The following is a 72,089-nucleotide window of genomic DNA, read 5'->3' on the forward strand; positions in this document are numbered from 1 at the left end:
TGGGTGAAGAAGAAGAAGAGAAGAAGAGTTGTGGTTGGGAAGTAAAGATGAAGATGTGTGGTTGGGGTTATTGTGATTTTTGTTTTATTTAAAATAGTTATTATTATTATTAAAGATTTTCGTTTTTTTTATATATATATGAAACAACGACCAGAAAAGATCCCCACATTCTTCTCGGTGCCGTACGCTACGGCTCATCGCCGTAGCTTACGGCGACAACTGGGTGAAAAAAATGCCGTAGGTCAGGAGCTGACCGGCGTAAGCCTTTAAATGGTGGATGGTCGCCGTAAGCTACGCCCCCCCACCGTAGCTTACGGCGAGTACTGGCATAGGGGGCCGATATAAACTTTTATCAAAACTTTTTTTTTATATGCTTTTATAATTTTTACTTTTTATGTGTTTTTATAATTTAAAGAAAACATAAAAAATATTACCCTACCCCCCGTTAAAAACCCGTGTTGTCCTCAACACTATGTTCGGGAAATCCGTAAAATTTCCCCACACTTGTTTCGAACACCGGTTTAAACGGAACTTATTCAACACGAAATAAACTAAACTAAATATTTACAAATACCAAACCTGGGCCTCTTTCATGTTTCTTCATCATCCACCGGGTGTAAAATGTAACCCACTTTGTCTAGCTCGAGATTGTTGATATCATTACCTTCCACATATGGTTTGAGCCGATGCCCGTTCACCGTTTGTTGCTTGTTTGTTTGATCATCTTGAATATCAACATCACCGAACCTTCTCACTCGTCGGACAAGTAAGGACCCATCCACTTGCTTTTAGGTTTTCCCGCGAACATCTTCAACCTTGAATTGTACAACCACACCTTTTGACCCACTTCAAAGTTCTTTTTCTTTATCTTCGCATCATGAACTTTTTTCAGTTTGTCTTTATATGCGGATGCACACTCATAGGCTTGATCCCTTATTTCCTCAATTTCATTCAATTGAAGCTTTCTCGCCCGACCCGCTTCATCATAGTTTGCATTCACCGTTTTAATTGCCCAATATGCCCGATGTGCCAACTCCATAGGCAAATGACATCCTTTCCCGTAAACCATTCGATAAGGAGTGGTATCAAGTGCAGTTTTGTAGGCCGTTCGATAAGCCCACAATGCATCGTCAAGCTTACTTGACCAATTTTTCCGATCCGTTCTAACCGTCTTCATTAAAATTTCTTTAATTTGCCGGTTAGATACTTCCACTTGACCACTCGTTTGCGGGTGGTAGGGTGTAGCAATGCGGTGATTCACATTATATCTTTTTAGTAATTTTCCAAAATTGAAAATTTTAAAATGTGAACCACCATCACTTATTATCACCCTAGGCACACCAAAACGAGCAAAAATATTAGATTGCACAAACTTACATACGACGGAATGATCGTTGGTCCTTGTGGTAGTAGCTTCAATCCATTTCGACACGTAATCAACCGCAACCAATATATATAAAAACCCATTTGAGTTTGGGAAAGGACCCATGAAGTCTATTCCCCAAACATCAAATACTTCTACTACCAAAATCGGTTGTAACGGCATTTCATCACGTTTCGAAATGCTTCCCATTCTTTGACAATTAATGCAATTTCGAGCATACTCACAAGAATCCTTGAAAATCGTGGGCCAATAAAACCCACTAGATAGCACCCGGTAACCCGTCTTGTTCCCACTAAAATGCCCTCCACATGCCGATGAATGAGCATGGGTCAAGATCTCTAGAACTTCCGTTTCCGGAACACATCTTCGAATCACTTGATCGGCCCTGATTTTGAACAAGTCGGGTTCATCCCATATGTATTGCTTCACTTGACTAAGAAACTGTTGTCGTCTCTTCTTAGTCCAATGATTTGGGATTGCACCCTTAGCCAAATAGTTGACGTAATAGGCATACCAAGGTGCAACATAAGTAGAGACGGCCAACAAGTGTTCATCGGGGAACCGTTCATTGATTTCACTTGGGTCATCAACACCTTCCAACGGGATTCGGGACAAATGATCCGCAACAACATTTTCACATCCCTTTTTGTCCCGAATCTCAAGATCGAATTCTTGTAACAAAAGCACCCAACGAATCAACCGGGGCTTCGCATCCTTCTTTTCCATCAAATATCGGACCGCACGATGATCCGAATACACTATCACCTTGCTCCCCCAAATGTAAGATCTAAACTTGTCCAAGGCATACACCACCGCTAATAATTCTTTTTCGGTTGTGGTGTAGTTGAGTTGCGCCTCGGACAAAGTTTTGCTTGCATAGTATATCACCACCGGTTTCTTATCAACTCTTTGACCCAAAACCGCTCCAATGGTCGTGTTGCTAGCATCGCACATAATCTTGAATGGCTTTGACCAATCCGGTGGTTGCAAAATAGGAGCCTTCACCAACTGTTCCTTCAAAACATGAAACGCTTGCAAACATTCATCAGTAAAATCAAATGGAACATCTTTTAATAGCAAGTTACATAAAGGTTTTGTAATTACACTAAAGCCTTTAATAAACCTTCGGTAAAACCCCGCATGTCCCAAAAAAGATCTCACCCCCTTAACATTCTTTGGTGGAGGTAAGGATGAAATTACCCGAATCTTTGCCTTGTCTACCTCCATTCCCCGGTCCGAAATGACATGCCCCAACACAATACCCTCTCGAACCATAAAATGGCTCTTTTCCCAACTTAGTACCAAGTTTGTCTCAACACATCTTTTTAAAACTTTTTCTAATTCATTAAGACAAGAGTCAAAACTTGGACAAAAAATGGAAAAATCATCCATAAACACTTCAAGAGATTCCCCGACCATGTCCGAAAATATACTCATTATACATCTTTGGAACGTGGCGGGGGCGTTACATAGTCCAAATGGCATTCGCCGAAAAGCAAATGTACCATATGGACATGTAAATGTGGTTTTGTGTTGGTCGTCCGGGTGAATAGCAATTTGGTTATATCCCGAGTACCCATCTAAAAAACAATAATATTTTTGACCGGAAAGTTTTTCAATTATTTGGTCAATGAAGGGTAACGGAAAATGGTCTTTTGAGGTAGCGGCATTTAGTTTTCTATAATCAATACAAACTCGCCACCCGGTTACCGGGCGGGTGGCGATTTGCTCACCTTGTTCATCTTTCACTACCTGGATGTCGGATTTTTTAGGCACTACCGGAGTCGGACTTACCCACGCACTATCCGAAATGGGATAAATGATCCCCGCATCCAACCACTTGATAACTTCTTTCTTCACCACCTCTCTTTAATTTGGATTCAACCTTCTTTGGGTTTCACGAGTTGGCTTCGCATCCTCACTTGTGATAATTTTGTGCATCACAATGGATGGACTAATACCTTTTAAATCGGCTATCGTCCACCCAATTGCCGCCTTGTGAGCCTTCAATACCCGTATCAACTCCTCCTCTTGAACTACCGCCAAATTGGAAGCAATGATCACCGGTAAAGTGTCATTCTCCCCCAAAAATGCGTACTTGAGATGTTTCGGTAGCTCCTTCAACTCCACACTTGGTGGACATTCCAAAGAGGGCTTTGTACCCGAATCAATTCCCACTGGTAAAGAGTCCGTTTGGTGGGTCCATGGTGGTCTTCCTTCTTTCACCGCAAGAGCCTCTTGCTCTTTCTCTTCCACCTCCAACTCACATGCGTGAACCTGCAAAGATATATCACAAACACAAGAACCCAAAATTTTTCTTCGAACTCCTTCGGGTCATAACCATCTATGAAATCTGCTAAGAAACACTCATCACCATACACATTAGTACCGTTAGTAAAAACATTTAACCTCATTTTTCTATTACCGAATGTCATGTCGACCGTACCATATCGACAATCAATAATAGCATGTGCGGTGTTCAAAAATGGCCGACCCAAAATAACATTTTGTTGTTGTATTGGGTCCGCGGATGAGTAGTCTAGCACAAGGAAATCAACGGGATAATAAAATTCATCAACTTTAACTATCACATCCCGTACGATACCCCGGGGAAGTTTATGAGACAAGTCGGCTAATACAACCGTTGTCTCAACTCGCTTCAATGGACCAAAATCGTATTAGTCATATAACCCCCCCCCCCCCGGTAGGATACTTACTCCGGCTCCAAGATCCAATAACACCCTTGTGGTTTGAAAATTCCCAACTTGATAAGGGGCGTTCCTGGATCTTGTAACTTAGGAGGAAGGTCTCCTTTCAATACCGCACTTACCCGCTCCATTAAGTCTACCAATTTAGGCACTTTTTGTTGCCTCTTTTGAGTACACAATTCTTTTACAAACTTGCCATAAGCGGGTACCTGTTTGATAGCTTCGAGTAAAGGAAGATTAATTTTAACCTGTTTGAAAACCTCCCACATTTCCTCTTTTTGAGGACCCCGTTTTGAAATAAAATTTTTTCTTCCCGGATCTAATAAAGCTGAAGGGAATGGTACTTCACTAGATCCCTCACCCTCATTTACTTTTTCTTTTTCTTTATTAACTTCGGGTTTTTCAAAATTGGGTTTTTTAGAAGAAACAATAGGTGGTTCGTTTTCCTCCTCACTTTCTTGACCCGTTAAATCCTCAACCACCCCATCAACCAAATCCGGTGAAGGATTGGTTTTGTACTCTTTCCCACTTCTCAAAACACCTACATGGTGAATATTAACATTGTTACCTCTTGAAGTACCATGGGATGGATTTACCTTAGTGTCGCTTGGTAATTGACCTTTACTCTTCTTCAATTCGGACACTTCGGTGGCAAGTTGACCCATTTGAGTGGTCAAAGTTTAGATTGCTTTGTCTCGAGCCTCATCCTTTTGTATGCGAGCATCATCCATTTAGTTCCTCTTTTGCATTTCCGCTTGCATGCTCTTCAACATTTCCATCATTTCATTACCACCCGAAGACCCCCCTTGTTCTTGACCCGCTTGGTATTGCCTTTGGTATCCTTGGTTGTTCCCACCTCGATATCCACTTTGATTATTATAAGGTTGGCGCGAACCATAATTTCCTTGGCTACCTTGGAAATTCGGGTTTGATTGATTCAAAGGGTTCCCATAACGAAAATTAGGGTGGTTTCTCAACCCGGGGTGATAAGTGTTAGAATTCATATTGAAATTTCTAGCACCCCCTCCTTGACCTTGAACGGCATAAACTTCTTCAAATTGCCCTTCCACCATTCCTTGGCAATTTTCCGCCGCATGACCTATTTCATTACACAATGCACAAACATCATAAATTTGGTTAGAAGTTTGTGTGTTACCATCATCAACCGCATGCACTTGTGTTCGGGTAACGGCCGGTCGTGCTCTCCTTGAAGCTTGAGCCTTTCTCTTTGAAGTGATTGCCATTTGCTCCAAAAATTCCCAATCCTCATGCTCATAGTTTGTGCCAAAAGTCCCATTTGTAATGGACATCAAATCTCGTGCATCTTCGGCACACAACCCTTCATGAAAGGCGTTCATTAACTCCCAAAGCTCAATCCCATGGTGTGGACAATTTTTTATCATCATGTTTAAACGGTCGAAAGCTTCATGAAACATTTCTCCTTGTTGTTGTTGAAAGCTTCTCAACCCTTTTCTCGCATCATTGTCTTTTGGGCGGTATAAAATTCGTCTAAGAATGTTTGTTGCATCTCCCCCCAAGTATAAATAGATGCCGAAGGCAAAGTGTAGAACCACTTCTTTGCCTTATCTTCCAAGGAGAATTGAAATAAAACCAACTTCACATCATCGGCCGAAAAACCTTGACTCCCAAGAGTGTTGCAAATTGAGTCATAGGCTTCCAAATGAAAATAAGGTTCCTCCGTCGCTAGACCCTTATATTTCGGCAAGCTTTGTAAGGAATTTATCCTTACTTCAAAGGTTCTTCCTTGGTTATTATGAGGGATGACCACCGGTGAAGGATTGTGAGTGATCACCGGTCTAAAATGCGCTTCAATACCCCTCGCATTTTCCCTAAGATGCCTCCTTGGCACACCAAATCGACCCCTTGGATGAACTTGACCCATTGGTCTTTGTATAGGCCCTTGTGGTGCATTTGGTTGTTGAAATTGTTGTTGTGGCACCGGTGGGTGTTGAATTGGCCTTTGGAAGTGTGGTTGCACATTTTGTGGGCGAATTTGCTGCAAAGGTATCGGACGTTGCAATTGCGGCCCTTGTGGCCTTGGCCTAATATGTTGAGGTATGAGTTGTTGTTGTTGCACCCCACCAACATTTGGAATCACTCGTACTTGGCCTTGCATATAACTGTATTCCCCTTGCTCTCCATCACCCCCATAAGCGTACCCGTCTTCATCAAAACCTTCAAACTCCTCATAACCTTCATCATACCCATCTCCTTGAATTCCCGACGACTGCCCAAATGGAAGAGTCGAGTATTAGAAACCCGACTGATTTGATGCTCGAAACGGTGTAGCATGGACAATGGACGAAATTGGTGCTATGGTATGGCTTGAATATGACGGACCCGCACCCGGAAAAAAATGGGATAATGGTGGTATAGTAGTGGAAGGGTTAAATGTGATGGTTGGTTCTTCTTGTGTAGTAATGGGCTGTGTGGTGTTGGTTGATGTGACATTTTGAAGTATGGTGGGTTCGGTAGTATTTGGTGGAATGGTGGTATTTGGTGAAGGTTGAGTGGATGTTGGTATAAATGATGAAGTGGATTCACCCGTAGTGGGTGGTGGTGGTGGTGGATCCATGTATCGAAGTGGTGTAATTGGTGTAATTGGTGTTGTTGGTGAACTGCTGATTGTATTTTCCCTTAGCAGAATTCTGTTTGCTCGCAAAGTTCGCTCAATTTCTGGATCAAACACTAGTGGTGAAAGCTTGTGAGAGCTTCTAGTACGCATGCACCTGTAAATACCTGCACACTAAACACACCTCGCGTAAACCAGAAAAATAACAAACTCAAAGCAAGAACAAAAATAACACACGTTGCGCACTACTCCCCGGCAACGGCGCCAAAATTTGACGTGATGTCGTGGTCACAATCAAATTTAATCCAATTACTACTAAATAGATAGTGGCAAGTGGGTATCGAACACAGGGAGTTTGTGGAATATGTGCTATTTCAATTGTTTATCTAAGTTAACTAAATTAAGCTAATTGTAATAAAATAAAGTTCAAGAGTTGGTTTGATTGATTGAGTTTTAAAAAACTAAATTACTATTCTAATTGCAAAATGAAAGTGTTGGTTGTAAACAATTTAGAGACAAATGATTATCTTGAGTTTCCGGTTTGTTTCGAGTTTTGTGTTTAAGATTCAACTAGAAAGAACTACATAGACATAGTTCATGTATAACCAATTGCAGTGATAAAAGGGGACTAAGTACTCAGATTCCTAGAACGTGAGGTTGTCACCCGATGATCAATCAACCCTTACCCAAACCTAACTATACCCATGATATCTCGATTGCCAACGGCACCAAGAACGTATGGTTTCTAATTAGTTCAATCATAAGAATCAACAAGTTACTAACAACCAATTATGCACCATAACAATCAATTCAAATAAAAAGGAATTGTTATTCTAGAAATATAAATAAAAACACAAAAGTCTGCCACAAACCTTCAACACAAGATAATCATCCAAGTATTTAGCCACTCATGGCTTTAACTAACATCATAACAAAATGGAAAGGAAATATTGTTCACAAGTTTCACCAACAAGAAAATAGATAGAGTTTTTAAGTGAAAGATAGTTAGAAAGATGATTAGATACTGTTTTCTTTGCTCCAAGTCCCTAAATATAGCCTCCAATTCGTTTCCTCCAAATAGTAACCGACCAAACATGATTAAGCTCCATAAGTCTCCATAAAAAGGTCATTTAATGCGCAGGTTACAAAGTTGGATCAGGCAGCGCCGTAAGCTACGCCGCCTGCCGTAGCTTACGGCGGTCAGCGAACAAAACAAGTCAACATAGCACCGTAAGGTACGGCCAGCCGCCGTAGCTTACGGTGATCATTATTCTTTTACGGCACTTTCTTCCTGTCTTACGGCGGCACCTTTTGGCGTTGGGTAGGGGCTGTAAGCTACGGCCTGGTGGCGTAGCTTACGGCGCTGAGCTTGCTTCTTTTCCATGACTTCTCCATCTTTCCATTCTTTCGCTCTTTTAAATCCCGCAACTTCTAGTATTTCATCATACCTCTTAAAACCGCCTTTTGATCACTTTAACACCTGCATAACCCAACACAAAGTGGTTATCTAGTTCAAGCAATTAACCGAATAAAGTGTAGAATGTACGTTGTATTAAACCTTTTAAGGGTTGTCCTACGGACCACCCGTCACCTAGATATCACTGAGCGAAAAGACCTAGAATCTCAGAATAAGGGACCTTTCAAACAAGATTTCAGGGGTTACCTATATATCCAAGAAGTTGTTACCCACGAAATAAGCATGTTTGAAATTTTTAGGTTTATATCTCGTCACAATTTACTAAATGTGCAAAAACCTACTGATACATCCACAGTGAGATTTCTTATCACATTTTAACATTCCAATTCTTTAGCATGTTGTGACAGTCCACTGATGTACTATCATTTCCTCTTTTCACAACAACTCAATTTTCGAATTTTATCATCTTTTTGGCTTTTTCAAATTTTCTAATGTTTTTGTATTTTCTAAAATTTTCTACTCCCCCTAAAATGTAAACACATTTCAAAGGAAATTTAAAAACTATCTAAGCTCATGACCCAAGTAAAGAAAATTCAACACAAACTGTACAAATAAAGCGACAACCGATATAGAATCGCATCAAATCGCCATTCACTAGGCATAAACAATCAGACCTCCTTTCAACAAACCATTTTCTCATTATGATTTCAAACACTTAAGTTTGTTTTAATCAAAATGATTTTTCCGAGAAATGAGTTTGTCTTTATCACTTGTAGGATTACCACTTGTTAAGATCGGGAATATGGTTCATCATTTTGTTCATCGTTATATCATGTGTAGTAAATCAAGTACAACTTAATGTCCCTGATTTACCGTTTGCAATTAAGCAACCTCTGTACCACTTGTAAAAACACAAACAATATCAACTGTAGGAATATTACATCTACACAAACCGTTTTACCAAACAGAATGCCGATTCCTGCTTCACACTTACCAACCTGGAAGCTCCGGCGTAGTCCTTCAATCTGTAAAATATTAAACTCATTTAAAATCTTTCAAACAATCTATTCAAAAACTAGAAAGATGCCGATTCCTGATCCACGATTACAGACTTGGGATCTCCGGCATAGTCCTAAGACTTCAAGGAAAACAAACTTCCATCCAAGTCTTTTCAGACTTGATGGTTTTCAATTCTTGCGCAGTAGGGTTGCAAGTTGCCTTTTTAGTTGCTAAAAAATCTTTAACCCCCTTTGCTTTCCCATTCAGCATTTTCCTAAAAATTTTCTTAACACTCCCATTGAATGTTTTCTCGACATCAAACTCAGTTTTCTCGGTGTAAAACTGTCCCGAGATTTCAACTTTACCAACTTTCTTCTTAACTTCTTCAAACTTCAGTGATTGAAAATCATCATCAGTCACTGAAATTTTCACTTCAACTTGTGGCTCTTCTGGCTTTGTGGAACCAGATTCATCGCCAACATTCTCACCACTCTTTTTAACAACCCAAACTTGGTTGTTTTCAGCTTTCTTTTTATAAGCATTCTTTTTAGAACATTCACCAACTTCATGAATAGAATTTTCAAAAATTTTAAGTTTTTCAGTTGGTGGTTCAACATCAATAATTTTTCCTTTCAGTTTGTCAGAAACTCCCTGTTTTGCTTTGGCATTTTTTCAAACAGTTCCATGCAATGTGACCAACTTCATTGCATTTGAAACAGGTACGAGTCTCTCTTGGATGAAACACTCCAATTCCATTCCTTCTCATCTCAGCAAGAAACTCCTGATTAGATTGTTTCTAGAACGGTTTCTTCTGTTCATCCTCTGAACTTCCACCTGAAACAAATTCTGTTTTTGTTTTAGAATTTTTCTCAGTTTTAGAGTTTTCTGATGGAATAAAACCAAGACCTTTCTTTTTGTAGGAATCTGGTTTGGTTTCTTTTGAAAACCAGGACCAGAATTGTAACCCTTTTTCTTGTTTAAACGTTGTTGAACTCTTGAAGTGTATTTTTTAGGTTTTTCAAAATTTTTCAAAACTTTCAATTCTGGAATATTAATTTCTATTAGTTTGAAAGTCCTATTAATCAATTCCGTTTTAATACTCATTATAGGAAACTCATTGTTGTAATATAATTTGTCAGAATCATTCAAAGTATAAACTACTTCGAATGTTTCATCATTCAAATTCGATTTGGATATCAAAAACTCTTTACTATAAGTCTTTTTGACCGACGACTTTGGACCATTGACTGACGAACTTGACCCTCCAGATTCTGACTTTGACTCAGACTCCTCATCAGTATTTAACACCTGATTGATCACCTTTTTGATTAACTCAGACTCATGATCAGTGTCAGACGAGGTGAACGTAACGTCAATGTTTTCTGGTAATTCATCAGTTGTATCGGTTTTTAGCTTTATATTGACTGCTTTTTCAAGTTGCTCCTCGTTTGGTTTTCTAGGAGAATACCCTTCCCAGATCGGAGGCGGACACTTGTTATAACTAACAGTCGATTTCTTACCAGTATCCTTTTTCTTTGACTTCTCATCCTGGAAAGCTTCCATACCTACAACAGTCGGATAAATTCGATCAATGAGATAATCAGAACTAGAATAGGTTTGTAATAAACGTCTAATTCTCTCATTCTCAATCCTTTCTGTCTCCAACTCTTGCTTCCATTTAGCACTTTCTTCGATGTAGAAGTTTATAGCTTTCTGCTTTTTCATCATAACAGCATTCATCATCGTTAGTGCTTGTTCTCTCTCTGAGTTTGTCTTTTGAAGACCAGTCACTGTTCTGTTTAAGACACCATAGGATTCTTTCACATAGTTGAGGTTGAACAGTAGTTGCTCTTTCTTTTTCTCATACTCAGCTATCATTTCGTCTTTGACTTTGCATTCTTTGCAAACTTCAAGACACTTTAAACATGGCTTGACAACTTCAACTATCTTTTCAACTTCAATCACTTTCTCAGCTTCAGTCACCTTTTCTTCTTCAACCTCCTGCTCAGTCTCAACAATCTCCTCAGCAACACTTTCAGCATTCATTTCCTGTTGTTCTTTGGCAGCTCGTTTCTCCTTCAGTTTTTCCAAGCGTTCTACAAAATAGAAATGAAAACTTTCAGGAGATAGATGAGATTTTGCAATATTAATATGTTTTTCTTCCTCATCATCACTACTGTCATCAGTTTGTGACTGATCAAACTGTACAGATTTTTCTGAAATATTATGTGATGAACCAGAAACAGATGGAGTTTGATCAAAAGCAACTTCTTTTTCTGAACTTGCATCACTTTGTACACTTTCATCTAGATTTTGTGAGTTTTCATCAGCACTTTCTGAGCTTTCATCAGAAATAACAGATTCTTCTTTCACATTCTTCACAGTCTCACCAATAGACTTCATCCATGCAGTAAACATATCAGGTTCTTTCATAATCTTTGCAATGAATGCTTTAAAATCTCCCTTTTCATCAACAAACATATCCCAGCTGAAGCCTTCAGGTAACTTTTCATCATCTTGATCTACTAAACAGGCTTTGCTATCAGGAGATATGTAATTGTTCCAGTTAAAATCAACCAAACATGCTCTCTTTGAATCCTCGATTCTTCTACCATGAGCCACCTGTGGTTCTTGCTGTTGTTGTTGACCAACTTGCTAATAAATGGCTTTCCGGTAGTAATCGTCTTTTCCAAACGGATTCTGAGCTCCACTAGCTTCTCTGTTCTTGCATTCTCGCTTGAAATGACCATTCTCCCTGCAACGAAAACAAGTAACTTTAGATTTATCAAAACCTAAAGTAGAAACATGTGCATCAAGAAAGTCATTTCTCCCAGTAATAAGCTTGAATTTTTCAGTCGTCTAAGAACACTAGCTAGACACCATTTGATATCCATCAATTCCATCTCTTTGGCGTCTATCTGATCGTAATCCTCCTTTGTAAGCATAGGATTCCCGATCCGGCCAGCAACTAGACCTTCATACGAAAGAAGCACAGAACCAAGTAAAGCCATGTGGTCTTTAGCAGTTTCTTCGGAAAAACTTTGGCCGTCTGGAAGATTCAAAGCGATGTTGCACTGGATCACATAACCATTTCCTGTCTTTGTGCTCTGAGAATGGAAACTCGTAGTTGACTCTTTCGGATTGACACTCGGAAATGAAGAGAATCCACTGCTGCTTTTATTTGAACCCTGATCAACCTTTTCTGTTGAATCTTCAGCACTAAAAGCAGTTTGAATTTTCGGACTTCTCTCAGCTTCTTGAACACAACCTTTGTAATACATCTTTACATCTTGTTGACCACTTGGACTATTCATCCTCGCGATCTTTTGTTGTTCCAGATCCTGACTTTCAATCTTTTCAATAAACTGAGAAATCGTTAATCCATCATAGACTCCGGTGTTTTTCAAAATCATCAAGTAAGTCCCCCACTCTTTCTGCGGTAATGCATCAGCTTGTTTGTCTACCCACTCTTCACGATCTTTTGTAATACTCAACATTGACATGGATCGCACTAAGTGGCAGTATCGTTTGATCAGCTTTTTCGTATCTTTTCCTGGTAGACTACTGAACAAATCAAACTCTTTCTTAAGCAACGCCTTCTTGCTCTTAATCATGTTTTCACTATCCTCTATTTTATTAGAATTATTTGGGATATTACTGTTATATATATCCTTCCTGCTCCCACCTTCTAGGCCCAAATTAAAGTTAAAAGAGGATTGGTCTTCCAAATTGGCCCTTGGCCTTTTTTTAGGTCGATTATTCTCCACTGGGCTCATGCCAGGGGATTGGGCTTTGATCTTGTGGGCCGCAAGAATGCAAGGTTTTTTGAGAGGTTTTCGAGAATTGTCTTTAGACAAAAAAGAAAAAATTAATTGTCCCCCATGTCAGGCAACCTTTCCTCTTTCCTAGGAATAGTCGACCCTGTCTTCTCTCTCTCCTGACTATTCACCTTTTCCACATCCATCTCGGAACTATCAACATTAATTTCCCCTTCCTCCTTCTCTTCCACCTTTTCATTTTCTCCGGAAACCATGTCTGGAGAGACTGCCGCCGGTCGATCTTCAGTCGTAGTCCTGCTGGCTGGAAAGTCAAGCTTCTCCGAATGCTCCACAAACCCCAGACAATCTGGTTCCCATTCCCCGGTTTCCTCCTGAATCCCAACTTTGAATTTTCGATCTCTCCATTTGAGAGTGACCGAATCACTGATTACATTTTCACCCCTAACCAAAATACCAACACATTCAGTAGATAAATCATCCTCTTCCATGTCCATCTGAGACGGATGCAACACCGGTCCGAATTGACCCGCAATATAGTCGAAAACCCAGTTTTCCAACAGATGGGGAGGGACACCGTGTATCATCAACCATGCGATTCTCTCGAATGGGAGAACTTGTCCTTCCCACGTCTCAAGCCGAAGGAACCACCTACTCCAGGCTTCTTTTCTATTCGTCATGTTTTCAGCTTCTATCTTGTTGGAAAATTTCAACATTAGTGTCATTCCTCCAATGTTGTTCATTCCTCCCAAGCCTTCGTCTTTCAACAGCCGTTTCAGCTCTTTCAACGTCTTAAAATCGATCACACGACCTACCAACGCCCTTCCGTATAACTCTTGGAATGCTCTCATCTCATCCTGTATATTAAGTAATTTACCTTTTCCGACCTCTCTAGCCGTTTTCCCACTCGAGCTCGACGCACCGTTATTGCCCACCATGTCACTAAAAGATAAACTGCCATTCTGATTGAACATAGTACTCTTTCGGGCATAAGTTGTTAGCAGGTTGTTTCTTAGGTTTCTTCTGTCACACCCCGAAATATCAGAGCTTGGCGTGACTGGACCGGTATCTTCATTGCACAGCCGAAGCAAATAAGCTAAGACTTCTAGAAAAAGAACGCCGCTAAGTACTTGAATTCCCATGGGTTCTCCTATTCCAACCGTTCCATAGTTTTGAAAATGCAACCTGAGAAAGAACATGCGAAAAAGTCAACATAAAGTTGAGCGAGTTCATAGTTTGTTTTGAAAAGATTTAAAATAAATCTTTTTGATAACCGGTTTTAAAGTTGCTGAGAAAATATAGTAAAATCATTTTCTTGGCATGATATATGAAAACTGTGAGTCTAGCCCACGAGAGTCTTTGTGCACTGCACGAGAGAGAATGGGCCAAGCCCAAACGAACCTTTGTAAGCAGGATCAGCGCGTCCTCTTACTTAGGCACAATTTGAAAAACGTTACCAAAGTTTATAAATCCATGTATTTCTGAGTTTCCATCAAATGAATCTTATGAACATATGAAAGTTTTAGTGTTGTAAATGGGTATGTAAAGCGTCTATGAACAGGTTGATCGTTAATGTTTCGCGAGGACATTAACGTATGCGGCGACATAGGAAGTACTCAACCTGTGTAGACGGTTTTTAGTGTCGAATCACCTCGACTGTGTCGAATCACCTCGACTGTGTGAATCACCTCGAGTGTGTCGAATCACCTTGACCGTGTGAACCACCTCGACTGTGTCGAATCACCTCGACTGTGTCGAATCCCCTCGACTATGTCGAATCACCTCGACTGTGTCGAATCACCTCGACTGTGTCGCCCGTACCCATTAGAAAATCATGCACGTTTCGTAAATAGGCGCGTGTTTTGTAAAACCGGTATGTTTGATCGAAATCATTCGTAAACCATTTAAGTTCCTTGAAATTCGTTCGCAACACGGTTTAGAAATATGAGTTTTCGTTCATCGAAAAGTTGTTTATTTTTGCAAAACTTGCATGTCTTTCCACCCCCGAAAACATTTATAAAATGTAAAACAGTAAAAAGTGGGGGTTATGAACTCACCTTGATGTTCCTGTGCAAAGCTAGCCTAGCGTAATTCCGTAGTGTCATTCCATGAATGTGAACTCGCTAGCGTGCAACTATGACATTCCTACGAAGGAACAATTATAAGTTTCTAGTATAACGACGTAGTTAAACTACGTGTTCGAGCTCTACCGAATCGTTAACTAAACGACTCTAAGGTAGTGTTATCTTGACTTAGAATAACCAATCTATGGTTATTTGATCCTGTTTATAATCGGGATAGAAACTAAGTCTCGAAAACGACTTAGTTTTCGAATGGTTTAGAATATATATATATATTTATATATTTAAATATAAATATACTTACGGCGTCGTGTTAGTTGTCGCGAATAGGAATACGTAGGTGGATAGCGGTTCGAGTAGTAGTAGTTGTCATAAGAGGGTAATAAATAAATATACATGTATATATAATATATATATATATATATATATATATATATATTTGAAACCTTGACGTTTATAACGAATATAAACAATTATTTTTGTTTAACATGAATATTCGGATCCTAAATAAATGAAATAAATATAAGGAATTATATTTATTTTATAAAAGTATACGAGTTAACGTCGTTTAAGATAAATATAAGCAGAAAGGCTTTCGAGTTTTTGGGAGTTTGAAATGTAACTTTCCGAATTTTCCGACCTTGAAATAAATATAACTAATACATTTATTTTATAAACGTATTCGAGTTTCAATGTTTTTTTATATAAATATAAACAACAATGTTTGTAAACAATTGACGGCGTTTGAAATAAAAGTATACGAAGTTTTTCTTTTCCGATTTGTCGATCCGTTGAAAACGCGTTTTACAAGTTGTGAAGTGTCGCCAAAAAAACTAGCATACCTTATAATTATTTTTATAAAACGCCTTGAATTCCGATAGGCGTCGTTTTTATAACAAAATAAGTTTCGTATGTCGGGTTTTTTTTTTTTTTTACAAAATTCGGGCAGAGTTTCCCCTGTTTTTGGACGCCCCCGACAACACAAGTTGTCGTTATTTTATCAAAATTCAATCGAATTCAATCAATAAAATCAATATATAAGATTTCTTCAATTATGTAAAAATGTAAAGTATACTCTAAGCGATTGGTTCGAGCTCGTTTCTCACGTATGATTAACGCTATAAAAATAACGTAAACGGAATCGCGTCGTTAGACTTTACCCATCTTCGTGTCGAAACATTGACTGAGTTGACTTGGTTGACTCGCTGAGTTGACCGAGTTGACTCGGTGTGACCGAGTCAACCCGAACCACGAACCGAACCGCCGACTTATGCTGACCGAACCAAACCATTGACCAGTTTGACTTGTCTTGACCGAACCCGTGTGAACCGAACCTAAATAATCCCCACTACCACAGCTGAATCTGGACCGAGTGAACACATGCTTTACCAAACCTCGACCTTGAAACCTGAACCGAGTCCATCTGAAGTTGAACATTTCTAACTGAACATCATCATCATCGACTACTGTAGACATCATAATCGGAAAAACACACCCGTTCAGATCTAAAAAAAAAAATCAAAAGGAAAGAGACTAATGCTTAACGGAAATTTGTCGGAATCCACCGTCGCCGCCGCCGTAGCGGCGACGCCGCTGCCTACCTCCGCCACTCTCTCTGTTTCTCGATCTCCCTCTGTCGCTCACGGGCCCACCATCGTCATCAACAACAAAATCACCACCACTGCCTCGAGTCGTCGGGCTCTGCTGCCACCGAAGTGCGCCGCCACCAATGGTGGTGGCCGGCGATTACCGAAGAGAAGAGGGGGGGTTCGGCTGTGGGTGTGGTGGTTACCGGAACAGACGTCGCCGGTCAGAAGTTCCCGATCTCCGGTCGTCTGTCGAGGGTATCGAGAGGAAGAGGATGAAGTGTTAAGGGTTGTGTGGCCGTGTATATTGAAAGACAGATAGAGAGATTTTGTGTTGTAGTAGTATTTAAATTGGGGCATGGTTTGTAGATTTAAAAATAAAATAAATCCATCATATCTGAATGTAATCATTAATAAACATGCAAGGCATGGAACAAACTCAAACAAAGAAGAAAAATCTACTAAAGGCATGGTGTGGGGATAGTTGTTCCACAGTAATGTCAACAGGTAGGATAGGATGTGGTGTGATGTAGGTTAATTGAGTATTTAGTAAGTTTTTGTTGGGTGTATAAAATATCCGCTTATTTATACCCACTATTTACTCGCTTTTACCACAACATAAAATAGATCCGTGAAGAAAATAAATATGATAGTGTCGGGTTGTATAAAAATATATTTTTATACGTTTGTGTCCGTATCACGCTAAGCGTATATCCCAAACATAGTTTACAATATACGTGTTGTAAACTTCAAATAATAACCAATATATATTTATAGTATTACACATTTAATAATACTATAGAGTGGGTTTCCAATTATTTAGACAATTATCAACGACTTTCGTGCGTGTCGGGTTAATTCGTTTGGGACCCGGTAATTTATAAAAGTTATCAAATGCAAAACTTGACACAAATGCAAAACTTGTCACAGGTAGACATTGCTATAAATATATAACGACCAAATAAATAAAACTACGCCTAAAATGTAAGATCACGATGCATCCAGATTCGGGTTGGTACGAAAATTATCCTTGATTTGTCGGTTGCGTTAAAACGCGTAAAATGCTTCGGTTGTCGTTTCTTGTCCGTTTTTTTATTCGATTTCGACTGCGGATATTAGAATTTAATTACAAAGCTAAATATATCATAATATTTCAATTTTGAAGGTAATACACGAGTCCGGTGCTTCCGTTTTGTTGTCGGTGTGTTCCTGAAGTCGCGTTTTTCGCTCACATTTGCTTTTTGTAACGTTCGAAAGCACAATAAATTCGCAAAACCTAATCTATATGTATAAGTCAAACGTATAAACTTCGTATTTGTCGGCGTGATCAGTATTTTGTCCAGTGTCAGTTCGTTACCGCTTATCATACAGCCGTTTTTCCGCAAATCATCATTTGCGTACTGTAAATCAAACAGGTGTTCCTAAGCATTCCAAAGCCTAATTAAGTTAATTTGTGCCTTAAACAATATTTAATATCGCCTTAAACGTTTGTTAATCATGTAATTAAAAGGCGTAGATTACCGGTTGTCACATTCTCCCCCTGTTGCAGAAATTTCGTCCTCGAAATTTAGACTATGTTATCTCCTCAAAGTTGTTCCGTTCCTAGGTAAGTCCCAATAATACCAATGTGAATGACCGCGTAATCGAATCAAGACTTATTTCGATTACGTGAATGTAAGGACATTTTGCATCAATAAGAACCCAACGGTTCAACTGAGTTTGTTCCAGAAATCGAAGTCAAGTGAACGAAGTGTAGTGATACTATCACCAATGTGAGTAAGTTTACGGGGGTCCAACAAAAGAGGATTCTCGGCCAATAGAGTTCCAAATGAACGTTGGTAATATGCAAATCAATTTTGGAACAATCAAATTTTCTACCAACAGAAACTTGCGTTGGTTGTTGTATGATTGAAACTCGAATTCAACAAGCTCAAATAAATAGAATCATAAAAATGATTTGTCAACTATCGAACCAATAAATGAATAAGATAAAATCAAGGTGTTGACATTGTTGAGTTGCAAGGATACACCGAAACGAAATACAACCGAACCTGATGTATCATCGTCTTAATACATAATTGCATTAGAACTATTTAAACGATTTGTCAAACAACGAGCATACGTAGTTTCGCATGGAGTGGTTGATCATGATTAGCACAAGCTACAAGTTTATATCGACGCCACAAGGTGTCGTAGTGAATGAAATAATTCAACAATAGCGGTGATCGAACAAGTATCACCTGTGTTTTGCATGAAACGCTCGGTTATGATTAGCCCAAGCTACAAGTTTGTACCGACACCACAAGGTGTCGTAGTGATTGAAATAATTCAGCAATAGCGGTGATCAAACAAATATCACCGTGTTTGAAATCAAATGGAGGCTCAACGAAGTAAATTTGAAAGCTCGTTCCAACCAATCTCATAGAATTTTCAATTGATAATGAAACAAATAAACAATGTTTTCGAGCGAAGATGAAATGCAATTGAATATCACAAAATGTTCGCTCGATGATGGAAGAACAGTTAGAAGGTACACCAGAGTATAACATGAATTCGTGTACCATTATCTTAACACACGATTGTATTATGACTGATTTAGTATGATAAATCGACAAAGTGGACTTAATATAAATAAACAAATAAATAAATAATTAAATCCGTACATGAGGTAAGCAATGAGATTAGCGCAAGCTTCAAATTTGTGAAAAACGACACCACAAGGTGATCGTGATCAAAGAAACAATTCAATGAAGTCGAAGACCAAACAAGCATGTATGGTTCAAAGCAAATGAAGTGCTTGTTGAGATTATTTCGAATATGATGGCCACAATCCATCATATGGAATCTTGAATCGAATGTGTATTACGAGCAAGTTCGATCAATTGAACTTGGTAGAAACACAATCCAACAATAAAATCATGTATCAATAAGATAGTTTCGACATGGCCACAACGAAAAACCATGTATACCATTCAAAAGAAAATGAGTTTTCCAAGAAATTTGTCGACTCGATATCAAAGAGTCAACATTATGCAATAATGTGGTTTAACTAGATCACAATGCAAGGAGTGAAGGTAGCGAAATAATATTTAAACTTGATAAACCAACAATTTCAAGTGAAGCCACATGCTTAACAAACAACGCATGTGTAACATATGAATTCGTCAAGAATGAAGCAAATGAATATTCGATATTATGAAAGAAAATTTTGGTGATGCAAGGATCATTAGGGGGAGTAGAAATATGAAAGTCCACTCGCTATATGCAAAAGTCAGAATTTCAACAAAAGAAGTTTAAGGACTTTACCTGGAACTTCGTGTGATGGTCGGTTGTTAGGTGACATTACCATGGAATGTCGAACATAGCGTAGTCGCCATTAATGAAGTAGGGAGAATGCGAAGACATGTGACTTATTTGCAGCGCCAAACATCTACCTCAGCGAGATTCATGTTGTTTGCCGGATCACATGGCAAAGTGTCGTATTGCGGTCGGTAGTTCTCCCGCTGCCGGGATTTGCATCGTTGTTATCGTGACCATTTGTGGCTTCCCCAAGGCCTTGCCTCGAAAGTCGTGTGTGATGTACTTCGACGTCCGCTGACGTATAGTTTAAGTTTCACGTATATTCGCGCACTAGCGTTTCGTTCCGCGTAGAAGGTGATGTGCTCCGACATCCGTTGACGTATAGTTTGAGTTTCATGTATCATCGTGCACTAGCGTTTCGTTCCACGTAGGTTACCTGCTCGGGTAAGTCAAATAGCATAGACGACATAATATAATGGCGTTTGCTCGAGTTAATAATCGCAGTTTCTAAGTGAGGACCTCTAATGAGTTTCGACGTAAGTTTTCCAAAGGTCCTAAATGCATGTTATCCAAAACTCTCAAAGTTTTGCTTACTATATGTAATCGTTTCATGTACCGTGTATCCAACACAACGCGTGTGTATGTTTAAAACCAAAAGTGTTGACTCATTGTTTTCGGCAACGGTTGGAAACCCATATTCAGTCCTAGGCGTTCTGTATGTGTCCAAGTCTTAATAATCTAAGTTCCCAGAGGAAGTAAGGTTAAAGCCTAGGTATCTCTACAGAAACCTAATTCGCTGAAACCTAATGCTCTGATACCAATCTGTCACACCCCGAAATATCAGAGCTTGGCGTGACTGGACCGGTATCTTCATTGCACAGCGGAAGCAAATAAGCTAAGACTTCTAGAAAAAGAACGCCGCTAAGTACTTGAATTCCCATGGGTTCTCCTATTCCAACCGTTCCATAGTTTTGAAAATGCAACCTGAGAAAGAACATGCGAAAAAGTCAACATAAAGTTGAGCGAGTTCATAGTTTGTTTTGAAAAGATTTAAAATAAATCTTTTTGATAACCGGTTTTAAAGTTGCTGAGAAAATATAGTAAAATCATTTTCTTGGCATGATATATGAAAACTGTGAGTCTAGCCCACGAGAGTCTTTGTGCACTGCACGAGAGAGAATGGGCCAAGCCCAAACGAACCTTTGTAAGCAGGATCAGCGCGTCCTCTTACTTAGGCACAATTTGAAAAACGTTACCAAAGTTTATAAATCCATGTATTTCTGAGTTTCCATCAAATGAATCTTATGAACATATGAAAGTTTTAGTGTTGTAAATGGGTATGTAAAGCGTCTATGAACAGGTTGATCGTTAATGTTTCGCGAGGACATTAACGTATGCGGCGACATAGGAAGTACTCAACCTGTGTAGACGGTTTTTAGTGTCGAATCACCTCGACTGTGTCGAATCACCTCGACTGTGTGAATCACCTCGAGTGTGTCGAATCACCTTGACCGTGTGAATCACCTCGACTGTGTCGAATCACCTCGACTGTGTCGAATCCCCTCGACTATGTCGAATCACCTCGACTGTGTCGAATCACCTCGATTGTGTCGCCCGTACCCATTAGAAAATCATGCACGTTTCGTAAATAGGCGCGTGTTTTGTAAAACCGGTATGTTTGATCGAAATCATTCGTAAACCATTTAAGTTCCTTGAAATTCGTTCGCAACACGGTTTAGAAATATGAGTTTTCGTTCATCGAAAAGTTGTTTATTTTTGCAAAACTTGCATGTCTTTCCACCCCCGAAAACATTTATAAAATGTAAAACAGTAAAAAGTGGGGGTTATGAACTCACCTTGATGTTCCTGTGCAAAGCTAGCCTAGCGTAATTCCGTAGTGTCATTCCATGAATGTGAACTCGCTAGCGTGCAACTATGACATTCCTACGAAGGAACAATTATAAGTTTCTAGTATAACGACGTAGTTAAACTACGTGTTCGAGCTCTACCGAATCGTTAACTAAACGACTCTAAGGTAGTGTTATCTTGACTTAGAATAACCAATCTATGGTTATTTGATCCTGTTTATAATCGGGATAGAAACTAAGTCTCGAAAACGACTTAGTTTTCGAATGGTTTAGAATATATATATATTTATATATTTAAATATAAATATACTTACGGCGTCGTGTTAGTTGTCGCGAATAGGAATACGTAGGTGGATAGCGGTTCGAGTAGTAGTAGTTGTCATAAGAGGGTAATAAATAAATATACATGTATATATAATATATATATATATATATATATATATATATATATATATATATATATATATATATATATATATATATTTGAAACCTTGACGTTTATAACGAATATAAACAATTATTTTTGTTTAACATGAATATTCGGATCCTAAATAAATGAAATAAATATAAGGAATTATATTTATTTTATAAAAGTATACGAGTTAACGTCGTTTAAGATAAATATAAGCAGAAAGGCTTTCGAGTTTTTGGGAGTTTGAAATGTAACTTTCCGAATTTTCCGACCTTGAAATAAATATAACTAATACATTTATTTTATAAACGTATTCGAGTTTCAATGTTTTTTTATATAAATATAAACAACAATGTTTGTAAACAATTGACGGCGTTTGAAATAAAAGTATACGAAGTTTTTCTTTTCCGATTTGTCGATCCGTTGAAAACGCGTTTTACAAGTTGTGAAGTGTCGCCAAAAAAACTAGCATACCTTATAATTATTTTTATAAAACGCCTTGAATTCCGATAGGCGTCGTTTTTATAACAAAATAAGTTTCGTATGTCGGGTTTTTTTTTTTTTTTTACAAAATTCGGGCAGAGTTTCCCCTGTTTTTGGACGCCCCCGACAACACAAGTTGTCGTTATTTTATCAAAATTCAATCGAATTCAATCAATAAAATCAATATATAAGATTTCTTCAATTATGTAAAAATGTAAAGTATACTCTAAGCGATTGGTTCGAGCTCGTTTCTCACGTATGATTAACGCTATAAAAATAACGTAAACGGAATCGCGTCGTTAGACTTTACCCATCTTCGTGTCGAAACATTGACTGAGTTGACTTGGTTGACTCGCTGAGTTGACCGAGTTGACTCGGTGTGACCGAGTCAACCCGAACCACGAACCGAACCGCCGACTTATGCTGACCGAACCAAACCATTGACCAGTTTGACTTGTCTTGACCGAACCCGTGTGAACCGAACCTAAATAATCCCCACTACCACAGCTGAATCTGGACCGAGTGAACACATGCTTTACCAAACCTCGACCTTGAAACCTGAACCGAGTCCATCTGAAGTTGAACATTTCTAACTGAACATCATCATCATCGACTACTGTAGACATCATAATCGGAAAAACACACCCGTTCAGATCTAAAAAAAAATCAAAAGGAAAGAGACTAATGCTTACCGGAAATTTGTCGGAATCCACCGTCGCCGCCGCCGTAGCGGCGACGCCGCTGCCTACCTCCGCCACTCTCTCTGTTTCTCGATCTCCCTCTGTCGCTCACGGGCCCACCATCGTCATCAACAACAAAATCACCACCACTGCCTCGAGTCGTCGGGCTCTGCTGCCACCGAAGTGTGCCGCCACCAATGGTGGTGGCCGGCGATTACCGAAGAGAAGAGGGGGGGTTCGGCTGTGGGTGTGGTGGTTACCGGAACAGACGTCGCCGGTCAGAAGTTCCCGATCTCCGGTCGTCTGTCGAGGGTATCGAGAGGAAGAGGATGAAGTGTTAAGGGTTGTGTGGCCGTGTATATTGAAAGACAGATAGAGAGATTTTGTGTTGTAGTAGTATTTAAATTGGGGCATGGTTTGTAGATTTAAAAATAAAATAAATCCATCATATCTGAATGTAATCATTAATAAACATGCAAGGCATGGAACAAACTCAAACAAAGAAGAAAAATCTACTAAAGGCATGGTGTGGGGATAGTTGTTCCACAGTAATGTCAACAGGTAGGATAGGATGTGGTGTGATGTAGGTTAATTGAGTATTTAGTAAGTTTTTGTTGGGTGTATAAAATATCCGCTTATTTATACCCACTATTTACTCGCTTTTACCACAACATAAAATAGATCCGTGAAGAAAATAAATATGATAGTGTCGGGTTGTATAAAAATATATTTTTATACGTTTGTGTCCGTATCACGCTAAGCGTATATCCCAAACATAGTTTACAATATACGTGTTGTAAACTTCAAATAATAACCAATATATATTTATAGTATTACACATTTAATAATACTATAGAGTGGGTTTCCAATTATTTAGACAATTATCAACGACTTTCGTGCGTGTCGGGTTAATTCGTTTGGGACCCGGTAATTTATAAAAGTTATCAAATGCAAAACTTGACACAAATGCAAAACTTGTCACAGGTAGACATTGCTATAAATATATAACGACCAAATAAATAAAACTACGCCTAAAATGTAAGATCACGATGCATCCAGATTCGGGTTGGTACGAAAATTATCCTTGATTTGTCGGTTGCGTTAAAACGCGTAAAATGCTTCGGTTGTCGTTTCTTGTCCGTTTTTTTATTCGATTTCGACTGCGGATATTAGAATTTAATTACAAAGCTAAATATATCATAATATTTCAATTTTGAAGGTAATACACGAGTCCGGTGCTTCCGTTTTGTTGTCGGTGTGTTCCTGAAGTCGCGTTTTTCGCTCACATTTGCTTTTTGTAACGTTCGAAAGCACAATAAATTCGCAAAACCTAATCTATATGTATAAGTCAAACGTATAAACTTCGTATTTGTCGGCGTGATCAGTATTTTGTCCAGTGTCAGTTCGTTACCGCTTATCATACAGCCGTTTTTCCGCAAATCATCATTTGCGTACTGTAAATCAAACAGGTGTTCCTAAGCATTCCAAAGCCTAATTAAGTTAATTTGTGCCTTAAACAATATTTAATATCGCCTTAAACGTTTGTTAATCATGTAATTAAAAGGCGTAGATTACCGGTTGTCACATCTTCTGTTGTTGTTGATAATTATACTGCTTTCCAGACTGCACCTTTTCTGGCTGAACATCACCAAATATTCTGACATTTTCAGCAGCGAACTTGGCGATGTTTGCCCGGATTTTGTGCTTCCCCATCTTCACCCCGTTGATTCTTTGTTCAATCTCCTTAGCCTTCTTCACCTCCTTAAATGTAATAAATCCAAACCGATTACCTTCCTTGTCCTTCTTTCTACCGATATAAGTTACGACAACCTCTCCAAATTCCCCCATGAATTGAGACACCTCCCACGGGGTACACCCATTCGGAAGATTAGTAACATAGAACTTGGTTACGTCTTCCCAATCTTTCTTCCCCTTGTCACTGGTTTTGTTCCGACGCGCCGAGATACCATGCCACGGTTCTACAGTTTCTCTCCCTCCTTCCTCCAAATTTGGTTTAACCTTATTATTAGTTACTAAATTTAAATATAAATTACACTCGAAAATGATTTCCTACTATATACAATTCGATAAAAAAATTAACTATTTGATAAGTTAGGAAAGATATAAATATTATATTTGTTTTTAATCTTAATGACTCACTTACGCATTTTAAATCAAATCTTATAATTTGGAAATGATTAATTACGAAATTTAAATTTGAATTAGAGTCGAAACCATTTACTACTTCAAAAATTTTAAATTCAATCCAATTGATAATTAAGTAAAAAATTAGTTATTATATTTGCTTTTAATGTTAATGAGACTATTATGTTTTTAACATCAAATATTAGTTCATAATTAAAGAAAGATTTAAATACATATTCATGATTTGAGCAAACTTTAAACCATATGTTGAAACCCTTGTGTTTTCCCTCCTAAACACAATAACAATGGATTAAGAGATTGCCATGTGGCACTTAATAGTCTAAGTGAACGCCAAATATCCTGAGATGGTTTTGAATTATTATAATTTATAGATAGTGCGGCTACATGAGAAAATTTGATAACAGCATTAACAGGAACAACAAAGTGAACTCATGGGCGGCCAACTCGTAGCGAGGTGGCCTCACCTTTTTGAAGGGACTCCACTCCCGCATCGACGCGTTGTGTACGCCTGTTTGTATCTTTTTTAGATGAGGAGTTGATTGATATTCGTCTTTATGATTTTCGATCAAATATAACATATTTTGTTTTTATTCAAATATAAACATAAGTAAACTTAAGTAAAGCTGCCAAGTATAATAAATCAGAATAGAAACACATTCGGTCTTTTACTCTTGTAAAGTTGTAGATATATAGGAGGATCATTAAACACTTGATTGAATACTTTTGTAATTATATAATGGAACACATATAAACATAATATGTAATATTCGGCCCCTCGCACCATCAATATTGTTCTTTTTGGCCCCGATGGATTGCCCATCCAGGAACTCACAGCTTTGTTTTTTGTCACCCCGATGGAGACTTCCCAGGAGGTCACCCATCCTAGTACTACTCCCACCTGAGCACACTTAACTTTGGAGTTTTCATGTGCTCCACAACCAACTAAGCCCAAAACGCATTGGTGATTTAAGAGGCGGGGAATGTCTTATGCGCCAAGAATCTCTCATGGCCACGGCCGATGTGAGATTTGCCTAGGGTGTCACAATGGTCCATGTTAATCTTTGGTTAGTCGATACCGATACATAATACCTACTACAGTATCTAGGCCAGCAGAGAATCCAGAAACAGATGCATCCATGGAGTTCAACATGCTAGTCAGCTTGATCTAGTTCCGGTATAGGACGTGTATGATTGATGGTGATGCCGAATTCAAAGGGTGATGAATTCGTGGTTATGGAGAGAGGGGAGGTCGAGATTATGTGTGATGTTATGATAAGAGTCTAACCTAAAATCATCTCTAGTGTAACACCCCAACCCGGCTTGGGTTGACAGGTCACTTATGCAGTGTATCAGTGGTCAGAAGATGATTCCATAAATTGTAAAACTTTACATTATTTCAAATAAGTCAAATATTGTAAGAAAAAAAAAAACACTATAAATCTTTTTAAAAATCCATGTGCGTCTTTAATCCCTCGAGCCATCCGTCCAAATCTTCCCGAATATTCCTTGTAACCTAACGTACATGAGAAGAAAAATGTACGCCTGAGTAAACGAGGTTTACTCAGTGGGACAACAACAATAAAGTATACAATTTCCTAACAAAATATACATATCACAATATACGTATAACACATTCAGTTAGTCACCTTCAGTGTGTCACATTCAGTAGTTCAATGCGTAGTCAGTTCATATTCAGTGCGTCACATAATCACATTCAATAGTTCACATTCAGTTTTTCAGCGCGTCACCTTTCGGTGCGACACAATCAATAATTCAGTGCGTCATATTCGATATTTGCCAATAACATAATTATATATATATAACTATAATAACACATAATCTTAAAGATCACAAAAGCATAAAATAACAAATCTAAATCTCCAACTACGAGGTAGTGAAAACTTAAATTCGTGCACATAAGTTGTTCAAGAGTCCGTACCTTGGTTGTGTAGATCCAACTCGGGCAATTATAACACCTCACTCAACAATGACAACCTACATCACGGTCGTACTTAACTTATAAGAACGAATCATGTATTTATATATTTACCAAATGTCGACTTGGATTCGAATTGCTTTACTTGTATACCCATTTCAACATCTCGAGTTATCTCTAAATATTTACTATATCGAAATTTTAATATACGTGTATATACATATATATACACTATGTATGTATAGATAGTGATAAGAATAATACTAGCTTTTAGTATGAAATAATAGTTAAATTCATCTAAATATTGAAGGTTAACTAACAACACATGCTTTTACTTATTTATTTATTTTTAAAGAAAACTAGTGGAGTTTAATTACCTTAAAAATATATAAAAGATTGATTCACTTAAAAGCATTTTGACTTGTTTATCTAGTTATGAAACTAATATTAGAAATTCCTTTTTCAACGTAAATTTTATTATTATTATTATTATTATTATTATTATTATTATTATTATTATTATTAATATGGACATATAGATTAAAAAAAAGTGACTAGTTTGGTGGTCGTGAAGTAAAATAACAATATTGTGAAGGGTGGGATTAGAACCCATAACCATGTACATTGTCTAATAAGCTCACCCCATATTGTTTTAAAGTCTTGTATTATTATTTATCTTAAACTTAAATGTCATGTCTTTATAACTAAATTTATTTGTTAAACTTTGAGCTTAACAGAATGCCATTTACTCTATTTTAACAGTCCAAGTGAGAGTGCAGGTTGTTAAGAAACCATAAAAAATGTGGACCAAAATACTTATTTGAGAAATATCTCATCCAATTACATGTTTATTTTAAATTCTTATAATATATCATTATATCATCTTCTTTTAAAGCAACTAGGCTATTATGAGCAGCTTGTTAAATCCCAGAACCCACAACTTTGTTTCAGAAACAGAGACAACCACTCGACATATTCAACGGTAGGATTTTTACCTGCGCACAACGGAGATTGAAGTTGGCGACGTGGAGATGTGTACGGTGGCAAAGACGTGCGGTGGCGGCGGTGCTCGGAGTCGTTGCAGTCTTCAGAAAACACAATGGCGGCGGTAAGGTTTGGTTTTTGGGTGGTTCCGTTTCTTTTTATACGATAATAACGGTGGAGGAAACAAGCTTGGTTCACATGGTTGTTAAGGTGGTGAATAAGTGGTGGGTGGCGGTAGGGCTTCGGTGATCGGTCTCCTGGAACTCGACACGAAAGAGATCTACTACAGATTTGGCAAGTGAATGGTGACCCAAGTATTTATTTATAAAGTATGAAGGAAGCTTGGTTACTTGCAAATTTGGCAAGTTGGAATGGTAGGGGTTGCTTTGAGTGTTGTAAGGTAAAGAAATAACCAGAAGGTACATGGACATGGGATGGTGTGAGTGCAATTATAAGCATGGTGGCTTGTGTCAGCAACTTGCTTGGGGGATGTGGCTACTCTTTGTTTCTAGAGCCAAAAGTCAACAACTCCTTTTCTTTTCATTGTGTTCAAACACACATATAATCCTTTTGTAGATTAAAAATATTATATTATAATATATATAATTATTACGAATGATACATATGTATGAAATTTTTTTTTTCTATTAACATATCCATCTTATTAACTAACTTGTTTAAGTTTAGTATTATTCCTAGTTTTATTTTATTAATTTAATGTTTTAATCAAAATTTATTACATTAAGCAACTATTATTAATATATATATATTTTTTTTGTTAAACATGTCATATTCATATCTAATTGCGGGTATTTCATCTAGTCATCTCCTTAAATACACCAAAGGGGAGACCTTTATTAGTAAATAAGGGTAATATGACCATTATTAACTAATATTAATAAGGTATATGTATTATTTTGATCCAATATCATATAAATGATTATAATGGCCATATATATTAAATATAATAAATATATTTAATCTTGCATTCTCCCACTTAGCCGAGTAATCATTTATTCTAAGTATTAAATAAGTCGGATCAGAAGTTAATACTCATTTTAGCTTTAAACCAAGAACCATAGTAGAGAATACAGTCGTTGAGTCATCATTCAACTCAGGACCCTCATTACGTAACAATTTAAAACCTAACAATTATGAACAAAATTTAAAAGTAAGCCATTTAAAGATTTGATTTGTATTTATATTTGTCTATATGTCATTATGTTAGCAGAACATATCTTAGAGACAAAAAAAATCGAAACTTATGAGGAAAATTAATAGTTAATCATTCATAGTACGATATGCAGTTATACATGGTCATTAGTTAAAACTTGTCTCGATTATAAACGTGTTTAATAAGACTTATGGGTAATAGAACTTCAATTATAGGATCCTTAAGCATATCATGGATGTATTCGATACAAATATTTAGTTTCCTCAATTCTTTCATAAATAAATAATTAATTTCGTATCGAAAAGTAATGCAGCACTCGAACTGTTACTGTTCGAGGAGACATGGTAGCTAACTACATCACAGTAAGTCTTTAATATATTATTTTACGAAGTTAATAAACTTATAAATCCACTGATAAATTTTCAACAACATTTAGTGACCATTGCTTTGTGATTAGCAACATATTATTTCAATAGAACTTAGGTTGTTGTTATCAATTCATTATGACTCTCCCATGAGATAAGTTTTGTCTGTGACATTAGGATATACCCTAAAATTACATTTTGTCATCTTTGAATATTACAAAGTTAGAGTAATCAATCAGTTTGAGTTCTCACTTCTTATTTAAATTATAGTCTCTCGTTTCCTTTAAAGATATCGTAATACTCTATACTTCACATTAATATAGACATATCTAGTGTGTTGCAAAGTGAGTAATATCTAAACGAGTATAAACTTCAACCTACATAAGGCTTTTAATTAATAAAGCATAAGTAAATAATCTCACTAATTGTAATGCCCTGCCCTTTCATACTTTCTATATTTAGAAACCTTTGCTTATAATTCTATTTTTCGAAACTTTGTATTCTTGTAATTCGTCGTTTCATTGTAATCGTTGTAAAATCCGAGACTTGAATCATAATGGAAATTCGTATTTTCTTCAGCTACATGTTATACACATTTCATACATGCTTATACGATCAAACTTGTTAATCATATGAATCTTTATTTACAACTTGTACAAAATACGTCAAACTTGTAAACATGTGTCTTATATGCTAAATAACACAATTTCGGCACTTATTCTCGACAAATATACATGTTAATACTTGTTTTATGTTTGGTTTATGACCCATTTATATAACATACCTTGAAATATGATAATCGTGCTTAAAACACCCAAATTACACCTAAAAACATCGAACTAGGAAGTCTAGGGGTGCGAAATGTAAAAACAACAAACTTTTGCCTCGAACCCGGGCTCTCACCGGCTGCGACCCGCCCTAGGGGGTCTACGCGGGCCGCGAGGCCATCTGGCCGAGACAAACATGACCAGCTCGTATTTTGGGCGGGTTTTTGTGTTTTGTTTGAGTTTTGAACTTGTTTTATGCATTTAATACACACCAAACCCAACCCTAATCACTTCCCTATAAAACCCACACCTCTTCCAAGCATTTTCCACTTTACAACTCTCACATTTTACTCCCAAATCAGTCTCAAACATTGCTGGAAATCAAAACTTGGATAGATTCATAACAAGTTCTTCAAGTGAGCATATCTCACTCATTTGTCTTTTGCTTTGATTCTTTTTCCTACTCACTTTGATTGACCTTAGGGACATTTCCACAGGTTTTCCATGGAAAACAAAGGTCTAGAATGTCACCAAAAAGGCTCCAAAGTGGACTGAACTTTCTGTTTTTGATTTAACCATTGTTAAACTTAGTTAAACTTGAGTTATCTCATCTCATTCCTATGTCATTATGCTCATAATCAATTGAATGGTTAGTTGGGCTTAAAAACAAGGTTGATACATGTAAAATCAGAGGTGTAAACCTCATAAACTTTCTGTTTTGGTTAGGGTTTTTACCCATAACTGATGTTCAAGCTTAAAGCTTGATGATTGTGTGATTTAGGATTAGCTTGCGTTATCCTACTTGAAAATCCACACATTGCTTGATGTTTTCCCATAGATTAGTTGTTCTTATTCCTTTGTTACTTGTAAGTTCATGACCCTCCTTGTTGTTTATAACAACAAGAGTAGTGGTGAACAAAGAGGTACCTAAATGGAAGACTTGTTCTTCCTACCTCATGCATGATTTGTATGAATTCTAAAGAGGTTCCTAAATGGGGGATTCATCCCTCTACCTCATGCTTGACCAATATGACATATTAATATCCATTTAACCTATATAATATATTCAAACAACCAAACCCTTGCTGATGAACTAGTGGTCATTTGTCAAGGTGTTAGGTTACATCATCTTAGGCCTTGATAACTTGTCATGATTCTAATGGAACTTTGTTCCATAAAAACATTTAAACTCTTTCGAGTTTCATAGTGCCAAGAACAAGTGTCATGTGTGCTAGATGATTATTTTCATATGTAAACTTTCATGTATTTGAAACTCCGAATCTATAATCTTCCGTTAACTCCCAATACTCACACACCTATGTTTCTTCGTGTAGAATGACAAGGTGTTCTGTCACACCCTGACTTTTGCAGCAGCGTGATTATGTGTGACTTGATTAATATCATTGCCTTCAATTATAACAACAACTATATGATAAAACCATAGATGGTCATCCATTAAATTAAGATTAAAAACATCACAAACATCATGGTTTGAAACATAGACTTAATTTCAAATTTTACAAACCATACGAATTGTTTAGAGTTCCCTAAGGACTCATCAAAAGACTCTAAATAAAATCAAGCTTTGGTAGATGTGTCTCGTCCAGGATAAGACACACTAACCAAACCCTAGGACAGCGGATGACATCCCTTATTCTTAATGCAACTTGAAACATCCAAACGCCCGCCAGATCCACTTTTAACTCCCTGAAATAGATGTACTTTGAAAACATCAACAAAAGGCGAGCGAGTTCATGTGTTTGTTTGTGTGTATGAATGAAACCTTGTAATCATTGTATGTATGTATGTATGTATGTATGTATGTATGTATGTATGTATGTATGTATGTATGTATGTATGTATGTATGTATGTATGTATGTATGTATGTATGTATGTATGTATGTATGTATGTATGTATGTATGTATGTATGTATGTATGTATGTATGTATGTATGTATGTATGTATGTATGTATGTATGTATGTATGTATGTATGTATGTATGTATGTATGTATGTATGTATGTATGTATGTATGTATGTATGTATGTATGTATGTATGTATGTATGTATGTATGTATGTATGTATGTATGTATGTATGTATGTATGTAGGTATGTAGGTATGTAGGTATGTAGGTATGTAGGTATGTAGGTATGTATGTATGTATGTATGTATGTATGTATGTATGTATGTATGTATGTATGTATGTATGTATGTATGTATGTATGTATGTATGTATGTATGTATGTATGTATGTATGTATGTATGTATGTATGTATGTATGTATGTATGTATGTATGTATGTATGTATGTATGTATGTATGTATGTATGTATGTATGTATGTATGTATGTATGTATGTATGTATGTATGTATGTATGTATGTATGTATGTATGTATGTATGTATGTATGTATGTATGTATGTATGTATGTATGTATGTATGTATGTATGTATGTATGTATGTATGTATGTATGTATGTATGTATGTATGTATGTATGTATGTATGTATGTATGTATGTATGTATGTATGTATGTATGTATGTATGTATGTATGTATGTATGTATGTATGTATGTATGTATGTATGTATGTATGTATGTATGTATGTATGTATGTATGTATGTATGTATGTATGTATGTATGTATGTATGTATGTATGTATGTATGTATGTATGTATGTATGTATGTATGTATGTATGTATGTATGTATGTATGTATGTATGTATGTATGTATGTATGTATGTATGTATGTATGTATGTATGTATGTATGTATGTATGTATGTATGTATGTATGTATGTAGTATGTATGTATGTATGTATGTATGTATGTATGTATGTATGTATGTATGTATGTATGTATGTATGTATGTATGTATGTATGTATGTAGGTATGTAGGTATGTAGGTATGTAGGTATGTAGGTATGTAGGTATGTATGTATGTATGTATGTATGTATGTATGTATGTATGTATGTATGTATGTATGTATGTATGTATGTATGTATGTATGTATGTATGTATGTATGTATGTATGTATGTATGTATGTATGTATGTATGTATGTATGTATGTATGTATGTATGTATGTATGTATGTATGTATGTATGTATGTATGTATGTATGTATGTATGTATGTATGTATGTATGTATGTATGTATGTATGTATGTATGTATGTATGTATGTATGTATGTATGTATGTATGTATGTATGTATGTATGTATGTATGTATGTATGTATGTATGTATGTATGTATGTAGGTATGTAGGTATGTAGGTATGTAGGTATGTAGGTATGTAGGTATGTAGGTATGTATGTATGTATGTATGTATGTATGTATGTATGTATGTATGTATGTATGTATGTATGTATGTATGTATGTATGTATGTATGTATGTATGTATGTATGTATGTATGTATGTATGTATGTATGTATGTATGTATGTATGTATGTATGTATGTATGTATGTATGTATGTATGTATGTATGTATGTATGTATGTATGTATGTATGTATGTATGTATGTATGTATGTATGTATGTATGTATGTATGTATGTATGTATGTATGTATGTATGTATGTATGTATGTATGTATGTATGTATGTATGTATGTATGTATGTATGTATGTATGTATGTATGTATGTATGTATGTATGTATGTATGTATGTATGTATGTATGTATGTTTTTGTAAATCCCGGTATGAAAGAAAAACAAGGAAACAGATCAATTAATGGTTTGCAAGGCCATTAATATACGTGCAACGGCGTAGGAAGGCTCAAACCTAGCAGATTTTGTACCGGGCCTCCGGCTGTAAGACATAGTCACCTCATGGGCCAAACCCCGGTCCACATGGGTATGGGCTCGCTACACCCAAATAGATCTATCACTCATGCCCCTCGGTCCTAACACGAGGATTAATGGTCTTAGAAGTGCGCCTACCCATTCACATGATCTACTATGCAATCCTTAGCTAAACATACCAACTGTAATTGTTTGTAAACATTTTGTAACATGTACTTCACCCCCAAAGTTATAAAACAAAACAGTTTAAAGAAAAGGGGTCATGAACTCACAGTCTTGCGTTCTTCGTAACACCGTAACTCAAAGTTGTGCCTGGCATACACGACTACCTACAACGTACTAATGTCTATTAGACGAACGGGCCGTGCCTTGATTTAGCATTAGTTAGTGTCTTTGAGTTACATTTCTTCGTGTCTTCGATATTATTCCAAGTTATAATTATTTGTTAAAATAATAAATATTTTAACTTAAGTAATATTTACTAAATTTTGGAATAATGGTTAAATCAATATATTTTAATTGAATACCTTTCAGGTATTTATACATGTTTTTCCTTCCCAAGGATGGATATATTTCTATTCGTATTCTTAAACTTGTATATTTTTGCCATGTATTGATGTCGTATTCCGAAGTGTATTTATACGTACAAAAATACGTATTTTCTTGTAATTGTTAAGTATTCTTATACTAATTTTTGTATTAATTTTTCCGGAATATCATCTTTTATAAAAGTTCACCGATATATATTTCCAAAATATATATTTCAATAAATATTACTTAGAAAAATTATTTATAATTTTTCTTTGGCAAAAATATTTGTATTTTCCCATAAGTTTCCAAAAATAATTTATTTTCAAGTCTAACTTAGAAAATATATATAAACTTATTTTTCTCCAAAAATGATATATTTCATATTTATTTGAGAAAATACATCTTTCACCCCAAAAATTTTGTATTTCATGTTTGTTGAGAAAATATATATTTCTGTCAAAAATAATACATCTTCTAAGAGTTTCAAGAAAAATATATATGTATACTTGCCAAAAATAATATATTTTTCCCTTGTCAAAATATGATATATTCTTGTAGTAATTGTAAAAATCATATTTTTATTCACTTGGTGTTCAAAATATTATTTACCAAAAATATACTTGCGAATAAATTTTCCGGAATATTTTGTAAGATAAATTCTTTTGTTCGGTTTCACCAATATTGTGTGTGAAGTGTGTATATTTATTCTTTGGAATTTTGGTAATATTTTGGATTATAATTTTTGGTATTTTCATGTGTTATATTATTTCAAGTCCTAAAATTATATAACTAATATACATAATATACAAATAATCATACACATGGTGACTTCTAAATATATATTTCCTAAATACATATTTAGTCACTTTTATTTATGAAAACCAACCTCCAATATTTGTATTTTTGTAACCAAAAATCATGGCAAAGTTTATGTAAAAATTCAAGGTTTAAAATACACTTGTAGATAGTTGTTTAGAAATATTTTTCTAAGTGTTAAATTTTTAGAAAAAATTTGCCATAGTTTCCCCTAAAAATGGAGGTTTCCATGCTTTCAAGCATATCATTTTCTTTTGTAAAAATCAACACAATCAATCCACAATCAATAATAAACAACCTTTACTTACCAATTTTGCCAAAAACAAGCATAATCTACTACTTCATGAACTTGAATATTAGTAAAATTTTGTAGTAACTTACTAGTGTTCTTAGTAAGCCTTGTTATCTTCTAAAGTGTGATTGATTCTTTGAAAACTTCGTTTTTAAAGAATATAGATCTTTACAACTTATGATCATATTTTCTAAAAATGTTTCTTCATGGATATTTCTTGTTACACATATACTTCTACACTTGTTTAACCTTCAAAAATAAGGTTTATTTGTTTAATAACCAAGATTTAGTGAAACTTATATTTTTAACTTGGTTTCTTGAGAAATCATTCATGAAATTTTAGATCTACATGATTAACAACTTTACTTTGATCATTATTTTACAAGAAACCCACATATTCTTTCAAGTTCATGCTTCTCATGAGGATGATCCATTTACTTATATCATGTTCATCCTCTCATCTTGCTAGATTATGTTTTCAATCATGATCTAGCAAGATCATATGATGATCAACATCATTTTCACAAACAGACAATGATCAACAAGTATATCAACACATAAACAACTTAGTTTCTTCATTAATCATGCTTGTGTTCAAGTTTACTTCTTGTGGTTCTTAGTGTTCTTCATGATTAACATTATGAATCTTCTTTTAACCACTTAAAATGGAAGTAAAATAGCAAGATTAAGGTTCTGACCACTAGCTCAAGGCTAGGGATGATCAAGAGAAGAAAACAAGTGGATAAAAGCAAATGAACAAGGTCCTTCAACTTTCGTAAGCTCCTAGCTTCTTTGTATGTCTTCTAACACCCTTGTAAGTATGTGGATTGAATGGAAGTGAAGTGATGATGATGGTATGGTGGTGGTGGTGGTTCTTGACCGAAACCAAGAAGAGAGGAGAGGGAGAGAGTGAAGGTGTGAAGTGGTGAAAGATAGAATGAGGGTTATGGTCTTCCAAGTTTACTTATAACCCCTTTTATAACTTTAACTCTTGTATAATATGTTACTGAAGATGCAACATGATCTATTATTTAATTGAATCAAAATCAACTAAGTGGGGGCCATGTTGGCCGATTACTAGGTGGGGGGGGGGGTAGTAGGCTAGGTTTGTAAATATTAGTTTGTTTAGGGTAAAAATGTAAGTATCTAGTTAGTTATTCTAGTTACTAGATATTTATGATGTGTTATAATGTTCGGGGACCATAATTAGCTTGGTAATGTTAAAACAATGCTTCTAGTGAAAATTTGGTGTTTCGGGTAGTGTCCGGTTGTTCGGTTGGTTACCGGTTCGTTAAATTGCTAAACTATGCAGTTTAGTGTGCTTTATGTATCCTTTTGTGACACTTTTGATTCCCAACACTTAGGAAATCATTCAGGGCCATTTATCCATATTTCTACATAATATTAGATTGTTTAAATGCTGATTTTTGTTGAATTCAGCACTTTATGTGAGTTTTAGGCACTTTCCGGTACTTAAACTATCTCTAGAAAGGAAGTTTTGTGATCCTTACTTTCCTACACATTATACTAGTGTAAGACTTGGTTTCTGGCTCATTCTGTCTATCAACACACTGTTTGTCTATGTACAGAGTTCTGTCAGCATTTTCCTGATTTATCTGACAACTGTGCTAACTGTATCTAATGCATCAGTTGAGTAAATAAAGTTCTCATGCAATAATGATATGCTATTAAGAAATATGTGATGCATGTGTATGTATATGGCACTAATCAGAAAGCAATTAATTGCAATTCAGCACAGTTATTAAGCACTAATCATGGTTTAATAATTGTACGGATACCTGAATTTTTGAAAGTTGTCACATTCTCCCCCTGTTAAGAAAATTTCGTCCCGAAATTGTAAGCTTTACTACTAGCTGCAGGGGTGTTTGGGAATAAATGCGGGTATTTTGCTTTCATGCGGTCTTCACGTTTCCAAGTAAACTCTGGGCCGTGACGCGCGTTCCATCGAACCTTGACGAGTTTAACACTACTCCTCCGAGTCTTGTTAACTTTCCAGTCAGTAACCTCAACAGGTTCTTCGGTAAAGTGGAGTGTGTCGTCAATGTGAACTTCATCAGCAGGGATAACCACTGTTTCTTGTGTTGGACTCTTCTTCAGATTAGATACATGGAATGTATCATAGACGCCATTAAGTTCTGCAGGTAGTTCCACCTTGTATGCTACGGGGCTAATCCTTTCCAGGATTTTGAATGGTCCAATAAATCGTAGGTTTAACTTTCCACGCTTCCCAAAGCGTGCCACACCTTTCCAAGGTGAGACTTTCAACAGAACCATATCTCCCACTTCAAACTCCAAGGGTTTCCTTCTTTGGTCCGCATAGCTCTTTTGTCGATCACGAATCACCTTGATGCATTCCCGGATCTGCATGATCTTATCTGTCGTCTCCTGGGCCAATTCGGGACCAACCAGCTGTCTATCGCCTGCATCTGCCCAACATAACGGCGACCGACACTTCTGTGCGTAGAGGGCTTCAAACGGTGCGGCTTGAATGCTTGTATGGTAGCTGTTGTTATAGGAGATGTAGGATCGCGATGCTGACCCAAATGAGTCGTTCAGAGGAGTTTTGATCAATTACAGGTGCGGAAAACAAGTAATTGACTTAGTAACAGCTTGATCTTCACTTAAATCACTGATTGTATTGATTTGACGTTGATTACAATCAATTCTCACACCGGCAGCACTTCGGCGTAGATTACAAGGTTATATCTTACTGATTTCGCTCTAAAGCATACTATATATAGTGCTTTGATTTGGCTCAAAACTACATGAGACACTTGGAGCGAAATCAGATAATTCTGATTTCGCCCGAAATCACCCAAAAGTACATTTGGAGCGAAATCATCCCTAGAAGCGAAATCAGACTCTTTAACACTCTAAACATACTGTTTTCTCGTTCTATGTGCCCTGATCTATACAATGCAATCTAAGACTCGATACAAGATGAAGTCGACAGATGTATGCACTAACAGACTCCCCTTCAGATGTTGACGAGTCTGACTGTGTTGAGTCTTGACAAACTTCAGCCTTGATCAGCCTCTGGGCTTCACTCTCTCTTCTCTTTCACATTGTCTTCAGACTCCCCCTTGCGATATGCTGGCATTCCTTTAGTTCATCAGCATCATCAGCTTCAGGATCGTTGTCTGGCTTTCACACTTTGTCCACAATCGATAGCCTGGCTCATACTCTATCCACAGAGTCCTCAGGTGTCGAAATCTGGCTCTCATAAGCTTCTCAGAATCGAATGACCTGTCTCTTTAATAGATTGTTCCAAGATCGAAACTCGGCTCTAGATCTGCTCAGGATTGATAATCCGGCTCACCTTTAACCTGCATAGACTCTACCTCACAGTAAGTTTCAAATATTTCAAATATCAAGGCATGCACCAACACTGACTCTCCCTCAGATCACACACACATGATGAACCACTTGTAAAAATAGAATTTAAATGATTTGATTTCAAACACAAGCTCCCCCTCACCACATAGTCATCATGTTTAGCACTAGGAATTTTTAAAATCAACTCTCCAACATCAGTTGTCAAAAATATTTTTAAATTTTTCAAAAATTTATGCTAAAACACAAACAAAATCTTTTTGGATTTTCTGAAATGAAAGCAGATGCAGTAAAGAAATATTTACAGATACTATTTTTGTGAGTTTGTGTAAGAGGATCATATCAGTTTATGAGACATGTCACCAACACCGTTAAGCTGTATTTCATTTTAAGTTCTAAACAATTCACCTAGATTGTCAGTATATTTGTCCACTTAAATTTTCACACAAAGTTTAATTGATCTGAGATACGATGTTAATGTTTTAGGCACTTGAACTTATCCGAGTGTCCCACTACTTGAATATACTCCCGTATCCAGATCCCAATATTCAGTCTTACAGATGAGTATACCACAGACGATATCTGTTCAGGGGTTAATTGCGAGGGCCGTGAGAGCTCAGGTCGATACTTCCGTATACGCAGAGAGATGACGGCTTCGACTTTAGGTGTGTCCCCTTTAGAGGATCTTTTGATTACAACAGAAGTGACTATCAATTTTACTGTTTCATCGACTTGCTGAGGGCGATGCTATGTTTCAAGCATTTGCGGAAAGCATTATCCGGGGACTAGGTCAGCATTTCCATACAACAGAAGTCCCGGGATAATACCCTAGATATCACTGAGCGTAAAGACCTAGTATCTCAGAATAAGGGACCTTTCAAACAAGATTTCAGGGGTTACCTATATATCCAAGAAGTTGTTACCCACGAAATAAGCAAGTTTGAAATTTTTTGGTTTATATCTCGTCACAATTTACTAAATGTGCAAAAACCTACTGATACATCCACAGTGAGATTTCTTATCACATTTTAACATTCCAATTCTTTAGCATGTTGTGACAGTCCACTGATGTACTATCATTTCCTCTTTTCACAACAACTAAATTTTCGAATTTTATCATCTTTTTGGCTTTTTCAAATTTTCTAATGTTTTTGTATTTTCTGAAATTTTCTACTCCCCCTAAAATGCAAACACATTTCAAAGGAAATTTAAAAACTATCTAAGCTCATGACCCAATTAAAGAAAATTCAACACAAACTGTACAAATAAAGCGACAACCGATATCGAATCGCATCAAATCGCCATTCACTAGGCATAAACAATCAGACCTCCTTTCAACAAACCATTTTCTCATTATGATTTCAAAACACTTAAGTTTGTTTAAATCAAAATGATTTTTCCGGAAAATGAGTTTGTCTTTATCACTTGTAGGATTACCACTTGTTAAGATCGGGAATATGGTTCATCATTTTGTTCATCGTTATATCATGTGTAGTAAATCAAGTACAACTTAATGTCCCTGATTTACCGTTTGCAATTAAGCAACCTCTGTACCACTTGTAAAAACACAAACAATATCAACTGTAGGAATATTACATCTACACAAACCGTTTTACCAAACAGAATGCCGATTCCTGCTTCACACTTACCAACCTGGAAGCTCCGGCGTAGTCCTTCAATCTGTAAAATATTAAACTCGTTTAAAATCTTTCAAACAATCTATTCAAAAACTAGAAAGATGCCGATTCCTGATCCACGATTACAGACTTGGGATCTCCGGCATAGTCCTAAGACTTCAAGGAAAACAAACTTCCATCCAATCTTTTCAGACTTGATGGTTTTCAATTCTTGCGCAGTAGGGTTGCAAGTTGCCTTTTTAGTTGCTAAAAAATCTTTAACCCCCTTTGCTTTCCCATTCAGCATTTTCCCAAAAATTTTCTTAACACTCCCATTGAATGTTTTCTCGATATCAAACTCAGTTTTCTCGATGTAAAACTGTCCCGAGATTTCAACTTTACCAACTTTCTGCTTAACTTATTCAAACTTCAGTGATTGAAAATCATCATCAGTCACTGAAATTTTCACTTCAACTTGTGGCTCTTCTGGCTTTGTGGAACCAGATTCATCGCCGACATTCTCACCACTCTTTTTAACAACCCAAACTTGGTTGTTTTCAGCTTTCTTTTTGTAAGCATTCTTTTTAGAACATTCACCAACTTCATGAATAGAATTTTCAAAAATTTTAAGTTTTTCAGTTGGTGGTTCAACATCAATAATTTTTCCTTTCAGTTTGTCAGAAACTCCCTGTTTTGCTTTGGCATTTTTCGAACAGTTCCATGCAATGTGACCAACTTCATTGCATTTGAAACAGGTACGAGTCTCTCTTGGATGAAACACTTTAATTCCATTCCTTCTCATCTCAGCAAGAAACTCCTGATTAGATTGTTTCCAGAACGGTTTCTTCTGTTCATCCTCTGAACTTCCACCTGAAACAAATTCTGTTTTTGTTTTAGAATTTTTCTCAGTTTTAGAGTTTTCTGATGGAATAAAACCAAGACCTTTCTTTTTGTAGCTACGATTCTGGTTTGGTTTCTTTTGAAAACCAGGGCCAGAATTGTAACCCTTTTTCTTGTTTAAACGTTGTTGAACTCTTGAAGTGTATTTTTTAGGTTTTTCAAAATTTTTCAAAACTTTCAATTCTGGAATATTAATTTCTATTAGTTTGAAAGTCTTATTAATCAATTCCGTTTTAATACTCATTATAGGAAACTCTTTGTTGTAATATAATTTGTCAGAATTATTCAAAGTATAAACTACTTCGAATGTTTCATCATTCAAATTCGATTTGGATATCAAAAACTCTTTACTATAAGTCTTTTTGACCGACGACTTTGGACCATTGACTGACGAACTTGACCCTCCAGATTCTGACTTTGACTCAGACTCCTCATTAGTATCTAACACCTGATCGACCACCTTTTTTATTAACTCAGACTCATGATCAGTGTCAGATGAGGTGAACGTAACGTCAATGTTTTCTGGTAATTCATCAGTTGTATCGGTTTTTAGCTTTATATTGACTGCTTTTTCAAGTTGCTCCTCGTTTGGTTTTCTAGGAGAATACCCTTCCCAGATCGGAGGCGGACACTTGTTATAACTAACAGTCGATTTCTTACCAGTATCATTTTTCTTTGACTTCTCATCCTGGAAAGCTTCCATACCTGCAACAGTCGGATAAATTCGATCAATGAGATAATCAGAACTAGAATAGGTTTGTAATAAACGTCTAATTCTCTCATTCTCAATCCTTTCTGTCTCCAACTCTTGCTTCCATTTAGCACTTTCTTCGATGTAGAAGTTTATAGCTTTCTGCTTTTTCATCATAACAGCATTCATCATCGTTAGTGCTTGTTCTCTCTCTGAGTTTGTCTTTTGAAGACCGGTCATTGTTCTGTTTAAGACATCATAGGATTCTTTCACATAGTTGAGGTTGAACAGTAGTTGCTCTTTCTTTTTCTCACACTCAGCTATCATTTCGTCTTTGACTTTGCATTCTTTGCAAACTTCAAGACACTTTAAACATGGGTTGACAACTTCAACTATCTTTTCAACTTCAATCACTTTCTCAGCTTCAGTCACCTTTTCTTCTTCAACCTCCTGCTCAGTCTCAACAATCTCCTCAGCAACACTTTCAACATTCATTTCCTGTTGTTCTTTGGCAGATCGTTTCTCCTTCAGTTTTTCCAAGCGTTCTGCAAAATAGAAATGAAAACTTTCAGGAGATAGATGAGATTTTGCAATGTTAATATGTTTTTCTTCCTCATCATCACTACTGTCATCAGTTTGTGACTGATCAAACTGTACAGATTTTTCTGAAATATTATGTGATGAACCAGAAACAGATGGTGTTTGATCAAAAGCAACTTCTTTTTCTGAACTTGCATCACTTTGTACACTTTCATCTAGATTCTGTGAGTTTTCATCAGCACTTTCTGAGCTTTCATCAGAAATAACAGATTCTTCTTTCACATTCTTCACAGTCTCACCAATAGACTTCATCCATGCAGTAAACATATCAGGTTCTTTCATAATCTTTGCAATGAATGCTTTAAAATCTCCCTTTTCATCAACAAACATATCCCAGCTGAAGCCTTCAGGTAACTTTTCATCATCTTGATCTACTAAACAGGCTTTGCTATCAGGAGATATGTAATTGTTCCAGTTAAAATCAACCAAACATGCTCTCTTTGAATCCTCGATTCTTCTACCATGAGCCACATGTGGTTCTTGCTGTTGTTGTTGACCAACTTGCTAATAAATGGCTTTCCGGTAGTAATCGTCTTTTCCAAACGGATTCTGAGCTCCACTAGCTTCTCTGTTCTTGCATTCTCGCTTGAAATGACCATTCTCCCTGCAACGAAAACAAGTAACTTTAGATTTATCAAAACCTAAAGTAGAAACATGTGCATCAAGAAAGTCATTTCTCCCAGTAATAAGCTTGAATTTTTCAGTCGTCTAAGAACACTAGCTAGACACCATTTGATATCCATCAATTCCATCTCTTTGGCATCTATCTGATCGTAATCCTCCTTTGTAAGCATAGGATTCCCGATCCGGCCAGCAACTAGACCTTCATACGAAAGAAGCACAGAACCAAGTAAAGCCATGTGGTCTTTAGCAGTTTCTTCGGAAAAACGTTGGCCGTCTGGAAGATTCAAAGCGATGTTGCACTGGATCACATAACCATTTCCTGTCTTTGTGCTCTGAGAATGGAAACTCATAGTTGACTCTTTCGGATTGACACTCGGAAATGAAGAGAATCCACTGCTGCTTTTATTTGAACCCTGATCAACCTTTTCTGTTGAATCTTCAGCACTAAAAGCAGTTTGAATTTTCGGACTTCTCTCAGCTTCTGGAACACTACCTTTGTAATACATCTTTCCATCTAGTTGACCACTTGGACTATTCATCCTCGCGATCTTTTGTTGTTCCAGATCCTGACTTTCAATCTTTTCAATAAACTGAGAAATCGTTAATCCATCGTAGACTCCGGTGTTTTTCAAAATCATCAAGTAAGTCCCCCACTCTTTCTGCGGTAATGCATCAGCTAGTTTGTCTACCCACTCTTCACGATCTTTTGTAATACTCAACATTGACATGGATCGCACTAAGTGGCAGTATCATTCGATCAGCTTTTTCGTATCTTCTCCTGGTAGACTACTGAACAAATCAAACTCTTTCTTGAGCAACGCCTTCTTGCTCTTAATCATGTTTTCACTATCCTCTATTTTATTAGAATTATTTAGGATAATACTGTTATATATATCCTTCCTGCTCCCACCTTCTAGGCCCAAATTAAAGTTAAAAGGGGATTGGTCTTCCAAATTGGCCCTTGGCCTTTTTTTAGGTCGATTATTCTCCACTGGGCTCATGCCAGGGGATTGGGCTTTGATCTTGTAGGCCGCAAGAATGCAGGGTTTTTTGAGAGGTTTTCGAGAATTCTCTTTAGACAAAAAAGAAAAAATTAATTGTCCCCCATGTCAGGCAACCTTTCCTCTTTCCTAGGAATAGTCGACCCTGTCTTCTCTCTCTCCTGACTATTCACCTTTTCCACATCCATCTCGGAACTATCAACATTAATTTCCCCTTCCTCCTTCTCTTCCACCTTTTCATTTTCTCCGGAAACCATGTCCGGAGAGACTGCCGCCGGTCGATCTTCAGTCGTAGTCCTGCTGGCTGGAAAGTCAAGCTTCTCCAAATGCTCCACAAACCCCAGACAATCTGGTTCCCATTCCCCGGTTTCCTCCTGAATCCCAACTTTGAATTTTCGATCTCTCCATTTGAGAGTGACCGAATCACTGATTACATCTTCATCCCTAACCAAAATACCAACACATTCAGTAGATAAATCATCCTCTTCCATGTCCATCTGAGACGGATGCAACACCGGTCCGAATTGACCCGCAATATAGTCGAAAACCCAGTTTTCCAACAGATGGGGAGGGACACCGTGTATCATCAACCATGCGATTCTCTCGAATGGGAGAACTTGTAGAAATCGTTATCCATGTTTCAATGCACGTATTTCAAACACTGTCACTTTGGAGCGAAATTACAAGGTTTACAGGAGCGAAATCACTGATATTGCACACAGGAGCGAAATCAAAACAAAACTTTGGAGCAAAATTAGACTGAATGATAGCCTGGAGCGAAATCAGTAGGTAATTTGGAGTGAAATCCCTCAGAACCTGCACTATGGAGCGAAATCAGAAACAACCTTGGAGCGAAATCAAAGTTTTGACAATTTGGAGTGAAATTAGGCCAATATCTCGAGCGAAATCAGATGATTGCAGTTCGAGCGAAATCAGCTCGGAGGTCATTTTTGTCCATTTTTAATGTGAATTTTAGTGTCAAACTTTTAGGGATTTGTCTGTGTCCAATTTCCTATAGTCTGTGAAAAATTGAGCTGATTTGGACCGTGAAATCTTCCTGAACTGATGAAAGAAGATGTAGAAGCAAGAATTTTCAATCAAATATAGCTGTAAACTGCAGAACTCCTCCAGCTGGCTCTGATACCACTTGTAGGATCGCGATGCTGACCCAAATGAGTCGTTCAGAGGAGTTTTGATCAATTACAGGTGCGAAAACAAGTATTGACTTAGTAACAGCTTGTTCTTCACTTAAATCACTGATTGTATTGATTTGACGTTGATTACAATCAATTCTCACACCGGCAGCACTTCGGCGTAGATTACAAGGTTATATCTTACTGATTTCGCTCTAAAGCATACTATATATAGTGCTTTGATTTCGCTCGAAACTACATGAGACACTTGGAGCGAAATCAGATAATTCTGATTTCGCCTGAAATCACCCAAAAGTACATTTGGAGCGAAATCATCCCCATAAGCGAAATCAGACTCTTTAACACTCTAAACATACTGTTTTCTCATTCTATGTGCCCTGATCTACACAATGCAATCTAAGACTCGATACAAGACGAAGTCGACAGATGTATGCACTAACAGGAGAACTCAACAAAAGGTAGGTGAGTGTCCCAACTGCCACCCAAGTCCATTACACAAGCTCGTAGCACATCTTCAAGTGTCTGGATCTTTCTCTCACTTTGACCGTCCGTCTGCGGATGAAATGTTGTGCTCAAATTCAACTGAGAATCAAACGCTTCTTGGAAAGATTGCCAAATCCTTGACACAAATCTCCCGTCTCTATCAGATATAATCGAGATAGGCACTCCATGACGTATAACTATCTCCCTTAGGTACAACTCAGCTAGCTTACCAGTGTTATCTTTTTCTCTGACCGGAAAAAAGTGTGCAGATTTTGTCAGACGGTCCACGATTACCCAAATCGTATCATGACCTCTGGGTGTCTTGGGTAACTTCGTTATGAAATCCATTGAGATCTGCTCCCACTTCCACATGGGTATCTTAGGTTGTTGTAGAAGACCTGGAGGCTTCTGATATTCGGCCTTCACCTTGGCACAAGTCAAACACTTTCCAACATAGGTAGCAACATCTCCCTTCAGTCTTGGCCACTAATAATAATCCTTCAAGTCTTGGTACATCTTGTCCGATCCTGGGTGGATCGAGTACCTCGATTTATGAGCTTTATCAAAGATAACATCTCTCAGACCACCAAAGAGGGGAACCCAAATTCGTCCCATAAAACACAAGGTTCCTTCCTCATTGGGTACCAACTTCTTCTCCATCCCACGAAGATATTCATTCTTACGATTCTCTTTCTTAAGAGCTTCTCTCTGTGCAGCACGAATACGCAACGAGAGGTCTGTCTGAATGATCATCTCTAAAGCCCTAACCCTTATGGGCTTAATCTTCTCCTTCCGACTTAAGGCGTCTGCCACCACATTCGCCTTTCCTTGGTGATATTTGATTTCGCAATCATAATCGTTCAACAACTCCATCCATCGTCGCTGTCTCATGTTAAGCTCTTTCTGATCGAATATCTGCTGAAGGCTCTTGTGATCTGTAAAGATCGTGCATCGGGTGCCATACAAATAATGTCGCCAAATCTTCAAAGCAAACACCACTGCGCCTAATTCCAAATCACGCGTGGTGTAATTCTTCTCATGAACCTTTAACTGGTGCGAAGCATAAGCGATAACCTTCTGTCACTGCATCAGCACACAGCCCAATCCCTGACGCGAGGTGTCACAGTATACCACGAAGTCGTCGGTGCCTTCGGGTAGGGACAGGATAGGTGCATCGCAAAGCTTGCTCTTAAGCAACTGAAAAGCTGTCTCTTGTTTATCTCTCCACTCATACTTCTTGTCCTTTTGAGTAAGGGAGGTCAGCGGTTGAGCGATTTTAGAAAAATCCTCGATGAATCGGTGATAATACCCAGCTAAGCCCAAAAATTGACGGTTCTCGGTTGGTATCTTTGGAGTTTCCCAATTCTTAATCGCCTCGATCTTGGTGGGATCCACATAGATTCCATCTTCATTCAGTACATGACCAAGGAACTGTACTTCACGCAACCAGAACTCGCACTTCGAGAACTTAGCATACAGTTTCTCCTTCTTGAGTAGCTCTAAAATGGCTCTAAGGTGTTGCTCATGCTCTTCCTTTGTCCGCGAATAGATCAAAATATCGTCGATAAACACAATCACGAATTTATCGAGATATGGCTTGCAAACTCGGTTCATCAAATCCATAAATACTGCTGGCGCGTTTGTCAAACCAAACGACATCACTAGAAACTCGTAATGTCCATAACGAGTTCTAAAGGCAGTCTTCGGTACACTCTCTTCTTGAATCCGCAGCTGGTGATAACCTGATCGAAGATCAATCTTGGAGTAATAACTTGAACCTTGAAGTTAATCGAAGAGATCATCAATCCTCGGCAAAGGATACCGATTCTTGATGGTTAACTTGTTTAGCTCTCGGTAGTCAATGCACATACGAAAACTACCGTCCTTCTTCTTGACAAATAAAACTGGAGCTCCCCAAGGCGAGAAGCTTGGTCTAATAAATCCCTTATCCAAAAGCTCCTGAAGCTGCATCGACAACTCTTGCATTTCTGAAGGCGCAAGTCGATAAGGTGCTTTGGCTACAGGCGCGACGCCTGGAACCAAGAAAATATGGAATTCGACTTGTCGTTGAGGCGGCAATCCTGGCAAGTCTTCAGCGAAGACTTTAGATATTCCCTTACCACAGGGATATCTTCCAGCTTCGGCTCTTTGGCTTCTTTATCAACAACGTGAGCCAAAAAGGCAACACATCCTTTCCGTAACATCCTTCGTGCCTTCAAGAAGCTAACAACTCGTAGAGGCGTATCATACTTTTCCCCATGAACTACAATCGTCTCTCCATTCGTTGTCGGGATACGAATAATCTTCTCATGACATACGATCTCAGCTCGGTTGCTCAACAACTAATCCATTCCAACTACCACATCAAAGCTTCCCAACTCAACTGGTAGAAGATCGAGCGCAAACTCATGCTCTCCAAGTTCTATCACACAACCTCTAATCACTTCATTTGCCTCTACTAGCTTCCCATTAGCTAGTTCTATCGAGTACGGAATTTCTAACTTACTGGAAACTAACCCATGTATATCCTTAAATTCTAGGAACTGAAAGCTATAATCGGCACCAGTATCAAATAGCACAGATGCAAAGTGTTGGTTGACAGGGAACATACCCGTAACTACGTTCGGATCTTGACGAGCTTTCCTAGCTCCAATGTTGAAAACTCTTCCTTGGGCTTGATTGTTCTTTGGGCAATCTCTCTTGAAATGCCCAACATCTCCGCAGCTAAAGCATCCTTGTTTGTTTCCAGTACCACCCTGATGGTTGTTTTGGTTGCAGTTTCCATTACCAGCTTGGTTTCCAGACCAACCACGATTTCCATTACCTCCCTGATTGTTGTTTCCACCTTGGTTTCTGTTCCCATAACCGTTTCCACCATGGTTTCCATTGCCATTACTATTTCCTCTCTAACCAGTATTCCCAGGACCGGTACCATACCAGCATGTGTCTTTGGCATGGCCAACTTTTCCGCACGTTTCGTACTTTCCAGCTCTGCATCGTCCAGTGTGATGAAACTGACACACATCACATTTAGGCAGGGTGCCCATATACCATTTTCCTCTAATCTCAGTACCAGTAGCAGCACCAGTAGCAGAAGCTTGTGCCTCAACTGGTGGGTTAGCGTCTCTACGCTTGTTGGCATTGTTGCTCGCACGAGTACCCTTCTTGAAGTTTGAGAACTTCCTTTTGTTCTCTCCTGATGACTCAACATGAGTCTCCTTCTTCTTTCCCTCAGAGATTGAAAACTTGTTCAACCTAATTGCTTCTTCAGTCAATGCCACACTCAAATCAATGGCTTCAGTGATCGTTGGAGGCTTCGAAGTAGTCACCATGCTCATAATTTGGGGTGCCAATCCCCAAATGAAACGTTCAATTCGCTTGAATTCCGGTTCTACCATGTAGGGGACAACACGAGACAGGTCATGGAATCTTTGTACATACTCAGCAATCTTGGGTCCATCCATTTTCAAATTCAAGAACTCGGTTTCCAACTTCTGAATCTCAGCCCTTGAATAGTATTTCTTGCGCATCAGCTCCTTCATCTCATCCCAAGTCATACCATACGCTGCAACCTCGCCTAGAGTCTGAACCTGAAGGTTCCACCACGACAGGGCTCCATCTAGGAATAGTCTAGAAATGTAAGTGACCTGGTGCTCTGGCGCACACTTGCTCATTCGCAGCACAGAATCTGTTTTCTCAGCCCATCTTACGAAAGCTACAGCACCTCTAGTGCCGCAAAGTTCAGAGGTTTACAGTTAGAGAACTGCTTGTAAGTACAGCCTGTACAAACAACATCATTCACAAAAAGCATTAGCAAACGCACATGGAATGTCCTAACGTATCGTAATGTGTCTTAAATGACTTTAACATTACCGTGAGGTGGGTTATTTCCTAAGGTACCTCCGATGTGTTCAGAGCGCAAGGCCTCATGTTGTGTGATTGCTTGTGAAATCCGTTCTTGCAGTTCTGCCTCTGTTGTGGGCAACTAATTATTCCTTCGAGGAGGCATCTTCTATAAAGAAGATTGTATAGGTCAGGTCTTAATCGTATATTAAATAGTACGTATGTAATAGTGTTTATCATAACAAGTAAGCATGTAATCATCACAATCATAGCATAAACAAGTAAATAAACAACGTATTTAATGAGAACATGATGATTGAGCTTTCATTAATCATCGACCACAATTGTTGTTACATGTTTTACAAAAGTATCGTATCAAAAGGGAACACAGGGTCACACTACCCTTGTCCAAAATGTCTATCAGTTTACAAAGTCATACAATCAAAAGGTGGTCACCAAAAGGCTTCACTATCTCAGCTCAATAGTGGTGCTCTCATCAAAAGCAAGCTACCTTCATAAAACCAAAAACCGGCTATGCTGATGGTGGTGGAGGAAGAGGTGGAGGAACAAAAAGCAAGCTGCGCACATGAGCAAGCTCCTCCTCAAGCTAATAAACATGACACAACAGATAATTGATCTGCTGCTTAACGGTAAGAAATCGAGTATATGGTGATAAACGAGGGGGAACAAAAGTAAGCTGACATGGACAAGGCAAAGGTCGCGGTGTCATCTCAAGCTCTAAAATCCTGCGACTCATGATCTCATACTGGAGCTGCAATGATAGAAGTAACTCATCCCGTGTATAACCAGTAAAGTGCGAGGGATGGTAGGGATCAGAAATCGGCATGGTGTAAGGTGGGAACCATCTAAGTGGCTCATCAAGTGGTGAAGAAGTAAAATGAGCATAGGGTGCAGACTGAGGTACGTGTGGAAATGCTGCTGAAACATGAGGATCGTGGCTAGGCTGCTGGCTAGAAGTGCCCTCCCCTGGACGGGGTGCGGGTATCTCCTACAAGGAAACAACAGGCAGGTCGACACGGTGTACATCAGACACCTGAAGTGCCCTCCCCAGTAGAGTCTCTGGGTGAAAAGGAGCATCATCGGCGGGTGCAGGTGCTAGTGGAGGAGTGATTGGCTCAATAACAGGAGGATCAGTGGGTGCAGGAACTGGGTCAGGTATGAGGGGTGCAATGTCAGGTATGCCAAATGGGATAGGATCATGATCAGGCAAAGGCTCAGGATCAGCAGGTATCGGCTCAGGATCAGCAGGTGCATCAACAGGCTGATCAACAGGGACATAATCAGGCTCAAGTCCAGGCTCAAAGTCATGTGGATGAGATGGTGCAACTGACATGGCCGTCTCATCATCAGAGTCAGTGGCATAACGTCGTAATCCAACTGCCTGTAAGGCGGAAGATGACACAGACTCAAAGGAATCTGGGCCAGAGTGTAAACTAGAATCAGAAGAAATCTCAATAACGGGAATCCCCAGAAGTGGAACATCAACAACGTCGTCATCAAGCTCTCCATCACCATGGGCAGCATCGGGAGGACCATCAACAAACAGATCAAAATTATCCTCAGAAAGATCATCAAAGGGCCAATCCTCAGGAGGAATGACCATGAGAGGAACAGGAGCGAGGATCGGTGCCACGACATGCTCACCATCGGGGTGACCGATGATAAGATGATCATGAACTGGAAGGGGAATAACAAAAGGATCCTCATCTGGGATACCATCAGCAATCGGTAAATCATCTCCAAAATCGAGTAGTGCAAATGGCTGGAAATCATCATCGTCATCGGACATCATCTCCGGGTCACTCTCTGTATCAGAAGTAAAGATCTCTGGCTCGCTCGCCCCCGAGCCAATAGCCATGGGGTCATCAGTATCGGACAATCCACTCTCGGATGATGACATAGTGTTTGTAACAAAGCAATCATAACATATGCACATATATCAACTACTAACATTAAGCGTGCAATCAATGACAATGCAATCATGTAATCATGTATCCCTCTTAGTCTCCCAGACTAAACCACCCAGCCTCCCAGACTGAACTACCTAGTCTCCCAAACTAATCCAACAGTCTCCCAAACTGAACTACCTAGTCTCTCAGACTAAACCACCTTGTCTCTCAGACTAAACCACCTAGTCTCTTAGACTGATCCACCGAGTCTCTCAGAGTGAACCATAAACATAAACCTTGAAATGTGTTTCGTGTATTTTTATTTTGTAAAAATGTCTGTTTCCCTTGATCTGGGCGTTTCGCGTATGCAATGAAAACATGTTGTAAAAATATTTTCGTGAGAGCCCTAATGATTGTAGTCTAGACTCGAGAAGGAATCCTAGTTCGCTACAATCGAAGCTCTGATACCAAACTGTCACACAGTGACTTTTGCGGAAGCGTGATTATGTGTGACTTGCTTAATATCATTGCATTCAATTATAAGAACAACTATATGATAAAACCATAGATGGTCATCCATTAAGATTAAAAACATCACAAACATCATTGTTTGAAACATAGACTTCAATTTCAAATTTTACAAACCATACGAATTGTTTAGAGTTCCCTAAGGACTCATCAAAAGACTCTAAATAAAATCAAGCTTTGGTAGATGTGTCTCGTCCAGGATAAGACATACTAACCAAACCCTAGGATAGCGGATGACATCCCTTATTCTTAATGCAACTTGAAACATCCAAACGCCCGCCAGATCCACTTTTAATTCCCTGAAATACATGTATTTTGAAAACATCAACAAAAGTTGAGCGAGTTCATGTGTTTGTTTGTTTGTATGAATGAAACCTTGTAATCATTGTATGTATGTATGTATGTATGTACGTATGTACGTATGTATGTATGTACGTATGTACGTATGTACGTATGTACGTACGTACGTAGGTACGTAGGTACGTACGTAGGTACGTACGTACGTAGGTACGTAGGTACGTAGGTACGTAGGTACGTAGGTACGTACGTACCGTATGTACGTACGTACGTACGTACGTAGGTACGTAGGTACGTACGTACGTGGGTACGTAGGTACGTGGGTACGTAGGTACGTGGGTACGTATGTACGTAGGTACGTAGGTACGTACGTAGGTACGTATGTACGTATGTACGTACGTACGTATGTACGTATGTACGTACGTATGTATGTATGTACGTATGTACGTATGTACGTATGTACGTATGTATGTATGTACGTATGTATGTATGTATTTATGTTTTTGTAAATCCCGGTATGAAAGCAAAACAAGGAAATAGATCAATTAATGGTTTGCAAGGCCATTAACATACGTGCAACGGCGTAGGAAGGCTCAAACCTAGCAGATTTTATACTGGGTTTCCGGCTGTAAGACATAGTCACCTCATGGGCCAAACCCCGGTCCACATGGGTGTGGGCTCGCTACACCCAAATAGATCTATAACTCATGCCCCTTGGTCCTAACACGAGGATTAATGGTCATAGGAGTGCGCCTACCCATTCACATGATCTACTATGCAATCCTTAGCTAAACATACCAACTGTAATTGTTTGTAAACATTTTGTAACATGTACTTCACCCCCGAAGTTATAAAACAAAACAGTTTAAAGAAAAGGGGTCATGAACTCACAGTCTTGCATTCTTCGTAACACCGTAACTCAAAGCTCCGCCTGGCGTACACGACCACCTACAACGTACTAATGTCTATTAGACGAACGGGCCGTGCCTTGATTTAGCATTAGTTAGTGTCTTTGAGTTATGTTTCTTCGTGTCTTCGATATTATTCCAAGTTATAATTATTTGTTAAAATAATAAATATTTTAACTTAAATTATATTTACTAAATTTTGGAATAATGGTTAAATCAATATATTTTAACTGAATACCTATCAGGTATTTATACATGTATTTCCTTCCCAAGGATGTGTATATTTGTATTCATATTCTTAAACTTGTATATGTTTGCTATGTATTGATGCCATATTTCGGAGTGTATTTATACGTACAAAAATACGTATTTTCTTGTAATTGTTATGTATTCTTATACTAAATTTTGTATTAATTTTTCCGAAATATCATCTTTAATAAAAGTTCACCGGTATATATTTCCAAAATATATATTTCAATAAATATTACTTAGGAAAATTATTTATAATTTTTCTTTGGCAAAAATATTTGTATTTTCTCATAAGTTTCCAAAAATAATATATTTTCAAGTCTAACTTAGAAAACATATATAAACTTATTTTTCTCCAAAAATGATATAGTTCATATTTATTTGAGAAAATACATCTTTCACCCCAAAAATTTTGTATTTCATGTTTGTTGAGAAAATATATATTTCTTTCAAAAATAATATATCTTCTAAGAGTTTCAAGAAAAATATATATGTATACTTGCAAAAAATAATATATTTTCCCTTGTCAAAATATAATATACTCTTGTAGTAATTGTAAAAATCATATTTTTGTTCACTTGGTATCCAAAATATTATTTACCAGAAATATACTTGCGAATAAATTTTCCGGAATATTTTGTAAGTTACATTCTTTTGTTCGGTTTCACCAATATTTTCTGTGAAGTGTGTATATTTATTCCTTGGAATTTTGGTAATATTTTGGATTATAATTTTTGGTATTTTGATGTGTTATATTATTTCAAGTCCTAAAATAATATAACTAATTTCTGTTTGATATTTTAAAGCGGGTAGGGATTTCAGCAAAAAAGGAGGCTCCGGTGAAGTTTCTGACGGATCCGCTCGATGGGAGGTCTACTCTTCGACCAACTGATATTCTTGTGTTTGGGTGGGCCAGGGGAAAACACGCTTGTGTGGACCTTACAGGAGTGTCTCCTCTTGTTGGGCTCAGGGATAATGGGTTTGTTGCTTGCCAGGCTGCATTGAAGGCGGAATCAAGCAAGGTCGCTAAACATGAGAAGGCTTGTTTAGAGAATCAACATGTGATTATCCCATTCGCCTTTGATACATTTGGTTCCCTAGCCCCTGAGGCTATGGAATTCCTAAACAGGGTTCAACGGGTTGTGAATAGTAATCTCTCAACCTTTAAGGGTCGTTTCGTCTTTAGCAGGATTGGTTTTGCAATTGGTTGCGGCGCATCTTGTTGCCCATTTACCCGCCACTTGTTTGTAATTTGTTACTTTGGCATTTTAACGAAAATTTCAATTAAAAAAAAATACACATAATATACAAATAATCACACACATGATGACTTCAAATTATATATTTCCTAAATACATATTTAGTCACTTTTATTTATGAAAACCAACCTCCAATGTTTGTATTTTTGTAACCAAAAATCATGGCAAAGTTTATGTAAAAATTCATGGTTTAAAATACACTTGTAAATACTTGTTTAGAAATATTTTTCTAAGTGTTAAATTTTTAGAAAATTTTTGCCATGGTTTCCCCTGAAAATGGAGGTTTCCATGCTTTCAAGCATATCATTTTCTTTTGTCAAAATCAACACAATCAATCCACAATCAATAATAAACAACCTGTACTTACCAATTTTGTCAAAAACAAGCATAATCTACTACTTCATGAACTTGAATATTTGTAAAAATTTGTAGTAACTTACTAGTGTTCTTAGTAAGCCTTATTATCTTCTAAAGTGTGATTGATTCTTTGAAAACTTCATTTTTAAAGAATATAGATCTTTACAACTTATGATCATATTTTCTAAAAATGTTTCTTCATGGATATTTCTTGTTAAACATATACTTCTACACTTGTTTAACCTTCAAAAATAAGGTTTATTTGTTTAATAACCAAGATTTAGTGAAACTTATATTTTTAACTTGGTTTCTTGAGAAATCATTCATGAAATTTTAGATCTACATGATTAACAACTTACTTTGATCATTATTTTACAAGAAACCCACATATTCTTTCAAGTTCATGCTTCTCATGAGGATGATCCATTTACTTCTATCATGTTCATCCTCTCATCTTGCTAGATTATGTTTTCAATCATGATCTAGCAAGATCATATGATGACCAACATCATTTTCACAAACAAAAAATGATCAACAAGTATATCAACACATAAACAACTTAGTTTCTTCATTAATCATGCTTATGTTCAAGTTGACTTCTTGTGGTTCTTAGTGTTCTTCATGATTAACATTATGAATCTTCTTTTAACCACTTAAAATGGAAGTAAAATAGCAAGATCAAGGTTCTTACCACTAGCTCAAGGCTAGGGATGATCAAGAGAAGAAAACAAGTGGATAAAAGCAAATGAACAAGGTCCTTCAACTATCGTAAGCTCCTAGCTTCTTTATATGTCTTCTAACACCCTTGTAATATGTGGATTGAATGGAAGTGAAGTGATGATGATGGTATGGTGGTGGTGGTTCTCGGCCGAGACCAAGAATATAGGAGAGGGAGAGAGTGAAGGTGTGAAGTGATGAAAGATAGAATGAGGGTTATGGTCTACCAAGTTTACTTATAATCCATTTTATAACTTTAACTCTTGTATAATATGTTACTAAAGATGCAACATGATCTATTATTTAATTGAAACAAAATCAAATAAGTGGGGGCCATGTTGGCCGATTAGTAGGTGGGGGGGGGGAAGCTGGCTAGGTTTGTAAATATTAGTTTGTTTAGGGTAAAAATGTAAGTATCTAGTTAGTTATTCTAGTTACTAGATCTTTATGATGTGTTATGATGTTCGGGGACCATAACTAGCTTGGTAATGTTAAAACAGCGCTTCTAGTGAAAATTTGGTGTTTCGGGTAGTGTCCGGTTGGTTACCGGTTCGTTAAATTGCTAAACTATGCAGTTTAGTGTGCTTTATGTATCCTTTTGTGACACTTTTGATTCCTAACACTTAGGAAAGCATTCAAGACCATTTATCCATATTTCTACATAATATTAGATTGTTTCAATGCTGATTTTTGCTGAATTTTGCCGAATTCAGCACTTTATATGAGTTTTAGACACTTTCCGGTACTTAAACTATCTCTAAAAAGGCAGTTTTGTGATCCTTACTTTCCTACACATTATACTAGTGTAAGACTTGGTTTCTGGCTCATTCTGTGTATCAACACACTGTCTGTCTATGTACTGAGTTATGTCAGCATTTTCCTGATTTATCTGACAACTGTGCTAACTGTATTTAATGCATCATTTGAGTAAATAAAGTTCTCATGCAATAATGATATGACATTAAGCAATATGTGATGCATGTGTATGTATATGGCAGTAATCAGAAAGCAACTAATTGCAATTCAACATAGACATTAAGCACTAATCGTGGTTTAATAATTGTACAGATACCTGAATTTTTGATAGTTATCACATGTTCCACTCTATACAACCAACTCTCGCGGGAGTATCAAGTAGGAAAGCTTGCAAAACCGTGAGTATACTCGATCCCGTTTTCCTTTTTATCACTTTTGGGTGCAACATGTATGCTATACAAAATTACATTTCACATGAAACTATTTTAAGCTCTATTCATGCTTAACATGAAACTATATGATGCTTGCTAGACTTGTATGCTAATGTAAACTATTTGTTTCGATATATGCTTCATTAACTTTGCTAGACTACCTTAAAAATTATAGCGCTATAGGATTAACGCACCGCCCACGAAACATGGGGTATTGTTAAGTTAAATATGTTAACCTCTCGTTATTCTTCGGGATAGGCTCTATTAACGCGTTGGATTCTTGGGTTTGAACATACAGTACACCGTTTCGGCATACTTGTAAACTTGCATATTATGATTCATGTTGGATATGAGACTTTAAATAATTTTATTCTATATTATGCTATGTAACAAAACTTGTATACTCGCCAACTTTTTGTTGATATATTTTAATACATGTTGCAGGTTGATTAATGAGATGATGTTGGGAAGAATGCAATTTAGGTGGACTTAGATACACACCTAGATTAATATTGTTATTATGATGTATTGTTGAAACAATGTTGTCTTTCGTTTGATCCTTGTATGACAATTTTAGAAATTTTATGAAATTTGAATTTAATTATTATTGTCACATAGTGTTATGAAGTTGTGAGCAATTTGTTCGTCTCATCCCGATGTTTCCGCCATCGGTTGGGGTATGACAGATTGGTATCAGAGCCACAACTATAGGGAATTAGCAAAGGTAGGAATGCTTTGCCCTAGTCTATAGTTTTAGGAACTTGATTCTTATTTGTTGTTTAAAACTTCATGCATTCTGCCTTATTTGCTTCTTATCTTTCTTCTTTGGACTCTTAAACTTTCATGCCTTTCCTAAGGCTAACACAATACACTTTGAAGACTTGAAGACACTCGTAACAAAAACAAGATGAATTTACCAAAATAGGCGTGAAACCCACAATTTAGTAAACGACTCTCATTCCGTCCGATTCTATTTTTGCACGAAATTCACCATTAAGTTAGGAGTGAAATCCATGTCACACCCCGAAATTATCAGAGCATTGGCGTGACTGGACTGGTATCTTCATTGCACAGCGGAAGCAAATAAGCTAAGTCTTTCTAGAAACTGAACGCCCACTAAGTACTCGACTCTTCATGGTCCTCCTATTCCAACCGTGCCTTGTCTTAGAAATGCAACCTGAGAAAGAACATGCGAAAAAGTCAACATAAAGTTGAGCGAGTTCATAGTTTGTTCATAAAACATTTGAGATAAATCTTTTGAGTTGTGAAAGGTTTGAAATAAATCTTTGGTAACCGGTTTTTGAAATAGTATTGAGAAAATGAATTTAAAACTCATTTTCTTGTTCAGTTATATGAGGACTTTGTATTTGTAACGATCTATGATCGTAAAACCATGTATTTGTAAAGTATGTATAACCGTCAATGCCCACCCTGACTTTGACTCTATGCTCGTATAAACCAATACTTTGAATTTGTATAAAACATGGTTTTTATTTTGTATAAATCAAGCGCTTTGTAAGCGTGTATGATAAAAAATCCCTGGTATGTAGAAATAAGGAAAAAGAGATCACCAATGGTTTGCAAGGCCATTGATATGTGTGAAGTGCAAGTAGGAAGACTCAAACCTAGTGGATTTTGCGTTGGGCACAAAGTCACCCCAAGGTCCGTTATGCTGGACCTGGAGTTGGGCTCGCTACACCCAGATAGATCTACCGCTTACGTCCCTCGGTCCTACAATGAGGATTAATGGCCTCCAGTTCCCGCCTACCCACTCACATGATCTAAGTAGTAAACCTCCTTACGCTAACCATACCATGTAAAAAGTATTCGTAATTACTGTAACATATATACCACCCCAGCCACCCTGGCTGAACCTCCCCAGCCACCCTGGCTGGACCTTCCCAGCCACCCTGACTGGACCTTCCCAGCCACCCTGACTGGACCTTCCCAGCCACCCTGACTGACTCCTTAGTTATGAAAAATCATTCATATTTCGAAAATAAGCATTTGTTTTGTAAAAACCGGTATGTTTAGTATAAACCTTTCATAATTCATTTGAGTTCCTCGAAATCCATTCGTGATATGATTTAGAAATACGAGCTTTGGGTTTGTTCAAAACTTTATATGTTTTTGAAAATCGTGCATGTCTTTCCACCCCGAAAATATTTACAAAAAGAATGTAAAACAGTAAAAAGTGGGGGTTATGAACTCGCCTGAATATTCCTGTGCAAAGCTAGCTAATTACGACTTCGATGATGTCGTTTCCAAGACGTGGCTTGCTAGCGTGCATTCTACAATATTCCTAACATGGAATATCTAATAAGTTTCTAACCAAAAACGGTAACTAAACCACGTGTCACGAGCCCTACCGAATCGTTAATCAAACGATTCAACGATAAGTTGTTAACTTAATAGAAAAGATTAAGTTATACGTGTTAAGTCTCGTTTAATGTCGGTAATAGTTTACTAAGCCTTGAAAGTACTTAGTTTTCGAGAATTTCAAATAAAAAAATATCCATATATTGACGAAATAATGTTAGTCGCTTCGAGAAGTCGTACGCGTACAAAAAGAATATTTGTATGAAAATATCATATAACCAACTCGTATTATATATCGCGTTTCGGATGATCTTTGTCAAAATATACGTATGTGCCGTTTAGGCGTATAAAATAAATATGTAAAGTTATATTTATTTTATAAAAGAATCGTCGAGTTGTATTTGAAAATAAATATATAACAATATTTATTTTTTTATAAGAGAACTCGTGCCGTACGATATTTGAAATAAATAAGTATATAAACTATATTTACCTTCGTAAAAGAATTCGTCGAGTTTTCGAAGCCTAAAAATAAATATAATAACTATATTCATTTGTTGTAAGAAATTTTCGACTCGTCGTTTTCGTGAGTATTAAGTTGTTTTGGTACAAAATTTCAGAGTTGTATTCGTTTTTATAAAATAGTTACTTAAATCCGATAGTTTGATTAATAACAAAACGTAGTTATTTTACGGATTTTCTCGAAAAACGGGCAGAGTTTCCTCTGTTTTTGGACGCCCCCGACAACACCAGTTGTCGTTATTAGATCAAAATTCAACCAATAATATCAATATGTTAATTTTTCTTCGTATGCTTGAAATGTAAAACAAATTTCTATCGAGTCGGTTCAAGCTCGTGTGTCACGTAACATATAAAAAAAATAACGAGATAATCGTGCCGCTTTACCAAATTTCTAATGTTGTAACGCCAAAAATGTTGACTGAGTCGACCGGGTCAACTGAGTTGACCGGGTCGACTCGCTGAGTTGACCAGGTTGACCGAGTTGACTCGGTTTGACCGAGTCAACCATACCGAAGTTGAATCTGACCAAACCGCTTGACCCGAACCGTTGACCGAACCTAACCGCCTCTCCTTTGACCAGCTTTGGCTGCTTGTGACCCGGTGTTGACCGAACTTTCCTCGAACCCAACCGAACCCAGACCGTAGCTGAGCCGAACACCCAAACCTGACCCGAGACTGAAATGACTAGAACCAATCATCATCTCCATCAACCACAGTGGCCGTTAACAACAAAATCATCATCATCACTTTCTGTTTTGCAAGAAATAAAAAGAATATGAGGTGATTACCGGAATACTCGTCGGACCGAGACAAGGACCGCCGGTCCGAGTCAAGGACCACCGGTCCGAGATGCAACCGCCGCCGCACTCCACTGCCACCGCCGCTCACGGCGGTGCTGCTCCTCCGGCGCTCTTTCTTTCGTCTCGATCTCTCTCTCATCGATCCTTCTTCTTTGCTTGGTCACCGCACCATCACCAAACGATGGTGGTGGTCGGCCGATTACACCAGATCGGAGAAGGGGTGTGCAGGTGGGTGTTTGTCGGCCGGTTACCGAGGGGTCGGAGGGGTGTGGCCGGCTCCTTGCCGGCGGTTTCAACAGAGAGAGAGAGGGGATCGAGAGGGTGATGGTAGGATGTGAGAGATGAAGGGTGTTTGAACTTTGAGTGTGAATTGTATTGTCTGCATATGTGTTGCATCGAGAGAGAGGAGGGAGTCAGACTTTTAAGTCTGTTGTTGTTGTTATGTATATGAAGATCAAGAGAGGTGAAAGAGAGACACTCTAGTGTTTTTTTTTTTTTTTTTTGTGTGTAAAAGAGAGGATTGAGTAGTGCATTTATAGAGTAGAGAGTTTTTATTGCCCTTTGGTGTATTCACATTGCATTTAGGTCGGTTGTTCTATCCTTGAAACTAAAATCTTTTGTAGAGATTTGGTAGGATTTGATAAGATTTTGTAAATCTTATGTAGATTTTATGAATCTTGTATAGATTCTAATATATTATGTGCAGGTTTAGGCTTGTGGGTTTTGGGCTTGGGCCCGGGGCCCACAAGTCCATATCATGTGTAAGTGGTCTGTAATTACTACGAGACCCGGTATCGCGACCCAAACTTCGTAAGCATAAAATATTTGTGCAACATCCATATTTGTTGGCGTTGTCAGTATTTCGTACGGTGTCAGTCCGTTGTTGTTTGATGTTCCGCAGATCCCACACGAATCTTCACACGCGTACTGTAAAGTCGTATAGACGTTCCTAGGCACTTCAAAGTCCCAATTAAGTTTATTTGCGCTGTAAGCACTATTTATTATTGCGTTAATCCTCTGTTAATCACGTAATTAAGATCCGTAAATTACCGGTTGTCACATTCTCCCCCTGTTACAGAAATTTCGTCCTCGAAATTTACACTATGTTATCTCTTCAGAATTGTGTTTCAAAAGTTGATGTCAAGGGAAAACAAGATGTATAGATACAGTCACTAGTGTGACTAAGTTAACAGGATCCAACAATGAACAGGAACTTCGACCAATCGAATTCCATGTGAACGTTTATAACATGTAAACGAGTTCTAGAAGCAATAACATCCACTGGATGAACTTAGAATCAACAATCTCAAATGTAATAGTTTGCATGAAACGCTCGATCGTGATCAGCGCAAGCTGCAAGTCATACCGACGCCACAAGGTGTCGCAATGAAACAATTTAATAATAGAGGTGATCGAACAAGTATCACCTGTGTTTTGCATAAAACGCTCAATCATAATTAGCCCAAGCTACAAGTTTCTACTGACACCACAAGGTGTCGTAGTGATTTAAATAATCCAATATTAGCGGTGATCAAACAATTTCACCGTGTTTGAAGTCAAATGAAAGCGTAATAAGGTGAATCCGAAAGTTTGTTTCAAATGACATCATAGAATTTTCAATTGAAATTTGAACATCAAAGAAATAATGTTTTCGATCGAAGGTGAAGAAGCAATGGATATCGCAAAATTTTCGATCGATAATGAAAGAACCGTTAGTAGGTACACCGGAATGTAAAAATGAATTTGTGTACCATTGTCTTAACACACTATTGTATTAAGACAGCTTTGATATAATAAATCGAAGTGGATTTAAAGTAATCAATAAATAAATATTTAAATCCGTGCATGAGATGCCGAAATGAGTTTAGCGCAAGCTTTAGTTAAGTGAAAACACCACCACAAGGTGTCAAAATCAACAAACAATTTAATGGAGTCGAATGCCAAACAAGTTCACTTTGACTCGGAACAAATGAAACGCTTGTTAATACGAATTTGAATATGATGTTTTCAATACATCATATGGTGTTTTGAATCGAACATGTGTAATGGACAAGTTCAAACAATTGAACTTGGTTTTAGCGCAATCCGACAATAAACATATGTATCAACAAGAAAACTTTCGGCATGGTCACAATGAAAAACCATGTATGTAACTTGTAAAGAAATGATCATGATACAATGACCATTAAGAGGAGTAGAGATGCGAAAATCTACTCAGTGAGCGTGAAATTCGAAATTTCAATAATAGAAATTTGAGGACTTTACCTGGGGTTTCGTGTGACGACCAATTGTTAGGTGACATTACCATGGAATGTCGAACATATCGTATTCGTCGTTAACCGAAATAGGGGGGATGTGGAGACATACGTCTTTTCCTTGGAGTGATTCGTGTCGTTGCAGGATCGCGTGACAAGTTGTCGTTTCCTGGCCGTTAGTTCTCCTGCTGACAGGAATCTAGCGTCGTCGTTGAATTGCGCCATCGCGTCTTTTCAAAGGCCTCGCCTCGATAGTCGTATGTGACGTACTTCAACCTCTGTTGATGTAAGCTTAAGTTCCACGTATACCTGTGCGCTAGCGTCGTGTGCCATGTAGAAGGTGATGTACCCCGACATCTGTGGACATAAAAATTGAGTTCCATGTATTCCCGTGCGCTAGCGTTTTGTTATGCGTAGGCTGCCTGCTCGGGGAGTTAAAATATCATAGACAATGTGGATAATAGTGTGTACCCGAGTTAATATTCGCGATTCCTACGTGATGTCCATGCACAAATAATCGATCATAATCAAATACGCATGTTAATCACCAATAAGCAATCAAGTAATTCCCCTAGTCCCACTAGTCTATCCTCCCAGCCTCTCAGACTGAACTTCCTAGTCCCACTAGACTATCCGCCCAGCCTCTCAGACTGAATCTTCTAGTCCCACTAGACTATCCTCCCAGCCTCTCAGACTGAATCTTCTAGTCCCACTAGACTATCCTTCCAGCCTCCCAGACTGAATCTCCTAGTCCCACTAGACTATCCTTCCAGCCTCTCAGACTGAATCTCCTAGGCCCACTAGACTATCCTCCCAGCCTCTCAGACTGAATCTCCTAGTCCCACTAGTCTATCCTCCCAGTCTCTCAGACTGAATCTCCTAGTCCCACTAGACTATCCTCCCAGTCTCTCAGACTGAATCTTCTAGTCTCTCAGACTACCTTCCCAGCCTCTCAGACTGAATCTTCTAGTCTCTCAGACTACCTTCCCAGCCTCTCAGACTGAATCTTCTAGTCTCTCAGACTACCTTCCCAGCCTCTCAGACTGAATCTTCTAGTCTCTCAGACTACCTTTCCAGCCTCTCAGACTGAATCTTCTAGTCTCTCAGACTACCTTTCCAGCCTCTCAGACTGAATCTTCTAGTCTCTCAGACTACCTTTCCAGCCTCTCAGACTGAATCTTCTAGTCTCTCAGACTACCTTTCCAGCCTCTCAGACTGAATCTTCTAGTCTCTCAGACTACCTTTCCAGCCTCTCAGACTGAATCTTCTAGTCTCTCAGACTACCTTCCCAGCCTCTCAGACTGAATTCCCTTTTCCGAAGGTCTTAAATGCATGTTTCCTAAACTCTCAGAGTGTTGTGTACTGTATGTAATTGTTTTATGCATTGTGTGTAAAACACCACAATATCGTGTGTTTGGAGACAAAATTTTGACTATTTGTTTTTTAGCAACGGGTGGAGACCATATTCGAGTACTAGGCGTTCTGTATGTGTTCAGTGTCTCAATGATCTAAGTCCCCAGGGGGAAAGGTGAGGTTAGAGCCTAGGTATCACAACAGAAACCTAATTCGCTGTAACCTATAGCTCTGATACCAATCTGTCACACCCCGAAATTATCAGAGCATTGGCGTGACTGGACTGGTATCTTCATTGCACAGCGGAAGCAAATAAGCTAAGTCTTTCTAGAAACTAAACGCCCACTAAGTACTCGACTCTTCATGGTCCTCCTATTCCAACCGTGCCTTGTCTTAGAAATGCAACCTGAGAAAGAACATGTGAAAAAGTCAACATACAGTTGAGCGAGTTCATAGTTTGTTCATAAAAGATTTGAGATAAATCTTTTGAGTTGTGAAAGGTTTGAAATAAATCTTTGGTAACCGGTTTTTGAAATAGTATTGAGAAAATGAATTTAAAAATATTTTCTTGTTCAGTTATACGAGGACTTTGTATTTGTAACGATCTATGATCGTAAAACCATGTATTTGTAAAGTATGTATAACCGTCAATGCCCACCCTGACTTTGACTCTATGCTCGTATAAACCAATACTTTGAATTTGTATAAAACATGGTTTTTATTTTGTATAAATCAAGCGCTTTGTAAGCGTGTATGATAAAAAATCCCTGGTATGTAGAAATAAGGAAAAAGAGATCACCAATGGTTTGCAAGGCCATTGATATGTGTGAAGTGCAAGTAGGAAGACTCAAACCTAGCGGATTTTGCGTTGGGCACAAAGTCACCCCAAGGTCCGTTATGCTGGACCTGGAGTTGGGCTCACTACACCCAGATAGATCTACCGCTTACGTCCCTCGGTCCTACAATGAGGATTAATGGCCTCCAGTTCCCGCCTACCCACTCACATGATCAAAGTAGTAAACCTCCTTACGCTAACCATACCATGTAAAAAGTATTCGTAATTACTGTAACATATATACCACCCCAGCCACCCTGGCTGAACCTCCCCAGCCACCCTGGCTGGACCTTCCCAGCCATCCTGACTGGACCTTCCCAGCCACCCTGACTGGACCTTCCCAGCCACCCTGACTGGACCTTCCCAGCCACCCTGACTGACTCCTTAGTTATGAAAAATCATTCATATTTCGAAAATAAGCATTTGTTTTGTAAAAACCGGTATGTTTAGTATAAACCTTTCGTAATTCATTTGAGTTCCTCGAAATCCATTCGTGATATGATTTAGAAATACGAGCTTTGCGTTTGTTCAAAACTTTATATGTTTTTGAAAATCGTGCATGTCTTTCCACCCCGAAAATATTTACAAAAAGAATGTAAAACAGTAAAAAGTGGGGGTTATGAACTCGCCTGAATATTCCTGTGCAAAGCTAGCTAATTACGACTTCGATGATGTCGTTTCCAAGACGTGGCTTGCTAGCGTGCATTCTACAATATTCCTAACATGGAATATCTAATAAGTTTCTAACCAAAAACGATAACTAAACCACGTGTCACGAGCCCTACCGAATCGTTAATCGAACGATTCAACGATAAGTTGTTAACTTAATAGAAAAGATTAAGTTATACGTGTTAAGTCTCGTTTAATGTCGGTAATAGTTTACTAAGCCTTGAAAGTACTTAGTTTTCGAGAATTTCAAATAAAAAAATATCCATATATTGACGAAATAATGTTAGTCGCTCCGAGAAGTCGTACGCATACAAAAAGAATATTTGTATGAAAATATCATATAACCAACTCGTATTATATATCGCGTTTCGGATGATCTTTGTCAAAATACACGTATGTGCCGTTTAGGCGTATAAAATAAATATGTAAAGTTATATTTATTTTATAAAAGAATCGTCGAGTTGTATTTGAAAATAAATATATAACAATATTTATTTTTTTATAAGAGAACTCGTGTCGTACGATATTTGAAATAAATAAGTATATAAACTATATTTACCTTCGTAAAAGAATTCGTCGAGTTTTCGAAGCCTAAAAATAAATATAATAACTATATTCATTTGTTGTAAGAAATTTTCGACTCGTCGTTTTCGTGAGTATTAAGTTGTTTTCGTACAAAATTTCAGAGTTGTATTCGTTTTTATAAAATAGTTACTTAAATCCGATAGTTTGATTAATAACAAAACGTAGTTATTTTACGGATTTTCTCGAAAAACGGGCAGAGTTTCCTCTGTTTTTGGACGCCCCCGACAACACCAGTTGTCGTTATTAGATCAAAATTCAACCAATAATATCAATATGTTAATTTTTCTTCGTATGCTTGAAATGTAAAACAAATTTCTATCGAGTCGGTTCAAGCTCGTGTGTCACGTAACATATAAAAAAAAATAACGAGATAATCGTGCCGCTTTACCAAATTTCTAATGTTGTAACGCCAAAAATGTTGACTGAGTCGACCGGGTCAACTGAGTTGACCGGGTCGACTCGCTGAGTTGACCAGGTTGACCGAGTTGACTCGGTTTGACCGAGTCAACCATACCGAAGTTGAATCTGACCAAACCGCTTGACCCGAACCGCTGACCGAACCTAACCGCCTCTCCTTTGACCAGCTTTGGCTGCTTGTGACCCGGTGTTGACCGAACTTTCCTCGAACCCAACCGAACCCAGACCGTAGCTGAGCCGAACACCCAAACCTGACCCGAGACTGAAATGACTAGAACCAATCATCATCTCCATCAACCACAGTGGCCATTAACAACAAAATCATCATCATCACTTTCTGTTTTGCAAGAAATAAAAAGAATATGAGGTGATTACCGGAATACTCGTCGGACCGAGACAAGGACCGCCAGTCCGAGTCAAGGACCACTGGTCCGAGATGCAACCGCCGCCGCACTCCACTGCCACCGCCGCTCACGGCGGTGCTGCTCCTCCGGCGCTCTTTCTCTCGTCTCGATCTCTCTCTCATCGATCCTTCTTCTTTGCTTGGTCACCGCACCATCACCAAACGATGGTGGTGGTCGGCCGATTACACCAGATCGGAGAAGGGGTGTGCAGGTGGGTGTTTGTCGGCCGGTTACCGAGGGGTCGGAGGGGTGTGGTCGGCTCCTTGCCGGCGGTTTCAGCAGAGAGAGAGAGAGGGGATCGAGAGGGTGATGGTAGGATGTGAGAGATGAAGGGTGTTTGAACTTTGAGTGTGAATTGTATTGTCTGCATATGTGTTGCATCGAGAGAGAGGAGGGAGTCAGACTTTTAAGTCTGTTGTTGTTGTTATGTATATGAAGATCAAGAGAGGTGAAAGAGAGACACTCTAGTGTTTCTTTTCTTTTTTTTTTTTGTGTGTGTAAAAGAGAGGATTGAGTTGTGCATTTATAGAGTAGAGAGTTTTTATTGCCCTTTGGTGTATTCACATTGCATTTAGGTCGGTTGTTCTATCCTTGAAACTAAAATCTTTTGTAGAGATTTGGTAGGATTTGATAAGATTTTGTAAATCTTATGTAGATTTTATGAATCTTGTATAGATTCTAATATATTATGTGCAGGTTTAGGCTTGTGGGTTTTGGGCTTGGGCCCGGGCCCCACAAGTCCATATCATGTGTAAGTGGTCTGTAATTACTACGAGACCCGGTATCGCGACCCAAACTTCGTAAGCATAAAATATTTGTGCAACATCCATATTTGTTGGCGTTGTCAGTATTTCGTACGGTGTCAGTCCGTTGTTGTTTGATGTTCCGCAGATCCCACACGAATCTTCACACGCGTACTGTAAAGTCGTATAGACGTTCCTAGGCACTTCAAAGTCCCAATTAAGTTTATTTGCGTTGTAAGCACTATTTATTATTGCGTTAATCCTCTGTTAATCACGTAATTAAGATCCGTAAATTACCGGTTGTCACAATCCACATCTTAATGGTAATTTCCAATTCAAACTCTAGTGGACCCTCGTCAAATTGTCGAAATTATATTTTGACCCGACGAGTACCAACCACATTAGGGTACGGAATCTTCAAGTTAGGGGTGAAACCCGCATCTTGTTGATTAAGTCCCATTCATCGATTCTCAATCTCGCCAAGGTCCCGATTGTTTCAATCGATTAGAGACATGTAGTAACTGGAAGGGTAAGATACCCTTAATCGCTTCTCGACGAGAGTATCTTTCCTATAGGCCAAAGCAAGTTTTCTCTAACTCGAAAGGACTTTCGACCCACTTTGAAATAGTCGACGTTTCTCTACCCGAAACAATCCAATGTTTTATGAGCCTCTCTTTTATGTTATCTCAATTTATATGTGATTTTATACTTGTTACTTCGTTCATTTCAAAATCGTTACACAATTCGCACGTTTATCGCAATCAAAAACAATAATAATCTCTCGTGAACAAACTAAATTTACGATGTTTTCATTATTCATGTTATGCTATGTGAAATTCGTGTTATGCTATGTGGAATCCATGATTATGCTATGTGATACAATTTGAACATTTTATGCTATGTGAAACAATTGGAACCCTTTTATGATATGTGACACTTTATGCTATGTGATTCATTTCATGAAAAACGATTTTTCTTAAACAAACATTATGATCAAGTCTCACCTCTTCATTCCTTTTGAATCTCTAGATGTCTTCACCAAACTCTGGATCCTCCAAGAAGGCCAAGAAGTCTAAATCAGGCTCAAAGAAGAACTCCAACAACTCCGGCTCCATCTCCAAACAAGAGTTAGTGGGTCTAATCGCTGAACAAATGGCCGACCAAATGGCCCGAGTTATCCCTGACATCGTAAATAGGATCCAACCCTACACTGATCAGGCTTCTGTCGAATCCAAGGTCAAATAACCTAAAGCACCATTCCTCTTTAAGAAATTCATGGCTTGTAAACCCCTGGAGTTTTCAGGCAAGGATGGTGCCACCGCATTGCTTACTTGGTATGACGCCATGAGGAAATCACTTCCGTAAGAGTGGTTGCCCGGACGACTTACACACCCAAAACGCTACAGGGGTGTTTCGCTCAAGGGCCCTGGACTGGTGGACCTCTGAGCGAGGCATAAGAGGAGAAGATGCCGCCCACGCTTTACCATGGGCTGAACTAAAGAAGATCATGAGGGAAGAATTCTGCCCTTCTGTTGGTCCCTCGGATGGGATCTTCTTGTTCGGAAACGTAGTTGAATCGTAAGTGATCAATGCGCGGAATTCATGTAATCACATAGCAGATATACGAAGACAAAATTCTACTCTGAATCACCGTCTGATATTCTATTGATATGATATGAAAATGTACAAAAACCAGAGAGAACTCAGACTGACATAAGGTTGCTAGAAAGTGAAAGTGTCAAAGGTTCTAAACAAGCTGATCGAACAGCTATTTATAGGCAAGGTCAGGATATGAGAGTGCTGGCCGATCGGCTGGGCTAGCCGATCGGCTGACAATGCTAACCGATCGAACAGCCTACTCGATCGGCTGGGCTGTCCGATCGGCTGGGCTAGCCGATCGGCTGGCAGCTTTAGCACTTAACAAAAACTTCACCGTATCCTGACTAGCTTTACATACAAAACATATACAACTATACAAAATATGACTACATGTTAACGGAAGCTGCAAACGTTATTGCACTAACAGACTCCCCCTCGGATGTAGCTGTAATTCCTTCCAACATAATCTTTACTTCCTCCTGTTGCGTCTTCTTTCTTTAGCTTTTTGCCTTCTTTGTTCTGCTCTTTCTTCTAACATTCTTTTTCTTTTGTGTCTGCCCTCAGTTATCCACCATTTTCGATATTCTGGGTCGCCATCACGCTTTCGATCCCATTTTGGTATCTTGTTCTCTTCAGATTCGATTGGCGTCTGATCAGTAGGCGGTACATACCCCATTCTTCGTCTACCCAGCTCAGCAGCTCTTTTAGCTATCTCTTGAGATATTTGACTTCGCTTGTAAATCTTTAAGAACTCATCAATTTCAAGATCTCTCCATTTCGTCTTCCAGTATCTTCCTGAATTGATTTCTTTGGCGAAGCAAACATCGACTACTCCTTGATATTGCATAGCTATCTCTTTGTCTTTCTTATCATAAACTATCTTGTTGACAAACAAACAGTCTATGTCTTTCTTTGAACAGTTCACCAGCCACATAGGATCCAAGATACAGATTTTTCGAGATTCTCCGGTGGACTTGTCATACAAAGAAATCACTGCCTTAGCTGTAGATGGATTGTATAGCCATGCTAGAAATAGATCATGAAAGTCTTGTTCAATGGCTCTGAGCGGCATATTCTTCAAACACCTAGGAGGCTTTACATCCAAAGTAATATCTTTTTCTCTGTTCTCCAGGTAAGTAACAATTTGCTTTGGGAACTGTGGCTTCCAATCTGGATAATTATTTGATGCTTGTAGTTTGATGTAGTTCCACAATTTTTGATCATGCTCACGTACTTCTGGACCGTAGTAGAACTGTTTAATGTTCTTTGTTACCACCAATTCATCTACGTCCCACCAAGGTAAAGTAGCAATATCAGCTAAGAACTCAAAATATTGAACTCCCTGCTCCCGTCTGATAGCATAAACTTTAAGATCTTCTAAATAACCCCAAGACAGGATGTCTCCCCAAGAAATGTTTTTGCTATGTGTGAAAAATTGAAGAGCCCTGAGAGTTTTTCTTTCCTTCGGCATATTCTTGAACCATCTCTTTCTTTCTTCTGCAGAAATCTCTCTTGGAACTGGTTCAAGAATATCTTCAGTAGAAATCTTTTCAACAATCTTTCTCCTGATCTCATCTTCATTTTTATCTTTAAACATTTCTGCAAACGATGGAAATGTAGCATCTTCCCCTTCATAGTGAAAATCTATCCCATCTTCCTCTGAATCAGACGCGTCTTCAACAATTACTTCGTCATAATGATCTGCTTCATGTGGGTATCTAGGCTCAAAATCCTTTGCAGGGGACTGAGGAATTTCATCTTCAATATCGAACTTGAACTTTCCATCTTCT

General features: G+C 37.9%; 1 protein-coding gene and 3 long non-coding RNA genes across 8 annotated transcripts; all 4 read right to left on the minus strand.

Annotated features, from left to right (window-relative positions):
• Nucleotides 1-15,974: 15,974 nt before the first annotated feature.
• Nucleotides 15,975-17,097, minus strand: LOC110917242. Its single transcript, XR_002580434.2, has 2 exons — nt 16,560-17,097; nt 15,975-16,424 (listed from the first exon to the last, which is right to left on the minus strand). It is a non-coding gene; the product is annotated as an uncharacterized LOC110917242 (long non-coding RNA).
• A 3,686-nt stretch (nt 17,098-20,783) lies between these two features.
• On the minus strand, nt 20,784-23,945 carry LOC110917239. 3 transcript variants are annotated; one of them, XR_004883761.1, is made up of 4 exons: nt 23,300-23,944; nt 22,918-23,223; nt 21,701-21,777; nt 20,784-20,828 (listed from the first exon to the last, which is right to left on the minus strand). It is a non-coding gene; the product is annotated as an uncharacterized LOC110917239 (long non-coding RNA). The 3 variants fall into 3 exon arrangements; XR_004883760.1 differs by having other exon boundaries at nt 20,813-20,828; nt 21,701-21,788; nt 23,300-23,945; XR_002580433.2 differs by lacking the exons at nt 20,784-20,828; nt 21,701-21,777 and having other exon boundaries at nt 22,774-23,223; nt 23,300-23,878.
• A 2,866-nt stretch (nt 23,946-26,811) lies between these two features.
• Nucleotides 26,812-28,773, minus strand: LOC110916188. The gene is made up of 3 exons (XR_002579549.2): nt 28,385-28,773; nt 27,393-27,448; nt 26,812-26,966 (listed from the first exon to the last, which is right to left on the minus strand). It is a non-coding gene; the product is annotated as an uncharacterized LOC110916188 (long non-coding RNA).
• A 32,188-nt stretch (nt 28,774-60,961) lies between these two features.
• Nucleotides 60,962-61,948, minus strand: LOC118488108. Of its 3 annotated transcripts, none has more exons than XR_004883762.1 (2): nt 61,428-61,948; nt 60,962-61,340 (listed from the first exon to the last, which is right to left on the minus strand). XR_004883762.1 is itself a non-coding variant. In XM_035985241.1 (2 exons), the coding sequence occupies exons 1-2, from the start codon at nt 61,576-61,578 to the stop codon at nt 61,031-61,033; spliced, it is 435 nt and encodes a 144-aa protein (XP_035841134.1). In that variant the 5' UTR covers nt 61,579-61,942; the 3' UTR covers nt 60,962-61,030. The 3 variants fall into 3 exon arrangements, 2 of the variants coding, with proteins under 2 accessions (XP_035841134.1, XP_035841133.1); XM_035985241.1 differs by having other exon boundaries at nt 60,962-61,314; nt 61,428-61,942; XM_035985240.1 differs by having other exon boundaries at nt 60,962-61,323; nt 61,428-61,942.
• Nucleotides 61,949-72,089: the final 10,141 nt, after the last annotated feature.

Source organism: Helianthus annuus, chromosome 16, assembly GCF_002127325.2.
Source record: "Helianthus annuus cultivar XRQ/B chromosome 16, HanXRQr2.0-SUNRISE, whole genome shotgun sequence".
Lineage (NCBI taxonomy): Eukaryota > Viridiplantae > Streptophyta > Magnoliopsida > Asterales > Asteraceae > Helianthus > Helianthus annuus.

Coding starts and splice junctions, on each gene's coding strand:
- LOC118488108 (XM_035985240.1), bottom strand. CDS start 61,578: ATGAGAGAGAGATCGAGACGAAAGAAAGAGCGCCGGAGGAGCAGCACC. Junction 61,324..61,427: donor TCGGTCCGACGAGTATTCCG/GTAATCACCTCA, acceptor GATTGGTTCTAG/TCATTTCAGTCTCGGGTCAG.